The sequence below is a fragment of the Chroicocephalus ridibundus genome, chromosome 25, assembly GCF_963924245.1.
Source record: "Chroicocephalus ridibundus chromosome 25, bChrRid1.1, whole genome shotgun sequence".
In the NCBI taxonomy this organism is placed as follows: Eukaryota; Metazoa; Chordata; class Aves; order Charadriiformes; family Laridae; genus Chroicocephalus; species Chroicocephalus ridibundus.
The window spans coordinates 1,031,854-1,102,458 of NC_086308.1; the positions used below are offsets into that span (position 1 = coordinate 1,031,854).

Here is a 70,605-nt window from a genome sequence, read left to right on the forward strand (position 1 = left end):
CCCCCTCACAGCCAGAATGATTTACCAAAACTGGTTTTCAGCGAGAAAGTGGTCAGTGACTGAGGACCTTTCCCTCCTCCCTGTCTTGCTTACCTTTACTTCCCACATCTCCTCATTTGTCACCATCTCCATGCCACTTTCTCCACTTTCTGAGGTGTTTTCTCTTCCAATAGAATTCCTTTTAGCGTATCCTAAATGATGTATTTAAATAAGACTAGAGGAAGAACTAGAGGAAAAAGACTAGATTGAGAAGAGACTCTTGGGTAAAGAGCTCAAATGCAATAAGTGGCATACATTTTATAGTGCTGTCCTACTCTGACTCACTTAGCAAGTTCATTCTCTGTACATAAATGGATGTCTTCTTGCTCTCAGATGATTCTCCTCTCCTATCTTCTATTTTCCTTCCAGCCTCTGCGTGAATGTCCCCATGAACCTCTTTTCTCGTCCTTCTATGTTCTTTTGCTCCGTCTCCTCTTCTTTCAACCTCCTGAAGCATTTGTTTCCTCCACTGACCATCAGCCCTTGAACACTATAGCTTCGATGCACAATATTGAACCATACCAGTGTCACGGAGTTCCTTCTTTTGAGCTTCCGCTCCCTCCACCATCAGGAGGTGCCTAATGGCAATAACTCTCTGGGCTTTGGACCTGGTTATCTTAGTTTGCCCTTTTGAGAGGCCTGGTTGACAGAGTCCCCTGGGAGGCAGTCCTGAAGGGCAAAAGAAGTCCAGGAAGGCAGGACGTTTTTCAAGAAGGAACTTTTAAAGGTGCAGGATCAGGCCATCCCCATGTGCCTAAACACAAGCTGGTGGGGAAGAAGACTGGCCTGGCCGAACAGAGAGCTTTGTCTCAAACTCAGGGGAAAAAAGGAGATTATGACATTTTGAAGAAGAGGGAGGCAACTCAGGAGGAGTACAAGGATGTTGTGAGGTTATGCAGGGAAAAAATTGGAAAGGCCAATGCCCAACTAGGTCTTTGTCTGGCTAATGTCATAACAGACACTAAAACATGTTTCTATGATTACATTAGAAACACAAAGAGAGCTAAGGAGAATCCCCATCCTTTATTGGATATGGCGGAAAACATAGTGACAAAGGATGAGGAAAAGGCTGAGGTACTTAATACCTTCTTTGCCTCCGTCTTTACTAGTAAGACCAGCAGTTCTCTGGGTACTCAGCCCCTGAGCGGGAAGACAGGGATGGGGAGCAGCATGAAGCTCCCATAATCCAAGGGGAATAGTGAGGGACCTGCTACAGTTGCCTCCCCCTTCTTCAAAATGTCATAATCTCCTTTTTTCCCCTGAGTTTGAGACAAAGCTCTCTGTTTGACCAGGCCAGTCTTCTTCCCCACCAGCTTGTGTTTAGGCACACGGGGATGGCCTGATCCTGCGCCTTTAAAAGTTCCTTCTTGAAAAACGTCCTGCCTTCCTGGACTTCTTTTGCCCTTCAGGACTGCCTCCCAGGGGACTCTGTCAACCAGGCCTCTCAAAAGGGCAAACTAAGATAACCAGGTCCGAAGCCCAGAGAGTTATTGCCATTAGGCACCTCCAGATGGTGGAGGGAGGGTGCAAACCAGGGCTGAGAACAGCTGTTTCCAGCTTGTGTGCATGCCTCAGCCTGGCAAATGGGGAATGCCCACGGCTTGGGGTAGCCGTGCCCAAGGAGCTGACCTTGCTTGCCCAGGGAGAGAGCAGTGTAGGGGCAGCAGTGAGGGACTTAAAGGCAGAAAGAAGGAAGGAAATATCAGGGGGTGTCATGCAACAGTGAGCTAAGTTGAGTTTTGATCCTGAGGCAGAAGAAGAAGGGGGATGTGCTGTTTGGTGCTGGGATGTGGAGCTACATACGGGATTCCAGGAACTCTGGGGCTTGGAAATCTTGCGCAATAAGTGAGCATTAGCAAGGCTTTGGAAGAAACGGGATGGGTTGTGGGGAGCTCACAGGGACTGGCAAATCCTCAGAAACCCACAGCTTGGTGTTGGAAGCAAGGGAGCAGACCCAGGCACAGGAGAGTGTAGCTGTGTTTTGGGGATGGCCAAGGGCCTTGGTGGGGCTTTGACACCCCAAGAGAACGGAGACCCTTGTCTGCTCAGCTGTGGCTTCTGTCTCTTCCACTGAGCTCAATGAGAGGACACCAAGTCCTTACAGCTCCAGCGCCTTGTTGCCTCCTCACCCACCCTCCCCAGAGCCTGGGAGGTTCCTACTGCTGACCTGCACCTGGCACCTCATCACTGCCACATCACCCAAACAGAGCCCAGAGCATCTCAAGAGGCAACGGACATCCCTCCCCAGGGGATGGGCATCCAGGCTTGGCCATCCTGTTTGGTGAAGCACATCAAGGCCTTTCACAGTGATTTCCACATTTAAATTTCTTCCCGGCCCATGTGTCTCCGACTTCCTGCTTCACCACACCACAGGGACAGGAACTTTGTCTGCTCCTTCCCTCCATGGTCTCTGCAGTGAGGGACTTCGGCAGGGTCTGATAACACCCTCAGAAACCTGGAGGTTTGCTGCTTTTACTTCTCGAGAGGACTAGTCAATCTTTCAGGATCTGCACTTCAGGAACTCGGCACCAGAGCGCTCCTTACCACAAAAAACACACGAAGGCGCCAAGTCTGGGCATAAGTTTCCTTTAGTCTTCAGCTCTTCTCTGGCTCATTAGAGAGATTTCAGGAGTGCAGTCAAAATGAAAAGATGTCCAAGCAAAGAGGCCAAGTCAATTTAACGCTTGATTTTGAAGAGCCAGTTCTGCATTAATCCCAACACATTTGGGTAACAGAAATGTCTTCGGGAAGAGTCTGCCCCATCTAGACCCATGTGGATGGACTGGCACAGCCACCCCCAGCAGGCGGAATCCCCATCTCCTAGGCTGAGGCACGCAGTCAACATGCAAACCTCTGCAGTGCCCACTTGTTACAGGCCTCCAGGCAGAGTGTGACTCATTCCACATGACCCTCTGAGCCTCTGTCAGCTCATTGTGCTTCCTCTCCGCATCCCTGCAACTCTCAAGCCTCTGGGAGCTTTGGCTTTGGCATCCTCCCGACATCCTGGGGCCAGGTTTCTAAATGCCTCCTCTGCAGCTTCCCCTCTTCCACCTCCTGTGTGCTGCCTTTTTGCCCTGCAGCCCAGTCCGTTCATACCAGCAGCCTCCTGAGATGAGTGTTTCTCTTCATGGTATTCCAAGACATCATTCCTGTGCTTGGAGGAGGCTGTGCCATAATGCCTATACGATTTCCCGAGCTCCTTCACCCTTCAAAACTCCTTGCCATGGCACCGCTTGTATCAGTCCCCCGAGTACATCAAAGTCTTCTCCTCTGGAGCCACCCACGTGTGTTCCTCTGCTGGCCTTCCTCACTCCTCTTTGGCCTCTGGGACCCTGCTATTTCCTGGTCACTCCAGCAAGGCTGACACTAATTGTCACATCCCTGACCAGCTCCTCCTTGTTGGCCAGGACCAGGTCTAGGTGAGCATCGCCCTTCCTGGCCCACCAGGCAGCTCTGCTAAGAAGTCGTCTCATGATGCTCCAGGCTGGTGGCACCTTGTTTCTCTGCCTGGCCAGTGAATGCCTGGGCAATTACTGTTCCCCACAGGAATCTCCTCATTTACCTGGAGACTTCTTCACATTCCTATTTAAGACTTGTTCTGCCTACTGTGCCTGATCAAGTAGTTTATAACTGCCAAGACAGGGTCACCCTTACTGGCTTCTCCTCCCATCCTCACTCACACAAGCTACTCACCCTATTGCCCATCTCATAGAGGAGCTCCATAGATCTGAGCTGCTCCTTCACACAGGCGGCATCCCCCCATCCTCATCCTCCCTGCCGCTCCTTCCAGCAGAGCCCGTGTCCTTCCATTGCAGCACCACAGCTCAGCAAGCTGTGCCACCACATCTCATTGAATCCAAAATCATCACAGGGCTGGGACAAGACACGGGGATCCTCCTGGAAGGGCACAATTGGGCGGCAGCAGCTCAGCTGTGGCACCAGGGTGGAGCGCAGTCTCCTCACAGGGAAACCTGAGCACCGATCCTGACCAGAACAACCATTGTCCACCGAGCAGTTTGTGCTGGGCTGGGCTGTGCTGCACGTACAGCGTGGCCTTCACACCCGTGCTGTGCTGCACAGGTCCCTTGGCTGCAGGACAACCTCAGCAGCATGTTGTCACACAAGAGCCCGCAGACAGGTCCCACTCTCTGCCGGACATTACGCCTCCTGCGAGGCCTTGCCTGCATGCGACCCTGCAGCAGGAGGTTCTCATGGAAACTTCCTTTCTGTTTGAGTGTAGAGATGGTGAATAGTGTTGTTCCCTGTAAGAAAATCCTACAGTAGCTTGAAAAACAGGAGACTGTCTTCTGTGGATGGGGTCTGCATGGTGTGCTGTGTTCAGTTCAAAGGCCCATTTAATGCACACATCCTGGAGTTCCCACCAGCTAAAAAGACATAGGATTGCCCCTGGGATACTCTCCGTACAGTGCTAGACCACATGAACAGCGTTTCAAAACATACATTATGAAGTGGGAGTGCCTTTCTTACTGGGATCATAACAGACCAACACTTCCTAGTGAAAAATCACTCTCTCAGCACCCCTGGATGCAAACCTCTGGACCCAAGGATTGATAAGTGTGTAGTTTGCTCCAGTAACCCTTGACTGGATCCCCATCCACTGCTGGTTGTTCTCCTCCAGAGTCCTGCCTCAAAGCACCAAGGCCTGGGAGACCTCGCTGCTGGTAACTGAGGCAAAGAGGACATTGAATATCTCAGATCTAGTCCTACTCCTACTAAATTCGACAGTGCTCCTACATTATTCCCTTTTCTTTGTTTAACTGTTCCTGAATTACCTAAAGCTCATCTCGGTGCCCTGGAATTCCTGTTTGAGATTCAGTTGAGTTTCGATATGCACCACTGCTGGATCTGGAGGATGCTGCCCTGGAGGACAAGATGTATCCAGGCACACTGTGAAATCTATTGGTCTTTTCATTGATTGTATCATCAGGGCAGTGAGTGAAGATCCCCGTGTGACGTGCTCCATGTCCATGCAATGCCTGCAGCTGTTGTGTGGAGAAGGGACAGCCCTCGCCTCTCTGATGACACCTGATGACTGATGCCTCTGACTGAAGGCACCAGTCAAGGGAACAGACACCCAGCTGCACTCTCTGCGATGCCATTAGAGGCACTGGAGATCTGGTAAATTGAGCTGATGGAAAAGAGAGAGACCAAGCTCTCCCTATGGACCAGGACGGCAGTTGTACATAGGAATTCCTCTAAAAACTGACATGAACACAAAGAGGAGAAGATTCTTATGGCCCTTGTTTAGGCATCAGCTGTCATTTCACTTGGCCAAAGGGCTTTCCCACCAGGCTCATTCAGGATCCCTGAGACGATGCCCTGTCTCTATGAACGGCTCCAGCAGAGCTTGCGGTTATCTAATAATAAGACCAAAAAAGGTGATATTTCGATGTAACTTTGAGAGGAGAAGTAAAAGTTCTGGAAAGAAGTGTCTCTGCCCAGCTGAGGGAGGGAACATGAGTGGTGACTTCATCCTGTTTCCCAGCAGGTTCCCCTGGAGCCCCAGGGACAGCTGGAGGGAGCCCCGAGGGGGCAGAGAAAGGGCTGCCTTGGGCTGGTCCTCTGCTGCTGAGCTGGGCTGGGCTCCTGGCATGGAGGGAGCTGATGGCAAGCGGGCAGCGCTGCAGAGAGACAGCTCTGCCCAGGAGCAGCTCCTCTGCCAAGCGCAGCAGGGCTGAGGGCACTGCCTGCAGGCAGCGAGGGCAGAGGAGGGAGGCAGAGAGTGTAAAGGCGGTCTGGGGTGGGAGGAGAGAGGAGAGCTCACTTGGAGAAAGATCTTCACAGCCCTGAACAGGGTAAGTCTCTGGCTGCAGGGCAATGCAGCTGCGGTTCCTGGAATGATCTCCCAAAGCTGGCACATCCCACAGCCTCTGGGATCTATCAGGAGGTCTCTCACAGTTTCTCCAGCGTAGAGGAAAAGGACTTGCTTTGGAGCAGGGCTTCCCTGTGGCTCTGTCAAAGGGACAGGGCACATCAGCTGCCTTCACCCGGGGATGGCTGCAGTGTGAAGGTGGGTGTGCAGCCAGGGGTGCCCAGGGCTGTCCTTCAGAGCAGGGTCCCTTCACCCAAGGGTGCTTTGTGCCGTGGCAGGGACTTATCTCCTGTCAGGATCAGCTCTCCGTTTACCTGAGGAGCTCCCACCAGCAGTGTGGGGAGAAGCTGTGGGGGGAAGAGGCAACTCCTGGCAGGAGAGTGTCCTGCTGTCAAGGGGGTGCTGCGTGGGGCAGGGCTGCTCTCAGCTGCAGTTCACCCCCAGGACATTTCCCAAGGGATTGTTTGAGGGAAAGCTCAAGGCAGGAATTACGTTACAGATAAGGAGCTTTCCTGCGTTTGTGTTTTTATTTTCCTAGTGAGAGGGTGGGGAGGTAGAACAAGGGATACGTGTATAGGGAGCTCTCAAGTGGGAAGAAGTCAGTGAGACTCCTGAGCTGTAGCTCTGAGTGATCAGCAGGTCTGCCAGGAACCTCCTGGAGTGCCTTCAGCCACTCCTCTGCCCATGGGCAGCACCAGCATCAGCTCTGCTGGACCCATCGGGGTTGTTCTGACCTGCCCTTTTCCACCTGCAAACAGGAACATGAACCTGGCCAGTGCCCGGCAAACAGGCAGGTTTCTGTGGGGCCAAGGGGAGCGCACAGGGGTTGGGATGGGGTCTGTGAGAGCTGACAGGGAAAAGACATGGGACAGGGAAACACCTCCCAGGAGGAAAATCTCCCGGCAGCAGATTGGAGGAAGGATTCAGAAAACTCTGTAGGATCCCCTCCAATGCAGACCCCTTCCCCTGAGCAAGTGTCTCCATGGGAATGAAGTGTCCAAGCTCTCCTCTAACGCGTGGGGCTGTGGGCAAAGTAGTCTATGTGGCTGGGGAATGAGCTGACTCTCCCCTTCTGAGATACCATCACTAGGACACTTGGGTGTCTCCTTGGGGTGTCCTTCCAAGCACTGCGCTGCCCTCCAGGATGCCAGTCTGTCCTGGAGCATCCTGGTGTTACCTGAATGCCCAGTGGAGAAGCGCAGAGACGCTACGACCAAGGAAAGGCTGCTGGGTTTGTGAAACGAGCCATGTGTGTCCTTGGCGAGAAGTGGGGTGCTGAGACCTTGAGAAAAGGTGAGACGCTGAGCTCTCGGCAGTGGGTTTCTCTGCTCTCAGCAGCGCCTGGTGTCTTTTCAGGTCTACATGTGAGTGTGATTCCCCTCTGTCTCAGAAAGGCACAAGCAGAGGGCAGCTGGGAACAAGACAGAGGGACAGACCAGCTCCCCTCGCTCTGCACTAACCCTCAGACAATCCCCTCGCCTGGCAGGACTCCCTTTGCTGTCCCTGAATGCAGCAGAAATGGTGAGGGTTTCTGAAATCCAAGAGAATCTCCTGCTGAGATGGGAGAGAGCTGTATAAGAACCTCTCTCCAACACTCTTGCAACTGTGGTTTCATGGCAATGGGAGTGCAGAGACTGACAAGCCCTGTTTTCATGAGGAGATGTTTATCTGAGAAATTGGGACACCAGGACTGCCCACCCCATTCCCACGAATCTGCTGCTGCAGAGCAGGGCTGACTCCTGGGCATCCGGCGGGCAGAGGTCCCACTCCTCCTGGCACACCTGGACAGAACCAACCAGAGCTCCAGCCACAGAGCTGAATGAAGATCTGATAGAAATGGAAAAGCAGTGCAGAGTGTGAGGTATGAGAAATGGTGTGGATTTTTCTCCGAAAACTCTCCCCTAAGTTGTCACTGTGCTTTCCTCCTTGTTCAGTGCTCCACACCCAGGGGCACCAAATGTCCAACAGCAGCTCCATCACCCAGTTCCTCCTCCTGGCGTTCGCAGACACACGGGAGCTGCAGCTCTTGCACTTCGGGCTCTTCCTGGGCATCTACCTGGCTGCCCTCCTGGGCAACGGCCTCATCATCACCACCATCGCCTGTGACCACCGCCTCCACACCCCCATGTACTTCTTCCTCCTCAACCTCTCTGTTCTGGACCTGGGCTCCATCACCAACATTGTCCCCAAATCCATGGCCAATTCCCTCTGGGACACCAGGGCCATTTCCTACACAGGATGTGTTACACAGGTCTTTTTTTTCTTTTTCTGTGCTGTAGCAGAGTTTTATCTTCTCACCGTCATGGCCTATGACCGCTACGTTGCCATCTGCAAACCCCTGCACTACGGGACCCTCCTGGGCAGCAGAGCTTGTGTCCACATGGCAGCAGCTGCCTGGGGCAGTGGGTTTCTCTATGCTCTCCTGCACACGGCCAATACATTTTCCCTACCCCTCTGCCAGGGCAATGCCCTGGACCAGTTCTTCTGTGAAATCCCCCAGATCCTCAAGCTCTCCTGCTCACACTCAGACTCCCTCAGGGAAGTTGGGCTTCTTGTATTAGCGTGTTTTTTAGCTTTTGTTTGCTTTGTGTTCATCGTGCTGTCCTATGTGCAGATCTTCAGGGCCGTGCTGAGGATCCCCTCTGAGCAGGGACGGCACAAAGCCTTTTCCACGTGCCTCCCTCACCTGGCCGTGGTCTCCCTGCTTGTCAGCACTGCCGTGTTTGCCTACCTGAAGCCCCCCTCTATCTCCTCCCCATCGCTGGATGTGGTGGTGGCTGTGCTGTACTCCGTGGTGCCTCCAGCCGTGAACCCCCTCATCTACAGCATGAGGAACCAGGAGCTCAAGGATGCCCTCTGGAAATTAATGACCAGGTTATTTTCTGCAGCCATAAACTGTCTCCTGCAAATCACTCATAATGTAATTCATTATACGCCAAGTCTGTCTTCTGTAGGTTTGGTTAGGGGTTAGGTAACTGTGTGTTAGGTTTGGTTGAGGGTTTTGGCTTTTTCTTGCCTTTTTTTTTTTTTTTAAATTATATACTTTTGTCCTCAAATAAATGTCATTATTTGAGATTTTTTTTTTTTTACTACCTATCTATCCAAATTTCTGAGACTCAGAGTCATGCCCAAAATCCTTCTTCTCAGGCCTTTTCTGGAGCTGCAGGGGTAGAGCCTGAGCGCCGAGGAGGAGGGGAAAGAATCCCAGTACTTGCAGAGCACCAGCACTTGTTCTTTCCGGGGCTGCTCTATTTTCACTTCCACACTCGCCTTCTGAGCCCCTGTGTTGATCTAAGGCCTGAGTGCTCTGGCAGCTTGGTCATGGTGCTGCTGTGTAGCAGCTCTGTGATCACAGGCAAGGAGAAGCAATGGGCACCTCTGAGAAAAAGCTCGTCTGCATAACAGAGTTTCCACCATGAAAGGGGATCTGCTCAGGGCAGTGCAGGAAGGATCAGGTCTTCTTCCACAGTTGCTGTCAAGAGCGTTCCTTCAAACGTTCCCTGGTGAGGGATGCCCAGTAAAGAGTGTGCGTGTGCAGGGTGAGGGCACACACAACAGTGTCCTTGCACAGCCACACCTCCAGGGACAGAACTGAAGGACCAGCAGAGCGGGGTCTGGTCTGTGCCTTTGTTTGCTGGACACCCCGGGGAAGCTGTCCCAGGGCAATCGTCACAGAACAGACACCTGAAACCACCATTTGCAGAACTGGACGCCTACGCAAACCCAGAGAGGATGTTTGTCTGCCTGTGGAGAGACACCGAATAACGAGGTCAGAAGTCCCTGTTTGCATGGTTCAGAGGAGATTTCGGCATGCACACCGTGTGCATGTGGGGACATGAACCCGAGAGAGCACAAACACCAGCAGCTGTTCTTAGAAATGCCCGAAAGTGCTGTGGGACAGGCAGTGTCCCTTCATTGGAGAGTAACGTCCCCTGGGAAACCCCCTGAATGCAGCCCTGGGATGGGCTTCCTTGACCCCAGGTCCCTGTGTCCATTCCTCACGCCGTGGGGCATCTCAGAGAGGTGCCGAGCAGGGAGACACAGCGCGGGGCTGAGGTGCTGCCGGCCTCTGGGAGTGGCAACAGGAGGCCATGGAGTCTGCTGCAGGGCCTCTGCCCGTGCCAGGGAAGGACTCGTGTCTCTGAGCAGCCCTGCCAGCGCCCTGACAGTGCTGGGTGTGTCTCCAGGAACACCTGTGTGCTACCTCACCCTCCCCTCTCTTCATGGCCTGTCCCTTTGATGACACGGTGTGACAGAAGCACCTCTGTGGAGCATCTCCCCTGTGCAGTCCGAAAGGGTTCTGCAGGCGTGAGCGGCATTGCCCTCTAGAAGATGGCATTTCTCACCTCTCACAGAGCACAGAGCACGTCTAGGGAGTAGGAATGCAGTGAGAGGCACACACTCTCCATGTTTCACCTCTCTGAACGTCCTTCACTATTTTTTTAAGCACCTGACAGAGAAGCAAAGGTCTTCAGAAATAGGTGGGCTGGGTTGTTTGCACCAATGCTGAAACTCTCCTGATGTGAAACCATTACATTCATCATGGACTTTGTTTTCATAACCTCTTTTTAGACCCAACCTTCCCCTTCCTGTTCATGCTGGAATCCTGCGCGTGCATCAGAGCTGCACTTGGGGGCAGCTCTCCTGCCCAGCATGGGCAGGCAGAAGGCCTTCTCCACCGGCTCCTCTGCCCTCCCTGGAGCCACTCCTTTCTGCGGCACCCCCACCACTCTCAGTGGGATGCCCAGAACAGCCCTCCTGAGAGAGTTTAACAAAGCCCTGTTTCAACACGCACCTCACCCCTGCTCGATCCTCTCATCTACAGCCTGAGGAGAAGGAAGGATGGGGGTTGGGAGGAACTGACAGAAACAGCTTAGGAAAGCTGTCGGCTGCCGAGAGATCCCGTTGGAGTCGTGGGCTTGTAGGAAGAAATCACTCTTCTGAAGTGGCCCTGAGGGCCTGGACAAGTTAAGTATTGTGTCCTGGGCACTCCTTGGAAAGTGACGCCTCTGGAAGTTTTCCACAGTGAGAAGACTTTTGGTGTCAGGGAGATGGGGAAGGCTGGCCAGTGTCATTGTGACATCTCTCTCCAACACCTTGGAAAGGCCAGAGCCATCTGAGAGGTTCCTGGGGCCTTGGAAAATGCGGACATGAACTCAGTGTTCCAAAAGGGTAGGAAGGAGGATTGGGACAATGACAGACTAGCCAGCCTCATCAGGGAACGGGATATGACAAGTCCTCCTGCAGCCATCTGCAGGGGTTTGAAGGACAAGAAAGGGATGGCAGAAGACATGTGGGAGGGAAAAGAAGGGGACGTTGTGTACCCGGACTTTAGCAAGGCCTTTGACATGGTCTTCTGTAGTCTCCTTATAGCCAGGTTGTTGACAGCCGGGCTGAAGAAGTGGACGATGTGCTTGGTGGAAAGCTGTCTGAATAATGACGGAGGGACATCATCTGTGGTACAAAGTCCTTGTGGAACCCACTTACTAGTGGCATCCATCAAAGACCAGCCCTTGACAACTACTATGGAACATTATTATCTCTCCGTATGATGGCAGACAATGCACTTTCACCTCCTTTCTGGATGATGCCAAGCTGGGGGAGCCCTTGAGGAATCCCACCCTGTTAGCACTGTTGGTAGCAGGAGAGTTGGGAAGGATGACTGTGGTGGGTTACACATGGCAGGGCACGGAGGGTCGGAAGGGAGAAGCGTAGAGGGATGGCACCTTTGGGGAGGAGCGCACAGGAGAGGTGACCCAAAGCTGACTAACGGAGTACTCCATCCCACCGGCACCTTGCTCAGTATAAAAGCTGAGGGATCACAGGGCTCGGGCTCTTTTTCCAATGTCAGATGCCAGCTGGAGGAGCGGTGCTAGAGGAGGCTGGGAAGCAAAAGCGTGGTTGTGATGTGACAATTCAGGCAGCACTTGGCCAGGGGCTGGTCCCAGGCAAATGGCGCTGGAGCCCCGGTGGTCCTGCTGTGGCCGGGACTTTAATGGCCCCTGGGAGCGGGGCGGGGGCAGGGGCAGAAGGAGATGACCTGAGCCGGAGAGGGAAAAAACTAAATGCCCCAAGTGGGGCAGGAGCAAAGCGAGTCACCCCGATTTCAGCAGAGGCACAAAGAGCCACCTTGAGCAGGGCAGGAGTAAATCCAGGCACCTGGTGTAGGGCAGGGGCAAAAGGAGCCTCCCCAGGCAAGAGAGGGGAAAAACCAGCTGTCCTGAGGGGGACACGATGAAAAGAAGCCACCCAAGCAAGGCTGAGGCCACACTGGATGCCCCAAGGGAAGGATATAAAGAAGAAAGCCTCCCCAAGTGGAGCAGGAGGAAAACTCCCTGCCCTGAGCTGAGCAGGAGGAACTCAGTGCCCCGAGCAAGAGTGGGGAAAACTGGAGGACGCAGGAGGTGCAGGGGCCCAACTGGCGAGCTCAAGGAGGGCAGGAATAGCAACCAGCTGCCTTCTTGGGGCAGAGGCAACACTCATTGCCCTCCAGGCAGGTTGTGGGGTTAAACCAGATGCTAAAAAGCCAACCACAAATGTTTTTTGGATCTGGAGGGTGGGAGAGCAGCTGGGTGGGGGCCTGGCAGCCACCCAAGGTGCACCCAGTGCAGTTGCTCAAGGTGGTTCTTTTGTAGTGCTCCTTCAGTCAGCCTGTGGCTGGATCTTCTGGGGCAGATAAAAATCACAGAATCACGGAATGATAGGGGTTGTAAGGGACCTCTGGAAATCATCTAGTCCACCTCCCCTGCCAGAGCAGGTTGAGCTAGAGCAGGTTGCACAGGAATGCGTCCAGGTGGGGTTTGAATATCTCCAGATACAGAGGCTACAGCACCTCTCTGGGCAGCCTGTCCCCGTGCTCTGCCACCCTTGAAGTCAAGAAGTTCTGAACCTGTCAGACACCAGGTGCTTTGCTGCAGGAGTCTCACAGACACAGTCCTGTGCCTGGGAAGAGTGGAAAAGAAGTCCTCAGCCCCCCGACTGTGCCAGCCAAAGCTGTGAAGGGGCTCGCTGACAGCCCTGGGCAGGTTTTTATGCCTGGGGCTGGTGCGGCTCCAGGCAGAGGCGGGAGCTCTGTGGGCAGATGAGCAGCCCTTGGCCAGCAGTGCCTGGGGCAGCCCAACAGCTGCCGGCTGGTGGCTGCAGGAGGTGCCCCAGCTGTGGTAGCTGAGGGGCCACAGTGCGTCCCCGTGCGTGCGGGGGTGACCCCTGTCACAAAGGGGCAGTGATGTGACACCCACCCACTGCTTGTGAGCTCACCTGGCCAGGGCTTGGCATCCTCAAGAGCGGGCCAGCCAAAGCTCCTTGGGCTGAGCTGGCCTTGGGACAACTCGGCTCCTGCCTTTGACACTTGCTTGGCTGCTTTTTCCCAACCATTCATCGTTTACTGCCCACTTCTCCTCACCTCCCATCCTCTTCCGAAGGAAACAATGATTTGACCTTAAGAACAGATCATACAGGAGGTAGATGTGGGATCAAAGTATCGTCTGGTCTATGCCTTCGGAGCTTTAGGATGAGCTGTTACAGCTTTATAGGCTGGCCAGATACGCACTGTGGGTAGAGTTCCTATTTGCTAATTGTTATTTCTTCAACACATCCCAGGGTGGGTGAGTAGGGGTGGCAGTGTACTCTGAGGCTTTGGGCTCCGTCTGGAATGAGAAGCCCATCCTGACGGATGCGGTAGGAAGAGAGACAGAAAAGGAGCACAGCAAAGGCAGCTGTTAAGGCAGTGGCTGAAAGCCGGTCCCTCCTGTGTCCAAGGGGGCAAAGTGTGGGCTGGAGAACCAGAGGGCTCTGCTGCTAATGGCAGCCAGAGGGAAGCAGCAGGTCCTCTTCAGAGAAGGTGACACCCAGTGCAGTCTTCCCAAAGGGCCTTGGTAACTGCTGTCAGTTGGATTCCTGCGACAGGGACAGCAGGGCCATCAGCTGCAGCTCTGCAGCGGTTGGAACTACCACTGAAACGGTGCTGGTGGCGGATGCTGTTCTCTGGGTTTAGTTTGGGATTTTTTGTAATTTATTTTGTAGAGGTGCAACTATTTCTTTGCACTCAGGTGTCAGGATTAGCACTGATCTTCTCTTTCTGGGCCATGTCCTGGCATCCTTCGTCACCCAGAGCTTTCCCTGCTGTTCCTGAATGGCAGCGATGGCCTCAATGGGGCCACCCATCGTTCCTGTGAGTGACGACTTCACCATCAGGCTTGGACTTTGTGAATCCCCAAAGGCAAGGGACGTGGCTGGTGCTCCGTCCCTGAATGTTGATGTACCGGCAATCGAGAGGGAATTCTGGGGTGAGTCAGTCATGACTTATGAGCCAGTTTTGACATCTCATGTCATGACTTCTCATCATGATGAGACATGAGGGATGCCCCCATCCATCCCCCAAGTCCATTCAGCACCCAAGAACATCATCAAGGCCTTTCAGCCTTCAGTTCCCTGAGTGTGTTCTGCACTCCAGTTTGGGAAGAAAAGGCCTATTTTCACCCATGGCACTGAGGAAACTCCCTTTTATTGCAGAGATACCACAAAGGAGGCCAGCATTACCATGGTTCCATCCCATCTCCTGAGTGTTCCATCCCATCTCCCATGCTCAGTGTAAAAGCTGAGGGATCAAAAGGTCGGCTCTTTTCTTCAATGGCTCTCTGAAAGACCAACTGTACTGAGCTCTGCTGCCTTTGAATACTGCTGCCCATGGGCCTACCACTGAAAGTCCCCTGAAGAGGCTAAAATCTTCTCCCAGTATTTCATGGTCCCTACAGCCAAAGCTGACACTGGTTTTCGCATCCCTGATCAGCGCTTCCTCTTTTGCAAGGACTGGATTGGAGTGAGCATCACCTTTGTTGGTCTGCGCCTGTGCAAAGAAGTTGTCCAAAGAGACCCCAACACCAGCTGGACAGTATGCATCCTGCCACGCTCACCTGCCAGTGAGTGTCATTAAAGTCTCCAATAGCACTTGGGGTCATGGATCTGAGGACTTCCATGGCTTGCTTAAGCAAACCTTTCTCCACTTCCTTACCCTGATTGCAGGTGCTTTGTCTCCCACGAGGGTGTCACACTAACAGGCCTCTCCTCTGACCCTCACTCACAAGGGCTCACGCAACCTGCTGCGCACCCCATAGGGGAGCTCCACACATAGAACAAGCTCCTGCACATGGAGGGCATCTCCCTCCTCATCTTCCTGGCCCGTCTCTCCTGAAAAGCCCCTATGCACCATGGCAGCACCACTGTGATCTGTCCCACCACCCCTTGCCACTTATTCCACCAACGTACAAACTCTAGGATGGCACATGGGACTCCAGCTCCTCCGGTCTGTGCCCCAGGCTGAGGGCACTGGTGCACATTTGGTCTGCAGCACCTGAGCTGGAGCACTGGGGCCAAGCTTGGACTTGTCCCAGGCAAACCCAGTACCAAGTGCCCAAGACCCCACACCTGCTAATGCTGTGCTCGAGACCAGAGACATACTGGATGCGACGGCAGGCGGCAATGTGAAGGCACTAAACGAGGAAACGCTGCTCCCTACAACACCAGAAAAGCCAGGCTGGGCTCTGTAGCCCTGGAAGAAGCAGGCTTTGTTGTCTGTAGTGTTGCTGAAGACCTGTGCTGGAGGTGAAGCTGATCTCCAGGATGACAAGGTGCTGCTCAAAATGTCCTTGGGTGTGGATAAGCTGTGATCCAGGAACACTGTGAAAATCACTCACCTGTGTCAACTGTCTCATCAAGGGCCTCAGGAAAGGATTGTTGAAAGAAGAACTGGGAGAGTTTGGGAGCAGCCAAATCATTTGAGACCCCAGTGTGATAGGCTTCCTGTTCATGACCTGCTCTGCATCAGCTGAATGGAGATGGGTGAGACCGTGCCTCACTGCAGTGGTGGGTTTCAGTCGCTGATCCACGGAAACTGAACGTGCCTGAGATGCCACATAGGCTTGCACAAAGGAACCAAATCGGCCTGCAGTGCCCTCTGAGGTGTCCCTCAGGCATCTGCTCTGAACACCAATGGCTTTCCCATAGGTCCTGTGCGGTCCCTGCCAGCCTGTGCTGGAGAGCGCTGGCATCTCACTTAGCACCACAGGCCTGTGTTTGGCCATTGAGAAGCGTCCTGAATTGGGTTAAGCCATGTAGGGATGTCCGTGAAACAGCTGCCATTACAGTCAGTGGAGAGCTAGGAACTACAGCTGATGGAGAAGAGAAAGAGAGGGACTTAAGTCCATTTGCTCAGCTGATGACCTCTGTAGGCTGCTGTAGATATAAGGAAAAGGAAAGGTTTTAGTTGTCGTAAACGTAAACACCTGCTGTCATTTCCATCTGCCAAAGGAATTCCTCACAAGGCTCCAGGATGGTGCCCCCCGATGCTGCCTTGTCTCTCAGCATTGCCGCATTAGAGCTTGCAGTCACCTGCAAATGTCTTGGACAAGCTCTGGTGTCACCTCCAATGTCACCAGGTGTTTCCACCTGAACAACATCCTCAATCTCCATGAAGTAGCCTGAGAGCTGAGACAAGGAGCTCCCATACAGCTGCCTGTATTTGTGCACACCTGAACTGAGGCAAGAAGAATCCCACCTCCTGTGGGTTTGTGGAAGGAACAAGAGGGAGTCCTCCTCTAGCCCAGGACTTCAAACCCAGGATGAGATGCCTCAAATGATTCAGCTGCATCACTGCACTCACCAGGGGTAAAGAGCTGTCTGGGTGTCCTGTCTAATGGTGAGACAAGGAAAGGCTATTCTCATGCCTAACTCTGTCTCTGGTAATAGAAACGACACAGCTGGAAAGAAGTGTCTCTGCCCAGCTGAGGAAGGGAACCTCAGTGCTGACTTCAGCCTGTTTCCCAGCAGGTTCTCCCGAAGCCCCAGGGACACCTGAAGGGAGGCCAAAGTGGGCAGAGCAAGGGCTGCCTTGGGCTGCTCCTCTGCTGCTGAGCTGGGCTGGGCTCCTGGGACAGAGGGAGCTCATGGCAAGCGGGCAGCACTCCTTCCACAGCACTGCAGAGAGACAGCTCTGCCCAAAGCGCAGCAGGGCTGAGGGCACTGCCTGCAGGTGCCAAGGGGAGAGGAGCAAGGCAGAGATGTTAAAGGCACTCTAGGAGCGGGGGGATAGCTGAGCTCTCACTGCGGGAGGAATCTTCACAGCCCTCTATATGGTAAGTCTCTGGCTGCAGGGCACTGAGTTTGGTGTTCTTTGGAGGACATCCTAGACCTGGTTCATCCCGCAGCCTGCAGGACCTGGCAGGAGGATTCTCAGAGATTCCCAAGTAGAGGAGGAGGACGTGCTCTGGAGCAGGGCTTCCCTGCTGCACTTCAGCAGGTCGGGGCACGGTGGTTTCCTTGTCTTTGGGATGACTGCAGGGGTACCAACCTGGGTGTGCAGCCAGAGGAGCCCAGGGCTGTCTTTCCGCAGACGGTCCCTGCACCCCGGGGGATCACTGCCAGGGCATTTCCAAGGAAACTTTTCAAGAGGCTGGTCAAAGTGGGGATTACCTGAAAGGGAAGGAGTCTGTGCTTTGAGACGAGTCACCTTGTTTGGCTGGGTGGACAGTGGGAGATGGGACTTCATTTTCCCACTCTTGCGAAGGCACGGGGTCGCCCACTCCCTTTGAGTTCTCTGAGCCGCCCCTTTGCCCCTGTGCAGGCAGAGATGCCCTGGAGCAGTTCCCTGCTGCCAGGAGGTGTTTGCAGGGCAGAGCTGAGCACATCGCAGGTGGGATGGAGTTCTCTTTCTGTGAGCACTGCAAAGGAGGAGACCTGGGCACAGAGAAGTGGTTCCCAGCAGAGACAGCTCCAGGCAGCAGAAACCTTGTCAGAGAGGGCGAGGGAGGAGATCCCAGAAACGTGAGGGGAGGGGGGATTCGGGCACCCCCCTGCCATCCGCTGCAGTGCAAGCACCTTTCCTGCAGCAGCTCCCAGGTCTCCTCTCCCACACAGTGCAGTCCCCCCACTCTCAGCGTCACAAACACTCGGCCATCACTTTCCTTCCCAACAGCTCAACCAACACAGAGGGAGATGGGGATTCAGCTTCAGCTGAGACACAAGCACTTGGGTCCTGCCATGCAGATGTTTCCATGGAGGAAAAGCAGCCAAATGCCCTCGCGGACTTTGGAGCCAGGCACCAAAGTGTGCCTGACTGGAAAAGACCTTTTAGGACACCCCATCTTAAAGACGTTTGGCTCTTTCCCTGAGGGGACCCTGCTGAGCTGCAGGCTGCCCTCCAGAAGGTCACAACTCTGCCATGGCATCTCTGTGTTTTCTAAGTACCCGACAGAGAAGACACCACAGCGCTAAGGCCAGGGAGATGCCACGGGACGGCTGTAGGTCGGCAGCTGCAATGAGGCCTCTGTGTCCCTGGCTGGGAGGGGAGAGATGAGATTCCTCTGCTCTCAGCAGTGTCCTGGTCTTCTGGGGGGAACACCTGGGTGTTACTGTCCTCCAGCTCAAAAAGGTGCCTGCCCAGGGCAGCTGGGAGCAGGGCTGAGGGACAGGTCAGCTCTCCACACTCTTCACTGAGGGACAGTCCCTTTGCCTGCCAGCACCCACAGGATTTCACTTGGAGTGCAGCAGGAATGCTCCAAAACTCCTCAGCTCTTGTGTGACAACTGGAACAAAGTCCACAAAGCAAATTCCCCTCAACTTTGCTCTGCCGTCGGGTGAATTAGGAGTGACAATGCTGGAAAGCTCTTCGATATCAAAAGTGGATGTAGGCTAAGATCACTCCGTCTTCCTATCGACCAATTGCTGTAGGCAGGACTGAATCCTGCAGAGCCCCCTGCTCCCAGCGGCACCCTCAGCCAGCACCAACCACAGCTCATGAAAGGGACCTGCCAAAGGTCTGCTTGAAAGGGGAGAGGAACTTTCAGAAGTTTTTCTGAGAAACTGAATAGACTTTGGTCTCCTTCTTGAACAGGTCCCCATGTCCAGAAGACAAATATCCAATGGCAGCTCCACCACCCAGTTCCTCCTCCTGGCATTCGCAGATACACGGGAGCTGCAGCTCTTGCACTTCGGGCTCTTCCTGGGCATCTACCTGGCTGCCCTCCTGGCCAACGGCCTCATCATCACCGCCATCGCCTGTGACCACCGCCTCCACACCCCCATGTACTTCTTCCTCCTCAACCTCTCCCTCCTCGACCTGGCTCCATCTCCACCACTGTCCCCAAATCCATGGCCAATTCCCTCTGGGACACCAGGGCCATCTCCTATGGAGGATGTGTTGCACAGGTCTTTCTGTTTGTCTTTTTCATTTCAGCAGAGTATTTTCTTCTCACTGTCATGTCCTACGACCGCTACGTTGCCATCTGCAAACCCCTGCACTACGGGACCCTCCTGGGCAGCAGAGCTTGTGTCCACATGGCAGCAGCTGCCTGGGGCAGTGGGTTTCTCTATGCTCTCCTGCACACGGCCAGTACATTTTCCCTACCCCTCTGCCAGGGCAATGCCCTGGACCAGTTCTTCTGTGAAATCCCCCAGATCCTCAAGCTCTCCTGCACAGACTATTACTTCAGGGAAGCTGGGCTTCTTGTGGTTAGTGTCTGTTTAGCATGTGGTTGTTTTGTGTTCATCGTGCTGTCCTATGTGCAGATCTTCAGGGCCGTGCTGAGGATCCCCTCTGAGCAGGGACGGCACAAAGCCTTTTCCACGTGCCTCCCTCATCTGTCTGTCATCTCCCTGTTTCTCAGCACTGCCGTGTTTGCCTACCTGAAGCCCCCCTCCATCTCCTCCCCAGCTCTAGACCTGGTGGTGGCAGTCCTGTACTCATTGGTGCCTCCAGTACTGAACCCCCTCATCTACAGCATGAGGAACCAGGAGCTCAAGGATGCCCTATGGAAACTGGCTTAATGGACGTTGTTTCACCATTAATAAATTGTCTCCCCTTCTCCGCATGTTTTCTAGACTTTCTCTTAGGCAATAAGCCTGCTTTTTTCTCTTGCAGTCATCCTGCTTCTGTATAATTTTCTGGGTTTGTACCACTTGTCTTGAGGTTTGTTCCAGTTGTGTCTGACCCTTGCACAACACTGTGTCAAAGGTGACCTGCCTAATAGCAGCTCTTCAAGAAAAAGGCATCTCCCAGGTGCAGTGCCTGGATGCTAGGTGCTTCCTCCAAAGGTGCTGCCTATAAAATGTCCAACGAACTGGTCTTTCAAAGAGTCTGTTCTCCCTGTGTTCTCCCTGTGTTTGGGGTTAAGCTCACTGTACTATTGGGTTCCGTGGACCAAATGTTCTGGTTCGAAAGGCTCTCTTCTTGTCTCCAGTGGTAGTGGAGATGGTGCATGAGCTCCCGATTACCTCCTCAGGCTGCTTCACATGTGTCAGGACTTATGGCACACAGCAGGCTCTATGGAAATGAATTGGGACGTGTGAGGAGAGGATGGGGACTCACCACGTGCCCTGAGCTGGGAGTGAATGAAGACACAGGAGATGAAACATCCACAGAGGTGAAGTCCCCCACAAGCAAAACACTAAACAGAGGTATGCACAAACAAGGACTCTGCAATGCCCAGAAAGTCAGTGTGGATCCGGTAGGCGTGGGAGAGGGAGGCTGGAGAGGTGTGGGAGCTGCCGGAGGACCCTCAGGGCCAAGGAATGTCGTGCTGTCCTGGGGAGCGGGGCTGATGTGAGCAGAGGAGGGGGCAAATTCACTCAGGGTTGGGGGTCACCTCAAAAGGCTATCAGGAGAGGCAGAGAGTGACTAGCCTGTTTTCCTCATTGCCTTGAGGCCAGCACTAGCCTGGGGCTGATGGGGAGGCTGAGCTCCTTGTCTGCCCCCCAGGGGCTGTGTGCCCTTCAGAGGAGCTGGGGCTGTGGAGTGAGTGCCGAGAGCTCTGCAGCAACTGTGGTGGGCACTGCTGTGGGACCAGCCCAGACTGGGCAGCTGTGCTTGGCTGGGCAGAGGAGAGGGCAAGGGCTCTGGAGAGAGATGAGGAACAGCTGGGATGGGCTGGTAAAAGCCTGGGAGAGGAAAATGTCAGTGTAGAGCTAAGTTGTGGGAGTGTGCAGGGTGTGGGCACTCCAGGTGTGGCCTCACCAGTGCCAAGGAGAGGGGAAGGTCACCTCCCTCCATCTGCCAGCAATGCTTTTCCTGCTGCAGCCCAGGAGGCTGTTGGCCTTTGTCATGGTGGTGCATTGCTGGCTCATGCTCAGCTGTTTGTCCTCCAGGACCCCAAGGTCCTTCTCTGCAGAGCCACTATCTAGCCAGTCAGCCCCCAGCATGATGCCCACAGTGTGGCTAGATCACAAGCTGTCCTCCCCCAGGGACCTTCTCAGCAGCAGCTTGTCCTTCTTGCAGATCAGCTCCACCGCTGCCATAGGTCCCACAGTGCTTCAGAGTAACCTGGGACAGCAAACCCCTCTCCTGCCAGGGCTGCGCAGCCAAGGCCTGTTTCTCTCTGGCCCTGGGGACTGCAGCTTTTACTCTCGTTGTGGGAATCTCATCCATCGTTTTGTGTCCACCTGCCATCCACTCCAGCATGCCTCTGCAGGGTTTCTGGCAGGAAGTGTGGCCTGTGGGGGACCCACACCGGAGCAGGCTGCGAGTGCACATTGCTGGCTCAGGTTGAGCTTCTCATCCACCAGCACACCCAAGTCCCTCTCCTCAGGGCTGCTCTCAAGCCATTATCCACCCAGCCTGTATTTGTGCCTGGGATTGCCCCAACCCACGTGCAGGACCTTGCACCTGGCCTGGTTGAACTTCATGAGGTCCACACAGGCCCATCTCTCAAGCCTGTCCAGGTCCTTCTGGATCGCATCCCATCCCTCCAGCTTGTCAACTGCTTCACACAGCTTGGTGTTGAAGCAAAGAACTCTACACAACAGCACTTGGATACTGTGAAGTCCGTGTTCTTTATTCAGCTTTCTTGTTGCCCTTGATGCCTCTGGCCAGATTTGACTCTCTCTGGGCTTTAGCTCTCCTGACATGATCCATGGCTGCTTGGACAATTTCTCTGTATTCCTCCCAGGCTACCTGTCCTTGCTTCCACCTTCTGTAGGCTTCCTTTTTCTTTGATTTACCCATGGTAAGTCCATGCTGATGGTTCTTAGCACAGCTGCCAAATGGGCCACACTGATGCACAAGTGGAGCTGGTACTGCCAAGAGGCAGAGCTGGTCAGAGATGCGAAGACCAGTCTCAGCCTTGGCTGTAGTGACCATCAAATGGTGGTCTCCCAGATCTCCAGGGGAACAGGGAAGGAGAGGAGCAGAGCATAAACCCTGGACAGTAGGGAAGGAGGCCTACTGAGGGCACTGGCAGGTGGGCTCCCATGGAAACCATGTCAGGGCCCTGAAAACATCCACAGGCCTTCATGGCCCTGAGCAGCTTCACCTGGGGCCTCCTCCCACCCCTCTGTCCATCAGCTCAGGATCCCCTTTAAGCCCAGGCCTGAGGTTCAGCCCCAGCTTGATCTATGCTGTAGGTGTAAAGGTTCTCCAGACACAGCCTTGCCTGTCCATGGACCTTGTTGGTTTGCTCTTGCAGGCTGACTTCCCAGCTTGATTCTTTATCGGGTGGACCACGAAAGAACTGCCATTCACTGAGCGGCCCTCCAAGTGCCAGACCCCAGCTGATTCACAGGGGCCTAGGGCCTTTCTGCTTTCTTTCTTCATGTCACTTGGTCAGGTTTGGGGAGGAGAGGAAGAAAAGCATGTGAGGTTTCTGGGTGCGAATGACTGAAATTGGGAAGCAGAAGCATCCCATGTGAAGTGATGTAAAGGCTAGGCTAGTTCAACACTCTTATTTTCAGCTCCTTTCTTGGAGGCCTTCAACCTTCCACAGAAATCTGGAAGCTCTGAGATCCCTCCATCTCACTCTCTTTTAGCAATTAAGTTGATAGTAACCAAGCCAGAGGCTTTGTTTCCATTCTCTTTACCGCCTAAATCACCACTTGGTCTGGAGATGTGGAGAAGTTTGTAGAAGAACAAGAAAGACAAGAAAGTGGCTGCTCCCAGGAATCTCAGGAGGCATGGCATACTGATAGCTTTGTTCAGGAAGCTGGTCAAATGCCTCAAGGCATGACCAATGCTGGTCAAATGTTGCTCAAGGCTTTATCCCGTAGGAGATGGAAAACATCCAAGGACAGAGATGGCACAATGTCACTGGGAAACCTCCTGCAATGCTTGGATGCCCTCACAGAGAAAAAGATTTTCATTTTCTTTGTCCTGAACCTTCCTTATTTCAACATCTGACCATTGTCTATTAACTTCCTGCCAAGCACCACTGTCACAAGCCTGGCCCCATGGCCCTGAAAATGTCCCCATAGGGACACACAGGCTGCTATGAGCTTCCCAAGACCTTCCCTTCTCCAGGCTAAAGAAGGCCTTTCCCCTTCAGCCCCTAAGCATCTTGGTGGCCAACCGCTGAACTCGCTCCCAGCTATCACAATCTTCCTTGCTGTGATGTGTTGACCATGGCCAATAGCCAATAGCCCAGCAGCCACACAGTCGCTCACACTTTCTTCCCCCTTCACAAGTGGGACAAGGAAGAAATAAAGTGTGAAAAGTTTTGGGTCAACATAACAATTTAACTGGTGAAGAGAAGAGATGAAAAAAAACCTCAACAAGTGAAACGGAGACCATCACTCAACACCTCCCACAAGCAGACTAATGCCCAGCCAGTCTCCAAGCAGCAGACTCCTTAAACAATAAAAAACCCCACCATCTTCCTCCTGTGCCTCAAGCTTTTATTTCTGAGCATGAGGTCATATGGTATGGAATATGCCTCTGGTCAGTTTGGATCAGCGGTCCTGGCTGGGTCCCCTCTCAACTTCTTTCTCACCTCCCACCTACTCACTGGAGGGAGCAGAACGAAGAAACAGAGAAGGCCTTGACACCATGCAAACTCTCTTCAGCAATACCCAAAACACTGGAGTCTTCTGAGTTTTCTCAAGTCCCACGGGCATAGGAAACGGCCATCCTCCGGGACTTCTTGTGGTCTGGTCCAGAAGAGAAGCCGTGCTGGGCTGGCCTTTTTCCTTTAGGAGCGTTAGAGCAGCAGCCCATGGAGGACCTCGGTGGAGCAGGCTCCTGGCAGGACCTGCTGCCCAAGGAGAGGAGCCCATGCTGGAGCAGGTTTTGCAGCAGGACCTGTGGCCTGTGGGGGACCCACACTGCAGCAGTCCACGCCTGAAGGACTGTACCCTGTGGAAAGGATCCACGCTGGAGCAGTTTGTGGAGAACTGCAGTCAGTGGGAAGGACCGACAGTTGGGCAAGGTCAGAAACAAAGTGTTATGAACTGACGGCAGCTCCCATTCCACAACCCCCCTGTGCCACTCGGGGCAAAGGTAGAAGAGTTAGGAATGAAGTTGAGCCTGGGAAGAAGGGAGGGAGGGAGGGGGGAAGGTGTTTTGAATTGTGTTTTATTTCTCACTGTCCTATTCTGTTACAATCAATTGGAAATACATTTAATGAATTTTCCCAAGTTGGGTCTGTTTTGCCCATGGCAGTAATTGGTCAATTAATTGGTAAACAAATGATCCTCCGAGTTTATTGCTATTGACAAACATGGCGAGAGTTGCCCTCATGCACAAATGCAGTTACTTCATGGTGAAGGCAGTCAGGTTGGCGAGGCATGATTGACCCTTGGTAAGTCCATGCTGATGGGTTTTGGACACGTTCTGTTGTTGGTGCCCACAAATGTCACCCAAGAGGACTCCAACTGATGGCCCGCTCCTCACCGATGTGAGCTTCTGCAGCCTCTGGTTCCCTGGGGTGCACTATTGGATTCTTCCAAGGACGGGTGCACCACTTGCTTGTCCTCTCTCTCAAGAGACCTCTGCCAATCCCATGACCTCTCAGAAAGGATATTCCAAAGAAATATTGATCTTCCCTGTGACGCCATTACAACTATTCTCCCTGTTACACAGTGCAGTTAGTTTCTCTAATTTTTTGTCTACTTGTCCCGATACAGTGACCATTTCTAAAGTCACCTTTTCAGATCCAGACTGTCTAGGCAAAGGCCCTTTCCATAATTCTTCAGTTTTCTTCTCCATTTACTCTTTGTTCATCCAGGTACCTCTCGCCCACGCTGCTGCTTTCACCTTCAGGGACTCAACAGCCTGACTGTCTCTCAACAGTCTAATTGCCTCCTTAGCCAGCTCTTTAATTATGTTTATATCTATCGTTTTTTGTCTAACTACCTAAGTTTATCCCTTGTAGAAATCAACCTCATTAGTGGTAGCTTGTACTTAGCATATGATTGCAGAATATCATTTATTTTTTATGAAAACTGATTGTGCTTTACTTTTCTTTTCTGAAGAATGGGGAAAATTCTCCTGTGCCTGGGTGCAGCCAGGTCTCTAAGGGGCTCAGGTGGGAGATGGTGCAATGGAGCTGTAACCTGCAGCTGCAGAGAGCAGTGGAGAAGTCTGATGCAAGGAGCAGTGATGCAAGTCCCAGGTGGGCAATGTCAGAAATGGTGAGGTTGGGGAGGTGAGGAGCAAGGCTGTCCATCCAGCGATGGACATCAAGGGACTGCTTTCCCTAGGTGTCCAGACTTCCTGAGGAAACACTCTGCACCAATATCAATCAGAGAATGCTTCTATCACCTCTTCTGTAAAGTGAAAAGTAATAAAATATATCCTTTAACAGAGAAGATCATTTTTATCAGATGCATTTTGAAATCTTCCTACTTCATTACACTATGAAACCTCTCCAATTAGCTGTACAAGTCTTGAAGAAAATTACAAAAAGAGAAGCTTGTTAAGGCTTTCTGTCTTGTAATGAGCCCCATGGGGTATTTGCTGCTGAGTCCACAGACCTCAGATCCTGAGAGAAGGTTGAACAGAGTGCTCAAGAAATCAGAAGTCAAACTCCAAGTACCTGGAAGCATTAATGAGCCCCACTGAGGGCCATTCCTGACAAAGCCTCCCCAGGGACTCGTTAGAGCAGATAATTGGAGGCTGTGATTGCAGGTGGGCAAAGGCAGAGTGCAGGTGGCTGTAATGCTGAAGAAACCCTTGCTTTGTTTGATGCAGCAGAAAGGCCAAGCCCTCAGCCCCAGGCCCTGGCAAGGCAGATCCTGTCCCTCGCTTGTGGCCCAGGGCTCTTCCTGGGGCAGAGGGATGTGAGGGGGAGCAATGCCAAGTGTAGGAAAATTCTGTGACACCTCCTGGCCTCCCAGAGAAGGGGCGAGGAGGAAACAGAGTCCTGAGGCTCAAAACAATCACAGACTCATGGAATCATCTATGTTGGAAAGGATCTTTAACATCATTGTGTCCAACTGTAAACCCAGCCCTGCCAGGTCCACCACTAAACCACATCCCTGTGTGCCGCATCTTGTGGCGCTGTGCTCTCCCGCTTCTGCCCCTCCCCAGCTCCTGCTCAAGCCATAACCATCAGTGGGAGGTGTGATGAGTGTCACCTGGACTTTGGGGGATGGCTGGCAACACAGCCAACACACTGTCTGGAGTGGGGGCCTAGATATTTTGTTCCCATGCGAATATTACTGTAGGTCAATTCTCTTACTCTATAAATAGTGGACAGCCCAAGAGTGCTTGGAGCTCTCCTGCACGGCAGTGGGCTGCACGCCAGGATCTCCCCTTGAGCAGGGATGCTCGCTTAAGGTTCTACTCCTAGACGTCGAGAGATTCCTTGCCACAACAGATTCTCGGTAGGTGATTAATAGAACGTTAAACTGTGAAATCTTAGCTAAGTGATAGAAAGGATTGATTCCACATATATAATCCTTTAGACATAAACCGTTAACCAAGGCTGGGACTAGCATTGGATCCAGCCTCAGGCAGACTCCTCTCCGAGAAGGAGTTTAGAAAGAAAGTTGAGCCTCATGACTCAACGGGAGGGTCTCCCTGACAGCTTGTCCGACCCTGTCCTCTATGCAATAAAGAATCAAGTGTACCTTGTCATCACATCCCATAAAACACTGTCGCGTTCACTACTCATTTTGTTAAATCACATAAAGACTCTCCAGATACTAAGGGGGAACCTCCAGCAGCTCAGCCTTTGCTTCCCCCTCCGCTACCTCTGCGACGCGCTAAGTCGCCCGGACCCTTAAAGGTCTGTGCCGCAGGCTACCCTCCTGAGGAAGATCCGCTTGACCCGGGGCCCGTTGATCCCGATAAAGAGCCTGACTTGTATCCCCCTGACCCTCATGATACATGGGCGAATATTAGACGTCAAGCTTTAAAAGAAGGTGACTTGGAAATAGCGCGAACGATAGTCGCCCCTGTTATTTATCAAGGCCGGGGAGTGCAGTGGGAGGCTTTGTCCTTCCCGGTGATTAAAGAGCTGCGCCGTACCGTCACAGAACACGGGCTCTCTTCCCCATATTTTGCGAGCCTGCTGCCTTCTGTCTTTGATACGTATGTTATGACTCCTCATGATTTAAAATCGCTAGCGCAATTGTTATTAACCCCTACCCAGTATTCCCTCTGGGAGTCGCATTGGAGAGGGGGCCTTCAAACTCTCCTCACCAGCTACGTAGGTCATAATAATGCTGCTCTTGCCGCACTGACCATGGAGCACCTTATGGGTACGGGTCAGCACTCTGATCCAGCGGCACAGGCTCGAGATTGTCCACGAGAGGCCCTGGAAGTGATCCGCGAAGAAGCAAAAAAGGCTTTACTCAAAATACCCGATTCCTGTAAACCTCAAAAGGCATTCACCTCTATTACGCAGGAACCTCGGGAACCGTACATGCAATTTATTGATAGACTTAAGCAAGCTTTAGAATGCCAAATAGATAATACCGAAGCTCGAGAGATTCTGCTATTAAAATTAGCAGTTGAAAATGCTAACGCCGACTGTAAAAAATTACTTAAATCTCTCCCTAACCCAGCTCCGACCTTGGTCGAAATGGTGGAGGCTTGTAATCGTATTGGTACTGTGGACCATAAATTTGAAGCGATGGCAGCTGCTTTTGCAGCTATGAGAGGCACGTCTGGAGGAGGAAATTGCTACGGTTGTGGTAAACCAGGCCATATCAAACGAAATTGTCCCGCTTCTAATGGGGGGGCTAAAGCCCAAGCCCCTGGGATCTGTCCCCGATGCAGGAAGGGGCGTCATTATGCTAATCAATGTCGTTCTAAGTATAATTTTCAAGGGCAGCCGATACAGGGGAACCGCTTGCGGAGCGCGGGGCAGCGACGCGCACAGACACAAGTATCGTCGCCGGTGAATCGAGCCATGCAGATGGGTGTGACCTCGCCACAAGTCTTCGCCCAGCAACAGCCGGTAGCGCCGGATTGGACCTGGCAACCTCACACGCAGTAACGTTGCTTGATTCCTCTGTTCATTTATTAGCAACTAATGTTTCAGGTCCTTTACCCCCGAAAACACAAGGGCTACTATTAGGGAGATCATCGGTTACCTTAGCCGGACTTTTTGTATTGCCTGGAGTAATTGATGCGGATACCGTTGGGGAAATTAAAATCATGGCCTGGGCCCCATTTCCCCCTTGCACAGTACCCAAAGGAAGCCGCATTGCACAATTACTACTGATCCCGCAGAACGCAAGCTCTCTTTCGCCTCACCCACCTCCGCAGCAAAGACAAGGAGGTTTTGGATCTACTGGGGATCCACAGATTCTCTGGGTACAGTCCATTTCCCAGAAGCGACCACTTTGTCAGTATACTCTTATTCATGGCACTCAGCAAGTAATCCTGAATGGGATTATTGACACAGGGGCCGATGTTACCGTAATTTCACAGGCGAAGTGGCCTCCACAATGGCCTTTGGCAGCTGTGCCTCAGGCGCTAGCCGGAATCGGAGGAGTTGGTAGAAGCCACCAATCCTCGGAATTGATCCAAATCAAAGGCCCAGAAGGACGAGTGGCTTCCGTCAAGCCTTTTGTGCTGCCTGTTCCTATGGTCTTATGGGGACGTGATGTGCTGTCACAAGGGGGAACTTCCATTCAGTCGCATTTTTAGGAGGGGCCATTGAGGTGCGCGACACCCTGAAACTGACTTGGAAAACTCAGACGCCCATTTGGGTAGATCAATGGCCCCTACCACTCGAAAAGCTTCGCGCTCTCCAAGAACTGGTTACGGAACAATTAGCAAAAGGACATATAGTACCTACTACTAGTCCTTGGAATTCACCTGTCTTTGTTATTAAGAAGCAATCTGGCAAGTGGCGCCTGCTCCATGATCTCCGAAAAATCAACGATGCTATGGTAGATATGGGAGCTCTGCAGCCAGGGCTCCCTTCTCCAACTATGATCCCCCGCAATTGGCATCTCACCGTTATTGACCTTAAGGATTGCTTTTTTAATATTCCACTACACCCTGACGACGCTGCCAAATTTGCTTTTTCAGTCCCAAGTGTCAATATGCAAGCTCCTGTGCAACGATATCAGTGGGTTGTACTGCCACAGGGAATGAAAAATAGCCCGACAATTTGTCAATGGTATGTCGCTAAGGTACTTAGCCCTGTCAGGGTTGCGTTGCCTCAAGTTCTGTTATATCATTATATGGATGATATCTTGATGGCTGCGCCTCACCTTGAGCTCATGGAAAAGGCCATAGCCCTTGTCACGGCTGCTGTCAATTCGGCAGGCCTCTGTATTGCGCCCAAAAAAGTCCAGAAAATGCCCCCTTGGACCTACTTGGGTTGGCGCATCAGGACCCAGACGATAGTTCCCCAACCTGTGCATATACAGGCGGACATTAAAAATTTGCACGATGTTCAAAAATTATTAGGGACCATTACTTGGGTCCGACCCTTGCTAGGAATCTCCAATTCAGACTTAAGCCCTTTGTTTGAACTCCTCAAGGGAGATTCCGATTTACGCTCCTCTCGTCGACTGGGTCCTGAAGCCGCTGCCTCATTACAAAAAGTAGTGGAAGCCATCGCCTTACGGCAAGCACACCGCTGTGCGCCTGAATTGCCCTTCAATTTAATTATTTTGAACCCTGCACGTCAGCCATATGCTTTGATTTTTCAATGGGACCCTAACAATCCTGATCCCTTATTAATCATTGAGTGGGTCTTTTTACCCAACCAGCCCACTAAAACAATTTGGACACAACATGAAATGTTTGCTTCCTTGATAATTAAAGCACGGCAGCGCTTGCTTGCCTTGTCAGGGATGGACTTTGCTTCTATCTGTTTACCTGTAACTAATACGTACCTACAATGGTTATTCCAACAGTCTGATGCTTTCGTATTTGCCTTAACAGATTATTCGGGTCAACTAACCTCACATCCTCCGTCCCACAAGCTTCTACATGCTCATTTTAACTTAATATCCATACCAAAGAGATGTCACCAGCCCCTCCAAGGCCTTACTGTGTTCACCGATGGGTCTGGAAAAACACACAAGTCGGTGATTGTCTGGTGGGATGACCGCTCTCAACAATGGGAGTCGGACGTTGAGACGGTCTCCGGGTCCCCTCAAATCGTAGAGCTTGCCGCTGTTGTTCGAGCTTTTCGTAAGTGGTCTACACCACTGAATCTTATTACTGATTCTGCTTATGTTGCAGGCGTCGTCGAACGGGCAGAGGCCTCGGTGCTGCGTCATACTTCGCATGCTGATTTGTTTGCTTTGTTGCAGGAACTTGTTTTCCTTTTAACCTCTCGAACACATCCCTATTTTGTTTTACATGTTAGATCGCACACCTCTTTACCTGGGTTTATTGCAGAGGGCAATCGACGGGCCGATATGCTCACTCTGCCGGTACAAGTTTTACCTGACCGTATTGCACAAGCTAAGCTTAGTCATTCCTTTTTCCATCAGAATGCAGGGGGCCTCAAACGTCAGTTTGGCCTCACTTCTCAGCAAGCGGCGAACATTATCGCTGTCTGCCCTGATTGTCAAAAACATTCTTTTCCTACGGCACCAGGTGGGGTTAATCCCAGAGGTTTACAAAGCCTGCAATTATGGCAGACGGATGTCACACACTATCCAGAATTTGGGAGATTAAAATACGTCCATTCCTCTATTGACACCTTTTCAGGCGCTCTATTTGCCTCCTGCCATGTGGGGGAGGCGACGAAAGATGTTTGCAGGCATCTGCTGCGTGCTTTTGCTACCTTAGGCATCCCTGCACAAATCAAAACAGACAATGGCCCTGCTTATGTCTCGGCTGCACTTAAAACCTTTTTTATCTCTTGGGGGATCACTCACATCACTGGGATCCCGCATTGCCCTACGGGCCAGTCCCTGATTGAACGCTCTCATCAGTCTTCAAAGCGCTTGTTACAGCAACAGAAAGGGGGAGTAGGGACAGCCACCCCTGAAGAACGTCTACAGAAAGCCCTGTATGTTTTTAACTTTTTAAATTGTTCTTTAATAGATAACAACCCTCCGATCGTTCGCCACTTTAACACAAACACTTCTTTCGAAGCCAGTGTAAAAGCTCCAGTCCTGATCCGCGACCCTGAGACAGGTAAGGTCTTGGGGCCGTACCCCCTTGTCACATGGGGCAGAGGCTATGCTTGAGTTTCCACAGAACGAGGCCCCAGGTGGATCCCAGCGAAGAGCGTGCGACCTTTCCGTGAACCCCTACCACAGTCGGACGGCCACAACACCAATCCACAGCTAGATCATTCCCCTGAACAGCATACCGGAGAACATTCGGAGGACTGATGCAGTGCTCTTATGGACAATAGAGCAGAGACGCCAGTAGAACATATTCATTGCGTCACCTGTGGTAATTGTGACCCTTGGGTTTTATGTGACTGCTATCGCTGTGGTAAGAGATGGTAGCGACGGTTAACATTGGCCAATAGATGGTGTGACAGTTGCCTAATATATGAAGTTAGCATTGTAAGAATTTAGCATTGCAAAAAAAAAAAAAAAAAAAAAAAAAAAAAAGAAAAAGGGGGTGGGGGGAAGAGTCCGTCAAACATTATGATCCTGTTAACACTTTTTTGTATATGTGCAGCCTGGACACATGCCAATCCTTTGCCAGGGTACCACCCTCACCTTTTTGACCCCCGTCAAAATGTCTGGGTTACTCTGGCCAGGTCGCTCAATACAACTAGCTTTTGTGCCAGTCTTGCTATGCCCAGCTCGCCCTTCATCACCTGCTTAGTAGGGGTGCCACTGAATAACTCGACCTTTTTACTGTTTAATAACTCTATGACAACCTTACAGAAGCAGTACAGTATTTCTGGAAGGCTTCCTTTTTCATGGAAAAATCTTAAGGACCTTTTTGAAAAACACAATAATTGGGATGATAAATTACCAATAGGGCCCGAGCCGCAGGAAATTGACTTAGTAGATTCTCTTAATGCTTCTCACTGTTTGTTTATTGGCCTTAGGTCATGGTCGGGGGCCCAAAAAGAGGGGCGCTTAGTAAAGGATTCTCCACCGACCGTCATCTCACCTATTGGTAATGCTACCCTCTGGCAACAACAATGGTGTTTGAGCATTGCTCGAGACGCCACTCACTCAGCCCCCGGTACCATGCTCCCTAGGCGGCTCCCCTTGGGGTTCTTTTTTATTTGTGGAAATAGAGCTTGGTCTGGGATCCCTTCTAACCCTAGAGGAGGCCCGTGTACTATTGGACAGCTTAGTCTTGGCACTCCTCACTATCATCCAAGCCCAAAACAGCAGTTACGTTTTACTCGTGACACAACACAAGCATTAGATAATACTTGCGACGATAATGTTAAGCTATGGAATCGCTGGGAGGTTTTTTTCGCCTCGCTATTTACCCCTGGGGTGGCAGCAGCGAGAGCCCACAGAGACTTAGATGCAATTGCCTGTTGGGTGGTTAAGCAAGCAAATGCTACCAGCCGCATACTATCTGAGATGGCTGAAGACTTGTCCACGGTACAACACGCAGTCCTGCAAAACAGAGCCGCTATTGACTTCTTGCTACTGGCCCACGGACATGGCTGTGAGGACTTTGACGGAATGTGCTGCATGGACTTAGAGGACCACTCTTCTTCGATACATAAGCAAATTACACAACTCCTCGCGCATTCACAAAAGGTGCAATCTGATATGGACTTCTTCGGATTGGGTGCTTCGGGGGATTGGTTTGGGCTAAAGGGCTGGCTTAGGAGCCTGGTACAATCTGCTGTGCTCATATTAGTTATTATATTGGTAGGCCTCTTGATTCTAAGCTGCGCTCTTTCCTGTGTCAGGTCTATGGTGACTAAAGTTGTTCAACATACATGGTTTATTCAAAACGGCGATATTCCGAAGATTTACGGTAGTGTTAGTTCTGTCCAGCTCACTGAGTATGATGACCTTTAAACCTGCGCCTCAGTTCTGCCTTTAAAGAAACAAAAAGGGGGAGATGTCGGGTCTGCCAGCGGAAAAGTACAAGTATGCAAGAAACTCGAGGGCATGCCGACCTTGTAGATCTGAGACAAATAGCTCTGAGGAGTCAGGGAACAGCTGGCCTTGCAGACCCGAGACAAATAACCTTGAGGAAGTAGGGAGTAAGCAACAAGTTATAACGGTAGCTTCTAGCACATAGCAAAACTGTAGCTTCTAGCATGTAGCGAAACCGCAAGTAGGAGGGATTATTGTAATGAAACATTTAGAGCTAAGCCAATCAGAAATGATAGAATTTATGTAACTGTTAAGTAGCTGTATAAAAGGCTTTCCGACGCGTCTAATAAACTGACATTTTGCTTGCATCAAGCAGCTTCCTGTCTCTCAATCGCAGCATATATTCATAAATATTTCACTCTTCATGCCCAGGCATCTTAGCTTTGTTGGACGCCCTACCAGTGAGCCCAGAAACCTCAGCCCATGGAAGAGAAATCCCAAGACATTTCACTGCTCAGAAAGTAAACGCTGGAAGAAGCCTTGGGACCATTAGTGTGGATGTCCCACCACCTATGTTAGAGTCCAGAAAGTTTCCAAGATGAAGAGACCACACAGGCTCCAAACACAGCCACAAGCCTCATTTTGGCCTACAAAGGTATTCAGAAGGAAATGACTTCACAAACACAGACCCCAGTCATGAGCCTGCTGCTGGATAATCATGTGCCCAAGCAGCAGCGATCCCACAAGCAACCTCTAGCTGCTGGTGTGTTCCATACATGATGGCGTGTCCCATACTGTGTGTTGCATTCATACGCATGCTGCTGGCATGTCCCATACTTGGGGCCTCACAAGAACCAAGCCTGGTCTTCAACCTGCTGGCCTAAGGGGTGCTCTGGAACACAGGGCTTCAAACACCCACGAGCTTGCTCATGGTCCCTCAGGTCCTCAGGCAGCAGCACCCTCACAACTGCCATTCAGGCCATTTGCCTGCTGCGGGGCTATCAAGGACTCAGGCAGAAGTGACCTCCAAATCAATATCTGCCTGCTTCTGGCCCATCAGAGACTGTGGCAGCACTGACCTCATAACCAACATCCACACCCCGTGCCTGCTGCTGGCCTGTCAGGTACTCATGGAGAAATGACCTCGTAGGCACCGAACCCAGCCTTGAGCCGGGGGTTGGCCTGCCACCAGGTTCCTGCCGTTATAGCAGCGGTGACCTCACAATCAACACGCCAGGCCTTGGCCTGCTGCTGGCCTGTTGGGTTCTCAGGCAGAAGGGACCTCACAAGCATCTACCCTAGATGTTGCTGGACTGCCATGTCCTCACAGAATCATGTAGATTGAAAGGGATCTTTGGAGATCGTCTAGTTCATTCCTGCTGCCCTAGAGGGAGTCAGCCAGAGCAGGTCACTTAAGAAGATGTCCAGGCTGGTTTTTAGTGTCTCCACAACAGGACACTCCACAGCCTCTCAGGGCAGCCCGTGCCAGGGTTGTGTGTTCTTGATGCCAAAACCTGTTTTCTTGAGTTCAGTTGGAATTTCTTGTTTTTGAGGATTGGGGCCCAAAGCATGTGCCCTGTGTGGGAACGGTGAGAGACATGGGCTTCTTCAACCTGGTGAACCTCCTCCAGCGAGGGTCACCATCCAAAAGGAATAACCTCACTCCAAGTATGGGAGAGAGATGGATGGGATATGACAGATATAAACACATGGAAGGATTTGGCTGAAGAGATTATCAGCCTGCTGAAAGACCAGGGCATTCTTCCAACTGCCTGAAGCTCAAAGCAGCACCTGGGGAGTTTAGAGGGATGTGCCTGAGCGAGAAGTAAGGGGATGGGAAACTGGAGAGCAATGGGAAGGCGGGCCCTGCTGCCCCATTAATGGTCCAGTGGCCCCACCGTGCTGGAACCGCATGGGACAGGTGTGCTCAAGGGTGGGGAGACATCTCCCTGGCAAAGTACCCCAGCAGCCCTCAGGGCTCTGTCCCCCTCAGCCCTCCTGTTTTGGTGGCCTCCCCCAGGGCCTGGGCCACAGATGGTCTGTGTCCCCTCAGTGCCAGCCCCTCTCCCCAGGCCAGCACAAGAGTCCTGCTCCAGGCACAGAGCAGCCTGCCCTGAGTCAGGGCCTGCAGAAAGAGGTTTCTTCTTCTCATGGATTCCTCCCTGCAGGCACAGAAATGCTCCCTTGCTCTTCTCCCTGGTCACCCTTTCTCCCCAGAGAGCCTTTCCCCAGGTGAGTGTGTCCAGGCTGGCCTGGCTGGACATTCCTGGTTCCCACCCCATGCTCCCTGCAGGGACCTGAGCTGGCGGTGCTGCTCTGCAGAGGGAGGGGGCTGTGGTGCCCTGGGGCCACGGGGTGACCCTGCACTCGCCATGCTGGTCAAGGTGGGGAGCAGCCCCAGCCAGAAAGGGATCACTGCTGCTGAGTCCCCTTCCATCTTCCCTGATTGCTCAGTAGACAAGGACAGGGCTTGGCAGGACAATGGGGTGTCTTTAGTGTCACAAAGGGCAGGGAAGGGCTGCCCTAGATCGGTCCCACAGGGTTTCTAGGACAGTGGGCTGAACAATTGTCTAGTCTTTTGTCCCTTTGGCCTGCTGGCTCCTGGCATTGCAGGGGCCTTGTTAGCCCATGGGCTCTTTAGGTTCACCTTTCCTTCAAGGACACTCCACCTTGGATGGTCACTCATTTGATGAGGTGCCACTCACTGCTCACCCAGACTCACATACTTTTCCGGGAGATCCCATGAGCTCTCCTGGCAACCCCAAGTTCCTCTCCAGGATAGCAGTGGCCATTGGCCATACCACAAGTGGGACAGTACCAGGAAGAACAATCGAAGACCATTTGCACTCTGCTTGGACATGTGCCACCAAGAAGGGAGCTCTCTTCGTCCAGCCCTTGGTCCCTAACAGATCCCCCTGCAACTCTGACCCTGTCCCCCTGAGTCTGTGGAGAACCCCAGAACACCATGAGGACTTTTCATGGAACAGTTCCTTGGGTGTGCTCCTGATACCAGCTTTGGGAGAGGCATCCAGCCTTCTGGCCCTGCCTTTCACACCTTTCATCAGTAGATGACAACTCATTGTATGAGGGTGCCACCTGGGCATGAGCCACCTCCTCATGAGATGCTCCAAAATCTATGCCCTCTGGACAGTCCATAATCTCTTCAAGAATTCCTGGAGGTTTGGTTTCCCTGGTCGAGCTCACTGTGTGATCAGCACTACCCGCTTAGTCCATGTAGTGTCAGTCGCGTGATGTGTGGAGGGGATATCCAGTGTAGCACAGGCAACTGCTGTGCCAGGAGGAGCCGTGCTTGCCCATCAACAACTTCTGAAGTGGCTCAAACCCCCTCATACACTGTCAGGATCTCTTTTTCGGTTGGGGTGTTGAGGGCTTCCGATCCTCAATACCCTCATCTCCAAAGCCTAGAGGCTGACCTCAGGTTTCTCCCGATGATTTCTGCCAGAGGCTCCAGGTGAGACCACGTGCCCCAGCTGCACTGTAGAGACCATTACGCACGGCTGGTCCTGTCTGGACAGACCCAAGAGCTACCACACGAGCTATCTCCTGTTTGATCTGCTCAAAGGGTTGCTGTTGCTCAAGGCCGCACTCAGAATAGATCTTCTTTCAGGTTACTCCATAGAGAGGGCTCACAAGCTGATTATAACCTGGAATATGCATTCTCCAGCATCCCACAAGGCCTAAGAAAGCTTGTGCTTCCTTCTTCTTAGCTGGTGGAGATATAGTTGCTATCTTGTTGACTGCATCCGTAGGGACATGATGGCATCCATCCTGCCATTTTATTCCCAAGAACTGAATCTTCTCTGCAAGTCCCTTGACCTTGCTTCTTTTATGGCAAAACCAGCTTTCAGAAGAATCTCAATTGCTCTTTTTCCCTTCTCACACACTTCTGCCTTGTTGCCCCATATGATGAGATCATGGATGTATTGTAGATGTTCAGGGGTATCACGCTGTTCCAGTGCAGTTTGGATTAGTCCATGTCAAACCGTAGGATAGTCGATTCAGAATCACAGAATGGTAGAGGTTGGAAGAGACCTCTGGAGATCACGTAGTTCAAGCCCCCTGCCAGAGCAGGTTCATCTAGAGCACGTTGCACAGGAATGCGTGCTAAACAACCATAAGGAAGGATTGCTTCCTTCTTATTTTTTTCTATATTTTTTCTTCTCACACAATAAATGATGCCAGCAATCTCCAGTTCATATTGATCCTGAATTTCTGCTAATGGAGCCTCAAGACCCTTTAAGGCAAGACCCTTTATTGCAAACACTCTATGGACAGGCTTTGTCTCAATCTCACCATGTCTCTCATCTGGCAACCAGGACTTACAGCAGCCTGTTCAAACCTGAGCTTTCTCCACTCCAGTCCGTAGCTGCGTGTTTCCACTCCTTGGCACCAGTTCCCACCCGCTTTACCTTGAAAACGAGCTGACACAGAACGGTGTTTCCTAATGGCCAACAAAGGAAATCAAAGGCAGGCAGAGTTCAATACAGAGAAGACATGCCTCAGCTGTATGTCACGTCCCCATTCCCTGCCCTGAAGTTCACTTTCCATTCTGGATGGCCTTAGACCAATAGAAAACACATTTTCCTGTCAAGCACAGATCCCAAACTGTGTTCCGAGGACATGTTTATTTTAATACATTTCACATCTATATCTCCTATCTAAAAGAGGCTGGGCGCAATGAAGGTTGGATACGTTGGATAGATCCTGCCTTTATCTCTTTGCAGTCAAGCAATGGTCCCACCTGCTAGCACTTCCCTCCTATCTATCGTCCCTTTTTTTGAGATGGCCAAATCTTTATGGGGCGTACAATGGCATAACACCATGGCCCTCCAAGTGCCAAACCGTAACCGGTGTACCTGTTCCCTGAGTTCATCCAGGCATCGTCTCCTTCAGGCACCCAGAAATGCAGTGCGAGAGAACATGCTTTGGGACATGTTCCTCATCTCAAGGGAAGCTAAGCAGCCTTTAGCTCCCCACCTCCTTCTCTGGACCCTTTTGAAAGATGCATGCAGCATTTACTTTTTGCCAGATGTCAGGGAGTCCCGCCAGTCTCCAGGACCTTTCCAAGATGATGGAGAGTGGCCTCACTGTGACATTCTCTTACTTTCCAGCACCTCTGGATGTAACCCGTCCATTCCCATGTACTGGTAGTGGTTGACTTTGCTCCTGTAGATCCTGATTTCATTCCTATCTGCCATTGGCTGTTCTTGTCCAGAGTCTTGCCTCGAGGCACAAAGCCCTGAGAGACCTTGCTGGGGAAGCCTGAGGCAAAAAAGGCATAGAGTATCTCGGAACTCTCTCTCCCTACTCGAACTCAATACAGCAGTGTCCAACTAATATCTTTGTTTTCTTCTGGAAGAATTCCTGAAGTTGGAAATCTCGTTATGATTCCCCTGAATTTACTTTCAGGTTTCAAACTGAGTTTTGATACAGGCCAGTGTTCTCCTTGGAGGATGCTGTCCTTGAAGACCAGCTGTACAGAGCTTTGCGCCACCTTCAGTGCTCCTGACCATTGGATCCCCACGAAAACTCCTCAGCGTAGGCCAAAGGCAAAAGGACCTCTGAGGTTCAGCGTCTGCAGTCTTCTGTTCTGCTTCCTCACTCCCCTGGAGTGCTGGGACCCCACTACGTCAGGGTCACGACAGCCAATCTTCACGTCTCTGACCAGCTCTTCCTGCATTGCAGGTATCACATCAAGGTTGGCATTATTTTTGTTGGCCCATCTGGCAGCTGTGCTAAGACGTTGTCCTAAGACACCCCAGAAACCACCTGGACTGTACGTGCGGCTGTGCTCCTCTTTCAGAAGCTGCCAGTATCATGGCAGTCCCCAGCGAGACCCAGGCTCGTACAGCCAGACGCTTCCTTGGGATCCTTCAGAAAGACTATACCCTCTTCCTCATCCTGACTGTGGGTTCCTTATCTCCCACCACGACAGGACACTTCTACTGGCCTCTCCTCTCACCCTCCCCCACAAAGGCTCACCAAACTCTTCACCTGCCCCAAGGAGTTGCGCCATACATCCAGTTAACGGCTTCACTTTCAGGAAACCCCACTCCTGATCCTTCCAGCCTGTCTCTCCTGAAAAGCCTGTAGCCATCCATTGCAGCACCCCAAGCTGTGTGCCTTGTCCCACCACGCCTTGGCAGTTCCTCTGTCAAAGTCAAAAAGCACAGGCTCTCTCTCAACTTGTCTCTTCCCCTGGCTGAGAGTTTTGGTGCACATCTGGGCTGTGGCACCTCAGGTGTAGCTCCAGGCCAAGCTCGGACGTCTCTTAAAGGAAACCTGGTACCAAGCATTGAAGACCTTCTGTGTGCAAAGGCTTTGCTTCACGGCAGAGACACGGTCAAGTGGACGGCACCTGGAAGCTTAAAGCTGAAATTGGATGTTGATGGTGAGCAAAGCCTGCTGTCTGCAAGAACAGAGAGAAACAGGGCTGGGAAGGGCGGCCCTGGCAAGAAAGAGGGTTTTTTTTGTCAGTGGTGTCTCTGCAGCCCTCAAGGGCCTTTGACAAAGGTGAAGGTGATCTCCATGAATGACAAGGTGCTGCTGACAGGTCCCCCATGAGATTTTTTGGCCTGTTCCTTGACTGTATTATGAAGAGGGCGAGTAAATGTTGGGCAAGAGAAAAAACAGCAGTTTGAGAGTGCAACACATGAGTGGAGACCCTGGTGTGCTCTGTCTTGTGTTCTAAACTGCCTCACATCTACTGCATGGAGAAGGGAGAGACCTTGCCCCACTGCAGTGGCAATCAGTCACTTGTGTTATGAAAATTTGCAAGTGGCCCGTGCTGACCGAGCAGAGAGGCTAGGACACAAAGTACAGAGGTGCACGCGTAAATATTTAGTCATGTGCATGAGGTGTCCGAGCTCAATTGGGGTACCTCAAATGTGGTTAAACACAGGGTTCTTATGCCATTCAAGCATTCAGGTACCTTATTATTTGACTAGTGACTAACTAACACACACACGGAGTACCAATTCCGAATCACAGTAAAACTGCACAAAGTAGCTATATCTCTGCAGCTCCATCAGCCATCAGCCTTCTCGCTGCTTGTCTATTGATCCAGACGTCCCCGGAGTTGGTCTATTGCTCATTACTTGTCTGTGATGCTGGACACTGGGAGAGTTTCAAAGGTGTGTAAGAGGGACGAGGATACTGGCATTATCTCGGTTCTCCAGGGGTATCTTTTATCCTTCATGGACAGCTGATTGATTCTGAGAAGTCCTTATTTTGAGGGCAGGGCTGTTCTTCTGGTCCTTGTGATGAGCTGACCTCCTTTAACTCACTTACCCAAGCATGATAAATCAGTACACAATGGGAGCTAGCTAGATATATATCTTAAGAAAGTCAATTCATTTTCATACGATAAAGACTGATGGGCATAAGAGTTAGGGAGGTAGAGTTTGATAACCTTGGATCAGAGGATGTCTGTGGCCAGGTGGGTCCTGCAGAGAGCTTTTTGGTGGTCAAGGATCACCTCTTCGTCATCCAGAACGGTCCATGCCAACATGCAGGAAGTCATGCCAAGGTGGCAGGAGGCTGGCATGCATGAGAAAGGAGCTCTGAGTAACATCAAGCCTGAAGAGGAAGCACAGAGAAGGTGGAAGCTGGCTGCCTTCCAGCCTCCAGGGTTCCGTGGTTCTGTGCTGGAGAGGGCCATTTGTTTGTGTGTGTGTGTGCTTGTCTGTGCATGGGGGAACTGGAGGGATGAGGGAATGCCGAGGCCAGCTTCTAGAGAGATGGAGGGTCTGAGACCAGCTCCTGGCGGGATCCGTGCTGTCTGTGTACCTATAGAGGTATACATCTAACACTAACGCTAACTAGCATGCAAACAGCCCCATCCTCATTGCCCTTTCTCCACAGACTGTGGATTGTCTTGGTCTGGAGTCTTCCCAAGGTCCCTTCCAGAATGAGAGACTGTGCATTTCTTTCCGCCATGGGTCTTCCCTTCATGATGAGGGGGTGAGCGGTCACGTTGCCCATGACCACAGAAGTAAGCAGACATAACTTTGGTCCACTCCGCTGTGGGTTTTTTGTCCCACTCAAGGCATTGACTCAATGCTGCTCATTGGGTATCTCCAAACCGCTTTCATCATATCCTGAGTTGAACTTTTGGTTTTCCTTTTTCCTCTTTCCCCTTCCCAAGTTCTTTTCTTTAACCATTGCCGTAGACTCCTCTACAAGCATCCCAGCTTCTCTTTCCCCACAGGCCCTACATTTGCTTGCTTTGTGCCCTCTCTACGGGGCACAAAGATGTTTCTAACATAGCTGTTGTGACAATTCCTCTGCTGGACAGTACAAAATTAGGAATGTCTTTAATTCCCTGTAGTGCCCTGCAACTCCTCGTGCTGTTATCTTGTGCTGATGCATCACCACAACCATGGTGAGCTGCCTGCACGCAAACATGAAGAATGAACAAAATGGATCTTCAGTCCAGGGGGACCTTGGGAAATTCTGGGAGTCAGCCAGAAGAAACTGCTTAAGTTTTACAAAGAGAAGTGGCCAGTCCTGCATCAGGGGGAAGAAAAACACCGTATTACAGTGCCAGGTGGGACGTGACAGGATGAGCAGTGACCCTGAGGAGAAGGGCCCACGCATTATGAGGGACACCACATGAGCCAGTGGCGCAGGCTGACCATGAACAAGGCCAGCTGCACGCAGGGATGGATTAGGAGGAGAGGGCTACCCAGACAGCTTGACTTTTCATGCCCTTTCAGTGAGCCGTGGTGTGGCCACACCTGGACGTGTCTGTCCCTCTGTGGGAATTCCTGCTGTAGACAGGTGGGGAGGAACGGGAGAGTGCCCAGAGGAGGTCTGCACATGGCCTCTGCTTGAGGCCCCACACCCCATCCTTCTGACCTCTGCCATCCCAGCACAACCCCAGGAACATGCTGTCCCTGGAGAAACACCAGCCTCTCCAGACAGCTCCAGATCCCCCTCCCACAGGATGGGTGGCCTTTATGTCATCTGTGTGAAGGGCTGGGGTACGTCCCTCAGTTAAACCCACGATCTTACCTCTCACCAGGCACCGACTGGTGACTCCTAAATCCAGTCCAATATCTCTAAAATGTTACAAACGGACAGTCAGCTTTTTAGTCCTGGACACATGGAGGAGGAAGAAGAACTTCAGGGGTGAATTTCCTCAGGCATGTTTGGAGAAAGACCCCAGCATTAAAGCACTGCACCAGGGAGATCTTGCTTTGTTAACAGAGACTCTGTGAAAGAGGCCAGCTCTGAGCCACTGCTAAATACATTTTTAGAAGGGAACCAGGTGAAACTAAGACGTAAATGTCTCAGGTGCAGTGACACAAGTGAAACCTTTGTGTAGCAGCATAAAAAACATAAATGACAATATCAACAGCAATGATGAGAAATGTAATCATTAAAAACACAAAGCCAATAACAAAACACACAAAAAAGCAGATGGAATCAAATAGTGCGGGAGTCATTTGTGGAGAGAGGTGGAACATTTCTCCCTCTTGAAAAAAATCCATGAAATCAGATACCTAATGGCCTCCTTGAGCTCCTGGTTCCTCATGCTGTAGATGAGGGGATTCACTGCTGGAGGAACCACTGAGTACAGGACTGCCACCACCAGGTCGAGAACTGGGGAGGAGATGGAGGGGGGCTTCAGGTAGGCAAACACGGCAGTGCTGACAAACAGGGAGACCACGGCCAGGTGAGGGAGGCACGTGGAAAAGGCTTTGTGCCGTCCCTGCTCAGAGGGGATCCTCAGCACAGCCCTGAAGATCTGCACATAGGACAGCACGATGAAAACAAAACAACCAAAGCCTAAACAGACACTAACCAGAAGAAGCCCAGCTTCCCTGAGGTAGGAGTGTGAGCAGGAGAGCTTGAGGATCTGGGGGATTTCACAGAAGAACTGGTCCACAGCACTGCCCTGGCAGAGGGGTAGGGAAAATGTATTGGCCGTGTGCAGCAGAGCGTAGAGGAAAACAAAGCCCCAGGCAGCTGCTGCCATGTGGACACAAGCTCTGCTGCCCAGGAGGGTCCCGTAGTGTAGGGGTTTGCAGATGGCAACGTAGCGGTCATAGGCCATAATGGTGAGAAGACAATACTCTGCTGCGAGAAAGAAGATGAAGAACAAGAGCTGTGCAGCACATCCTGCATAGGAGATGGCCGTGGTGTCCCAGAGGGAATTGGCCATGGCTTTGGGGACAGTGGTGGAGATGGAGCCCAGGTCAAGGAGGGAGAGGTTGAGGAGGAAGAAGTACATGGGGGTGTGGAGGCGGTGGTCATAGGCGATGGCGGTGATGATGAGGCCACTGGCCAGGAGGGCAGCCAGGTAGATGCCCAGGAAGGTCCAGAAGTGCAAGAGCTGCAGCTCCCGCGTGTCTGCAAATGCCAGGAGGAGGAACTGGGTGATGGAGCTGCCATTCGACATTTTCTTCCCCAGGGCTTGGAGACCTGTTAATGGAAAGAAAAGCAGTGAGAAGCTGGGGAAGATTTCTCTCAAACTAAAGTATTCAATTGGTCTTAGAAACCCACCAAACTGGCTCTCGCCTTTCAGGAAGACCTTTTGCAGGTCCTTTTTGTACACTCTGGTTGGTGCTGGCTGATAGTCCACCAGAGAGCTGAGATCTCTGCAGGATTCAGTCCTGCCCTACAGCCATGGGTAAAAAGGAACACGGGGTGATCTCAGATTCAATCCACTCCTGGCATCAAAGGGCTTTTCAGCATTGTCACCCGACTGCAGGGCAGAGCTCAGGGCACCTTGTTGTTGGTGTTGTTCTCTTGTAGTTTCCCCACCACACCTCAGGAGTGTTTTTAAGGCAGAAATCCCTGGCATTTCTGCTGTGCTGCAAGTGAAACCTTGTGGGTCCTACGAGCCAAGGGGACTGTCCCTCAGTGCAGAGCGAGGACAACGAGTTTGTCCATCGGAATTGCTCTCAGCTGCCCTGTGCTGCTGCCTCTTTGAGCTGGAGGATGATCCCAAGCAGACATTCCCCTGAGAAGAACCTGGACACTGCTGAGAGCAGAGGAGTCCCATTTACAAGCGCAGTTCTCCCAGCCCCTCACCTGAGCTCATTGGACCCCAGGAGGATCTCAGCTCTCCCCTCCCAGCCAGGGACACAGGGGGCTCACTGCAGCTGCCTACATTCACCCCTCCAGCTGGATTTACACGGCCTTGGCACTGACATGTCTACTCCGTGGGGCTGCTAGACGACACAGGGATGCCACGGGAGAGCTGAGCCCTTCTGGAGGGCAGCGTGCAGCCAAGCAGGACACTCCTGGGAAAGAGCCAACTTGCCTAAAGATGGGGTGGCTTACTCTCGGCCCCACACACTGCAGTCCCCAGAGCCCAAAACATAAGTGGATTTGGATGCTTTTCCTCCCTGGATACACCGGCATGACTGGACATGCAGCATCAGTGTCTGAGCTGCACCCGAAACCTCACGCCCCACCACAGTGAAAAGAAGGGAAAGAAAAAGGGCAGAAGGGGCAAAAGGGGAACATGCCAAAGTTCTCCTGCCAAGAGAGTCAGGACAGGGAGACACAGTCAGACACTCAAGGATTTCTCCTCTTTGGTGGTTGGGCTGCTGGGAAGGACACTCAGGACTTCATACCCGGGATAGTCAGGGGTGGAGGACTCTACTGTGTGGGGAGAGGAGACCACGGAATGTCTCCAGGGAAGGCACCTGCACTGCAGGGGATGGCAGGGAGGGCCTGGAATCCCCTCTCCCATGACCTTTCCTGTAGTAGCTCCCTTTCACTCTCTGCCCATGTCTCTGCCACCCGGAGCTGTCTCTGCCTGGGGCTGTGTCATTGTCCCCAGGTCTCCTCCCTTTCAGTGCTCAGAGAACCCACCACACCTGCTGTGTGCTCAGCTCTGCCCTCAGGGCAAGTGCCTGCAAGCGCTAACAAGCAGCTTAGAAAAGTTCCTGCTAGAACCAGGGTATCATTGCCTTCTCCAGAACGGAGAAGTAAAATCCTCTCTCTCACAACCCATCCAGCAAAGAAGGAGTGGAAAACTCCAAGCAGGGACCCTCTTTCTTTCAGGTAAATGCGGCCTTGAAGTCCTTCTCCAAAAGGACCCTCTGCAAATGTCCTGGGGGTGATCTGGAGCTGGGAGGAAACACGACCCATGCAGCACCCTCACGACTGCAGAAGGACCCTGCCGTGACACGACTGGGGTCACTCCTTCCACCCACAGCTTCTCCCCGCAGCGCCGTGGGGAGCTCCCCGGGCAGGCTGAGAGCTGACCCTGGCAGGCAGCAGAGTCCCTGGCCCAGCACACAGTTCCCTGGGACACGGGGACCCTGCTCTGAAGGACAGCCCTGAGCACCCCTGCACGCACACCCACCTTCACAGCCCGGCAGCCGTCCCTGGGAGAAGGCAGCCGACATGCCCTGTGCCTTTGGTGATGTGGTAGGGGTGCCCTGCTCTCGAGCACATCCTTCTCAACACCGACGGAGCCTTGAGAGCCTTCCTGACAGGTCACATTAGCCATGGGCTATGCCAGCTTTAGGAGACTGCTCCAGGGAGCCTCTCTGCATTATACTGCAGCAGAGACACATCATGCCCTGTCCCTCTGACGGTGCAGCAGGGAAGCCCTGCTCCACACGTTGTCCTTCTCCTCGAAACTAGAGAAACTGTGAGAGTGGTACTTGCAGATCCCGTAGGCTGGGGGTTGTTCCAGCTTCTGGAGATCCCTCCAGCAGCTGCAGATTCAATGCCCTGCAGCCAGAGACTGTGCAAAGGCTGTGAGGATTTCTCCCAGTGAGCTCTCAGCATCCTCCCACCCCAGGTTGCCTTTAAGCTCCGCTGGCCTCACACGTCTCCCCTCGTTACCTGCAGGCAGTGCCCTCAGCCCTGCTGCCCTTTGCAGAGGAGCTGCTCCTGGGCAGAGCCGTCTCTCTGCAGCGCTGCCCGCTTGCCACGAGCTCCCTCCATGCCAGGAGCCCAGCCCAGCTCAGACGCAGAGGACCAGCCCGAGACGTCACTTTCTCTGCCTCCTCGGGGCTCCCTGGAGGTGTCCCTGTGCCTCCAGGGGAACCTGCTGGGAAAGAGACTGAAGTAATACTGTGTGGTCTCTCTTGCACCTGTGGAGAGACGCTTCTTTCCAGCCGGGTAATTTCTGCTATCAGAGAGAGCTGCGCACGAGAAAGGTCTTGTTCCTTCTGGTATGAGACAGGAAACCTGGACAGTGCCAGATCTCCTTTGCCCCCGCTGAGCGAAGGCAGTAGGCTTCGTCAATTGAGGCATCTCCTCCTTGGTTTGTAGTCCTGGGTGTGAAGTGGACTCAGCTCTCACTTAGGGCTGCCACAATCCCACAGGAGGGGGGATTCCTCTTGCCTCTCTTCAGGTGGGCACAAAATAGGCACCTGCTGCATGGGAGCTGCTGGTCTCAGCTCCCAGCGTCATTCCTGGAGATGGAGGCCAGCAGTGAGCTCTTCAGACTCAAACACCTACTGACATTTCAGGTCTCAGACGTGGTCCAAGATACGTGCCGGTAACTGCAAGATCTAACGGAGCAGTTCATAGAGACAGGGCAGCATCTGGTGCCACCATCTTTGAGATTCACGAGGAATTCCTTTGGCCACCAGCACGTGCCCACATTTCGGACAACTGAACTTTTCCCTACTCTTTCAACCCAGGGCAGCCTTCTGAGGTAGTCAGGGGACCAGATGTACTCATTGCCATTGACCTCATCCATCTTCTCCATCAGCCGTGTATACCAGATCCCCACTGACTGTAACGGCAGATGTCTCATGGACATCCCCACATCCCCTAACCTAATTCAGGGCAGCTACTCAATGGCCATGGACAGGCCTGTTGTGCTACAGGAGGTGCCAGGGCTCTCCAGCACAACTGCAGGTGGCCGGCACAGGACCTACAGGAAAGGCATCGCCTTCCGAGTGGGTGCGAGACACACACTCCAGATGCCATGTCTCATAGATTCAGTTTCTGTTGGCCGGCAACTGAATCCCACGAGGGCAATGAGGCAGGGTCTGACCCACCTCCATCCAGTCGATGCAGAGCAGTTCAGGAACAGGAAGCACATCACACTGGGATCTCCACTCATTTGCCTATTTTAGCAACACAAGGAACTCTCCAGAATAATGACCCCAGGTCTTATTGGAGACATTAATGACCCTGACACCACTGGAAGGGGAACACAGCAGCATGCATACTGTCCAGCAGGTTTCTGGGTCTCTTGGGACAACATCTTTGCACAGGCGCAAGGTAGGCCAACAACGGTGTTGCTGAGTCCAGTCAATTCAGAGGGAATTCTGATCAGGGGTGTGACAGTGTCAGCCTGGGCTGTAGCGACCATGAAATAGTGGGGTCTCAGCTCCCAAGGGGAGTGAGAAAAGACTGAAGCCAGACTACAGATGCTGGGTCTCTAGAGGAGAAATGGGGATGGCTTTAGGTAAGCTAGAGCTTCCCAAGAGTAGAGCCTTGCAAGGCAAGGGTTCGAGGGCACCAAGAGGAGAGGCTGCTGCTTCAGGAACAGTTAAAGAAGAAACAAAGAGAATGAGTGGCCACTGCTGGAATTTAGTAACAGCAGGTGTAGATGAATCTGCGATTCTCTGTGTCCTTCTTGCCTTGGTCTCCTCCAGCAAGCTCTCCCAGGCCTTTGTGCCTTGAGGCAGGACTCTGGAGGGAAAAAAAACCGTGGTGAATTTGGAGAGAGTCAGGAGTTACTTGAGCAAACACAATCCTTAGCAGTCTATGGGACTGGAGGGGTGGCATCGGAGGGAGCTGAGAGGGCAGGACGATGCCACAGTAAAGCCACTCTCCATCATCATTGAAAGCATCTGGAGTTTGCGGGAACTCCCTAACAACTGGCAGCACCCAAATGCTGCAGGCACTTTCTGCTGTGACCCTGCTTTGCGTAGAATGTTGGTCTATAGAAATCTTGCAAGGTCACTTCCAGCCTGAACAGAAAGTTCCCAGAACAGGCCAATGTCTGCCACCCTGAGACCTGGAATCTGCACTCTGCTCTTCGTCCTCACTCCCTCGGGAGCTGAGACTCCACTCTTTCTTTGCTACTAGAGCCAAGGCTGACAAGGATGACACAGGTTTTCTGATCCAGGTGAGCATCGCCTTGCTTGGCCCATCTGGCAGCTGTGCTAAAAAGCTGAGGCAAAGAGCCTCCAGACACCTCAAGGAGCATTTGCACCGTGCTCTCCTGGGAATGTCAGGGGGTGCTGGGCTGACTTTTGGCTGCCAGGTGCCCACCCAGCTTTGCTCCCGCTCCCCCTCCTTCTCCACTCGCCTTGCTGTCTGCAGGGCTGTTTCTCTCCATGTGTCTCACTCCTCTCTCTTACAGTGACTGCACGCTGCTGTTTAGCCTTGCTTCAATATGCTATCACAGAGGTGCCACGAGAATTGCTTACTGGCTCAGTTTGGGCAGTGGCATGTCCCTTTTGGAGCCAGCTGAAAGTGGCTCTCTCTCACATGGAGTCACCTCTTGATCCCTTTTCTCCTAAGCCACCTCTGCAGCCCCCTCACCCCTACCAAAACCTAGCCATGTCAACGCAATACACAGGGCCATTGATGTCCCCGGCAAGACGTTAAGTCGTTGGTGAGCCCAAGACTTCCTCAGGTTGGTTAAATAAGAGTTGGTCCCCTTCCTCTCCTTCATTATAGGTTCTTTGTGTCAGAGCAGAGATGTGCTGGACCTCAGTCGTGGCACCAGGGCCAAGCTCAGGCGTGCAACAAAGCCAGCTGTTACCAAGTGCCCAAGTACCGTGCAGGCAAAAGGTTTGCGTCAGAGCATGCTGGGGGGGATGGCAGATGGCAATGTAAAGGGGAAACGAGGAGATCAATCCCTGCTCTCCTCAGGACGAGAGAGAAGCAGGGCTGGACTCTGCAGCCCCAGCAGGAGAGGGCTTTGCTGTCTGCGGGGTCTCTGCAGCCCCAGAGGGCCTGTGGTGCAGGTGAAGCTGATCTCCAGGCAGGACAAGGGGCTTTTGCAAGTGTCCTTGGCTATGGGTATCCTGAGATCCAGGAACACTGTGAAAATCATTGCTCTGTTCCTTGACTGCATCATCAAAGGGATGACTGAGGGATGTGGGAGAAGCACTCCCTGCATCTACTGGATTGAGATGGGACAGCACTTGCCTCACTGCAGTTGCTTGAAGGAAAGCACTGAACGCCTCAGAAGGTCTCTTGGGGTCTCTTACACGGCTGCTCTGAATGGGGATGATGTTCGCGCAAGTCCTGTGCTGTCCCTGCCGGCTGCACGCAGTTGTGCTGGAGAGCCCTGGCACCTCAGGCAGCTCCACAGGATGGAGTTAACCTTGAAATTGGGCAGCTGCCCTGAATTAGGTTGGGCATTGTAGGGGTGCCAGTGAGAACCCAGCCCTAACTGCCAATGGAGATCTGGTAAAGACAGCTGGTGGAGAAGAGAGAGAGACGTAGCTCTTCAGATGGCAATGACTCCATTTGCTCAGAGGAATAGCTCTATAGGCTGCCCTGTACATAGTGAGCAGGAACAGCCTTCATTGTCCTAAAGGTGGCCATCTGCTGTCACTTCAGCTGCCCAAAGCAATGCCCCAAGAGCCTCCAAAATGATGGCCCCAGACGCTGCCCTGTCCCTCTGAACTGCTCCATCAAAGTTTAGAGATACCTGCACATGTCTCGGGCCACCTCTGGCACTTCAAATGTGCACTGTGGTTTTCAGGGCTACAGGAGATTCCTCCCTTTCATTGTCTGGGTGTCCTGTCTCATAGGTGGAAAAGAAGAGGTCGTTCTGGGACCTAACTCTGCCTCTGATAGGGGAAATGATACTGCCGGAAAGGAATGTCCCCCCCAACAGCTGAGGGAGGAAACATCAGTCATGACTTCAGCTTGTTTCACAGCAGGTTCCCCTGGAGCCTCAGGGACATCTTTGATGGAGCCACAGCGAGCCGAGAAAGTGCCACCTGATTAGGTCAGAAGTCCTTGTTTGCATTGCATGGAGGAGACTCAAGCATGCACATCATGTGCATGTGGGGAGAGGAACCCGAGTTGAGCACAAGTGCCACCAGCTATTCCCAGAGCGTCCACGAAGGCCTGTGGGACACAGTCTGTCTTCGGGTAACTTGACTTTGAGAGGAACGTCCTCTGGGAAACCACCTGGATGCCGCACTGGGATGTGCTTCCGTGAACCAGGGTCCCTATGTCCATACCTCATGCCATGCGGCATCTCAGATGGGCACCACACCACAGGGCTGAGGTGCCTCCCAGCATCTGGGAGTGGCAGCAGGAGGCCAGAGAGTCCCTACGCCTCTGCACGTGGAAGGGAAGGGCTCGCGGCTTTGAACAGCCCTGTCAGAGCCCTGACAATTCTGCGTGTGACTTCAGGAACAACCCCACCGGCCCAATGAGATTTCTCTCACCTGCCTTTTCCGGTTCATCGCAAGTGCCTCTGTGTGCTGCCTCACCCTCCCCTGTCCTTATGGCCCATCCCTTGTTTCACACAGTCTGAAAGCAGCACGTCCACAGAGCATTTCGCCCGCGCAGTCCGAAAGGGTTCTGCAAGCAGGAGTGTCGCTGCCCTCCAGAAGATGGCTTTTCTCACCCTTCCCACAGAACAGAGCACGTCTAGGGACTATGATGCACTCAGAAGCACAGACACCTCCGTGTTTCACCTCTCTGAACTTCCTTCCCAATGTCCTTAGGCACCTAACAGAGAAACAAATGTTGTCACTCGAAGGCGTACCCACAAGGAGAGAGGGGACAGGAAGACCTAAAATTTTCCATGGAAAAAGGGGATTAGGACAATTTGTCATCATCAATGGTGTTTCCCCTAATGGGAATGGGGAACGTCCCCAACCTTAGGAAAAATCTCTTCCTCCTCCCTCCCATGACCTGCCCCATAATTGCAGTTGGGAACAGCCTCAGCATGGGGCTGCTGGTGGAAAACCTGGAAACCTGCTACAGCTCCGCCACCCTGACTGTCCTCCCACCGGGCACAGCACCATCTCTGCTCACAGCGCTCTTAGGGCTATTTCCTGCACCTTTGGCAGGTACAGAGTGGCTCCTGCTGGTGGCCACATGCTATGAACAGTACTTGGCTCTGTGCCACCCCCTGCTCTCTGCAAGACTCCTGAACTGGAAGGGTTGTCGCTAGAAGACAGCTGCACCTTGGCTGGGGGGATTTCTGTCATCTGCAGTAATCATTTCCTTCTTGTCCCAGACACATTGGCTGGCCCTGATGTAATAGACCACTTTTGTGATTTTGCCCCAAGGCTGGAGCTCTCCTGCAGTGAAACCATGACGCTCATGCTCTCAGCTTTGGAAACGTGCTGTTTAGATCCAGTCTTCCCCTTCTTGGTCACACCGGCATCTTGTGTGTGCATCAGAGCTTCCATGGCCACCGAATTAATTCGCATCAGGTGCAGGGATGCTTTACATGTGCCCTTATACAGCCCTGACCATATCAAGAATCCTTCAGTACTCCTTCAGGAGTTTGTTTGATTTCCCAAGGAGTATCAGTACCTATTAAAAAAAATATAAACATACATATGTCCAATGCAGCAGTCTGCATCTCTGTTAGAAGCCTTGAAGCAGTGTCCGGGGGAGCAGGGCTTGAGGTGTGAGCATCCCGTGAGTTGACGGATCCCCTTTCCCAGCAGGTGGGGTCAGGGCTTGGCTGTCCTGCTTGGTGACACACATCAAGGGCTTTCACAACCACATTCCACGTTTGATTTTCCACCTCGAAGCAGCACCTCTGACTTCCTGCTTCACCAGCCTCCAAGGACTCTCGGAAACTCTTGGAGGTTTGCTGCTGACTTTTACTTGTCTTGAGGCTTGTTCAGTCTTTCAGGATCTGCAGTTCAGGCACTTGGCACCAGAGGGCTCATTAACATGCAAAACGCCCTAACAAGTCAAGTCTCTGGGCATATTTTTCCTTAAAGTCTTCAATTCTCATGTGCTTAATTAGAGAAGTTTCAAGAATGTAATCAAAGTGAAATAATATGATTACTAAACAACAAGAAGAAAGGGTTTCTTTTTTCTTTTTCCTACTTTATTTTTCTGCTTATACATGAATGGAAATCAGCAGTCTCTACATGATACTGATCCTGAGCGTCTGCTAATGCAGCCTGAACCTCTGCTGGGGCATCTTGCGGCCATTCCCTCTTCTCCTGTTGCTTGTTTCTTGGGAGAAGAGACCAACCCCCACCTCTGTACACCCTCCTTTCAGGGAGTTGCAGAGAGCGAGAAGGTCTCCCCTCAGCCTCCTTTTCTCCAGGCTAAACAGCCCCAGCTCCCTCAGCTGCTCCTCATCAGACTTGTTCTCCAGACTCCTCACCAGCTTCATTGCTCTTCTCTGGACCTGCTCCAGCCCCTCAATGTCTTTTTTGTGGTGGGGGGTGCAAAACTGGACACGGCAATCAAGGTGCGAAAAGTGCAAGGTCCTACACTTGGGTCAGGAGAACCCTCGTTACCAATACAGGCTGGGGGATGACTTGATAGGGAGCAGCCCTGTGGAAAAGGACTTGGGGATCCTGGTGGATGAAAAGCTGGACATGAGCTAACAATGTGTGCTTGCAGCCCAGAAGGCCAATCGTGTCCTGGGCTGCATCAAAAGAAGCATGGCCAGCAGATCCAGAGAGGAGATTCTCCCCCTCTACTCTGCTCCCGTGAGACCCCACCTGGAGTACTGTGTCCAGCTCTGGAGCCCTCAGCACAAGAAGGACATGGACCTGCTGGAGCGGGTGCAGAGGAGGGCCACGAAGATGATCAGAGGGCTGGAGCACCTCTCCTGTGAAGACAGGCTGAGAGAGGTTGGGGTTGTTCAGCCTGGAGAAGAGAAGGCTCCGGGGAGACCTTATAGCGGCCTTCCCGTACCTGAAGGGGCCCTGGGGTGGAGACGGGGTGGAGGCCCCATCCCTGGAGACATTCAAGGCCAGGTTTGATGAGCCTCTGAGCAACCTGATCTAGTTGTCGGTGTCCCTGCTTACTGCAGGGGGTTGGACTAGATGACCTTTCAAGGTCCCTTCCAACCCCACACATTCCATCATTCTATTATTCCATGATTTGTCCAAAAGCTTGTTGCTGCTCAGGGCCCCCTTTAGGCAGATTTGTGTGTTCAAAAGACCATTTGATTTACTTTGTCTCTTTGCTTCTCTCTGCGAATCGAGGGAGCTCGTGACGTGAGTGTAAGCCTCACTGCGTGCAAAGAACAATTAGGGACAAAGAAAGAAAGTCCAGGACAGGGAATCTTTTGGGAAGTCTTGGGATCTGTGATTTAACAAAAATTATGTTTTCTGTTGGTCTAAGGTTAGCCACTGTAGGAGGGAGATTTCGGTGGGGGTAATGTGGACTTTACACATAGCTGAGGAATGTCTCATTTTTTTACTGAACTATGCATTCCTTTGTTTCCATTTGTTGGCAAGTGACAAACACCCTTCTGTGTCCGTGTGCTGCTCATTCTCCAAGTAACCCAGGTGGGAACCGGTGCCAATGGGCTGAACCGCGCAGCTTCAGTGGAGGAAGCTCAGATTTGAACAGGGCTGCTGTAAGTCCCAGGGGGCTGATGAGAGAAGTGCTGGGTTGGGGGCAGGATGAAGACTGGCCATAGGTTGTGGAACACAAAGGGTCTTGATTTTCATATCTGTTCAGGCTGCATTAGCAGACGCTCAGGATCAGTATCATGTAGAGACTGCTGATTTCCATTCATGTATAAGCAGAAAAATAAAGTAGGAAAAAGAAAAAAGAAACCCTTTCTTCTTGTTGTTTAGTAATCATATTATTTCACTTTGATTACATTCTTGAAACTTCTCTCATTAAGCACATAAGAATTGAAGACTTTAAGGAAAAATATGCCCAGAGACTTGACTTGTTAGGGCGTTTTGCATGTTAATGAGCCCTCTGGTGCCAAGTGCCTGAACTGCAGATCCTGAAAGACTGAACAAGCCTCAAGACAAGTAAAAGTCAGCAGCAAACCTCCAAGAGTTTCCGAGAGTCCTTGGAGGCTGGTGAAGCAGGAAGTCAGAGGTGCTGCTTCGAGGTGGAAAATCAAACGTGGAATGTGGTTGTGAAAGCCCTTGATGTGTGTCACCAAGCAGGACAGCCAAGCCCTGACCCCACCTGCTGGGAAAGGGGATCCGTCAACTCACGGGATGCTCACACCTCAAGCCCTGCTCCCCCGGACACTGCTTCAAGGCTTCTAACAGAGATGCAGACTGCTGCATTGGACATATGTATGTTTATATTTTTTTTAATAGGTACTGATACTCCTTGGGAAATCAAACAAACTCCTGAAGGAGTACTGAAGGATTCTTGATATGGTCAGGGCTGTATAAGGGCACATGTAAAGCATCCCTGCACCTGATGCGAATTAATTCGGTGGCCATGGAAGCTCTGATGCACACACAAGATGCCGGTGTGACCAAGAAGGGGAAGACTGGATCTAAACAGCACGTTTCCAAAGCTGAGAGCATGAGCGTCATGGTTTCACTGCAGGAGAGCTCCAGCCTTGGGGCAAAATCACAAAAGTGGTCTATTACATCAGGGCCAGCCAATGTGTCTGGGACAAGAAGGAAATGATTACTGCAGATGACAGAAATCCCCCCAGCCAAGGTGCAGCTGTCTTCTAGCGACAACCCTTCCAGTTCAGGAGTCTTGCAGAGAGCAGGGGGTGGCACAGAGCCAAGTACTGTTCATAGCATGTGGCCACCAGCAGGAGCCACTCTGTACCTGCCAAAGGTGCAGGAAATAGCCCTAAGAGCGCTGTGAGCAGAGATGGTGCTGTGCCCAGTGGGAGGACAGTCAGGGTGGCGGAGCTGTAGCAGGTTTCCAGGTTTTCCACCAGCAGCCCCATGCTGAGGCTGTTCCCAACTGCAATTATGGGGCAGGTCATGGGAGGGAGGAGGAAGAGATTTTTCTGAAGGTTGGGGACGTTGCCCATTCCCATTAGGGGAAACGCCATTGATGATGACAAATTGTCCTAATCCCCTTTTTCCATGGAAAATTTTAGGTCTTCCTGTCCCCTCTCTCCTTGTGGGTACGCCTTCGAGTGACAACATTTGTTTCTCTGTTAGGTGCCTAAGGACATTGGGAAGGAAGTTCAGAGAGGTGAAACACGGAGGTGTCTGTGCTTCTGAGTGCATCATAGTCCCTAGACGTGCTCTGTTCTGTGGGAAGGGTGAGAAAAGCCATCTTCTGGAGGGCAGCGACACTCCTGCTTGCAAGACCCTTTCGGACTGCGCGGGCGAAATGCTTTGTGGACACGCTGCTTTCACACTGTGTGAAACAAGGGATGGGCCATAAGGACAGGGGAGGGTGAGGCAGCACACAGAGGCACTTGCGATGAACCGGAAAAGGCAGGTGAGAGAAGGCGGGTGAGAGAAATCTCATTGGGCCGGTGGGGTTGTTCCTGAAGTCACACGCAGAATTGTCAGGGCTCTGACAGGGCTGTTCAAAGCCGCGAGCCCTTCCCTTCCACGTGCAGAGGCGTAGGGACTCTCTGGCCTCCTGCTGCCACTCCCAGATGCTGGGAGGCACCTCAGCCCTGTGGTGTGGTGCCCATCTGAGATGCCTCATGGCATGAGGTATGGACATAGGGACCCTGGTTCACGGAAGCACATCCCAGTGCAGCATCCAGGTGGTTTCCCAGAGGACGTTCCTCTCAAAGTCAAGTTACCCGAAGACAGACTGTGTCCCACAGCCCTTTGTGGACGCTCTGGGAATAGCTGGTGGCACTTGTGCTCAACTCGGGTTCCTCTCCCCACATGCACATGATGTGCATGCTTGAGTCTCCTCCATGCAATGCAAACAAGGACTTCTGACCTAATCAGGTGGCACTTTCTCGGCTCGCTGTGGCTCCATCAAAGATGTCCCTGAGGCTCCAGGGGAACCTGCTGTGAAACAAGCTGAAGTCATGACTGATGTTTCCTCCCTCAGCTGTTGGGGGGGACATTCCTTTCCGGCAGTATCATTTCCCCTATCAGAGGCAGAGTTAGGTCCCAGAACGACCTCTTCTTTTCCACCTATGAGACAGGACACCCAGACAATGAAAGGGAGGGATCTCCTGTACCCCTGCAAACCACAGTGCACATTTGAAGTGCCAGAGGTGGCCCGAGACATGTGCAGGTATCTCTAAACTTTGATGGAGCAGTTCAGAGGGACAGGGCAGCGTCTGGGGCCATCATTTTGGAGGCTCTGGGGGCATTGCTTTGGGCAGCTGAAGTGACAGCAGATGGCCACCTTTAGGACAATGAAGCCTGTTCCTGCTCACTATGTACAGGGCAGCCTATAGAGCTATTCCTCTGAGCAAATGGAGTCATTGCCATCTGAAGAGCTACGTCTCTCTCTCTTCTCCACCAGCTGTCTTTACCAGATCTCCATTGGCAGTTAGGGCTGGGTTCTCACTGGCACCCCTACAATGCCCAACCTAATTCAGGGCAGCTGCCCAATTTCAAGGTTAACTCCATCCTGTGGAGCTGCCTGAGGTGCCAGGGCTCTCCAGCACAACTGCGTGCAGCCGGCAGGGACAGCACAGGACTTGCGCGAACATCATCCCCATTCAGAGCAGCCGTGTAAGAGACCCCAAGAGACCTTCTGAGGCGTTCAGTGCTTTCCTTCAAGCAACTGCAGTGAGGCAAGTGCTGTCCCATCTCAATCCAGTAGATGCAGGGAGTGCTTTTCCCACTTGGTGGGGAGCACTTGGTAATAGCTGGCTTTGTTGCACGCCTGAGCTTGGCCCTGGTGCCACGACTGAGGTCCAGCACATCTCTGCTCTGACACAAAGAACCTATAATGAAGGAGAAGAAGGGGACCAACTCTTATTTAACCAACCTGAGGAAGCCTTGGGCTCACCAACGACGTAATGTCTTACCGGGGAAATCAATGACCCTGTGTATTGCGTTGACATGACTAGGTTTTGGTAGGGGTGAGGGGGCTGCAGAGGTGGCTTAGGAGAAAAGGGATCAAGAGGTGACTCCATGTGAGAGAGAGCCACTTTCAGCTGGCTCCAAAAGGGACATGCCACTGCCCAAAGCTGAGCCAGTAAGCAATTCTCGTGGCACCTCTGTGATAGCATATTGAAGCAAGGCTAAACAGCAGCGTGCAGTCACCGTAAGAGAGAGGAGTGAGACACATGGAGAGAAACAGCCCTGCAGACAGCAAGGCGAGTGGAGAAGGAGGGGGAGCGGGAGTGAAGCTGGGTGGGCACCTGGCAGCCAAAAGTCAGCCCAGCACCCCCTGACATTCCCAGGAGAGCACGGTGCAAATGCTCCTTGAGGTGTCTGGAGGCTCTTTGCCTCAGCTTTTTAGCAGAGCTGCCAGATGGGCCAAGCAAGGCGATGCTCACCTGGATCAGAAAACCTGTGTCATCCTTGTCAGCCTTGGCTCTAGTAGCAAAGAAAGAGTGGAGTCTCAGCTCCCGAGGGAGTGAGGACGAAGAGCAGAGTGCAGATTCCAGGTCTCAGGGTGGCAGACATTGTCCTGTTCTGGGAACTTTCCGTTCAGGCTGGAAGTGACCTTGCAAGATTTCTATAGACCAACATTCTACGCAAAGCAGGGTCACAGCAGAAAGTGCCTGCAGCATTTGGGTGCTGCCAGTTGTTAGGGAGTTCCCGCAAACTCCAGATCCCTTCAATGATGATGGAGAGTGGCTTTACTGTGGCATCGTCCTGCCCTCTCAGCTCCCTCGGATGCCACCCCTCCAGTCCCATAGACTGCTAAGGATTGTGTTTGCTCAAGTAACTCCTGACTCTCTCCAAATTCACCACGGTTTTTTTTTCCCTCCAGAGTCCTGCCTCAAGGCACAAAGGCCTGGGAGAGCTTGCTGGAGGAGACCAAGGCAAGAAGGACACAGAGAATCGCAGATTCATCTACACCTGCTGTTACTAAATTCCAGCAGTGGCCACTCATTCTCTTTGTTTCTTCTTTAACTGTTCCTGAAGCAGCAGCCTCTCCTCTTGGTGCCCTCGAACCCTTGCCTTGCAAGGGTCTACTCTTGGGAAGCTCTAGCTTACCTAAAGCCATCCCCATTTCTCCTCTAGAGACCCAGCATCTGTAGTCTGGCTTCAGTCTTTTCTCACTCCCCTTGGGAGCTGAGACCCCACTATTTCATGGTCGCTACAGCCCAGGCTGACATTTTCACACCCCTGATCAGAATTCCCTCTGAATTGACTGGACTCAGCAACACCTTTGTTGGCCTACCTTGCGCCAGTGCAAAGATGTTGTCCCAAGAGACCCAGAAACCTGCTGGACAGTATGCATGCTGCTGTGTTCCCCTTCCAGTGGTGTCAGGGTCATTAATGTCTCCAATAAGACCTGGGGTCATTATTCTGGAGAGTTCCTTGTGTTGCTTAAATAGGCAAATGAGTGGAGATCCCAGTGTGATGTGCTTCCTGTTCCTGAACTGCTCTGCATCGACTGGATGGAGGTGGGTCAGACCCTGCCTCATTGCCCTTGTGGGATTCAGTTGCCGGCCAACAGAAACTGAATCTATGAGACATGGCATCTGGAGTGTGTGTCTCGCACCCACTCTGAAGGCGATGCCTTTCCCGTAGGTCCTGTGCAGTCCCTGCCGGCCACCTGCAGTTGTGCTGGAGAGCCCTGGCACCTCCTGTAGCACAACAGGCCTGTCCATGGCCATTGAGTAGCTGCCCTGAATTAGGTTAGGTGATGTGGGGATGTCCATGAGACATCTGCCGTTACAGTCAGTGGGGATCTAGTATACACGGCTGATGGAGAAGATGGATGAGGTCAATGGCAATGAGTCCATCTGGTCCCCTGACTACCTCAGAAGGCTGCCCTGGGTTGAAAGAGCAGGGAAAAGTTCAGATGTCCGAAATGTGGGCACGTGCTGGTGGCCAAAGGAATTCCTCCTGAATCTCAAAGATGGTGGCACCAGATACTGCCCTGTCTCTATGAACTGCTCCGTTAGATCTTGCAGTTACCGGCACGTATCTTGGACCACGTCTGAGACCTGAAATGTCAGTAGGTGTTTGAGTCTGAAGAGTTCACTGCTGGCCTCCATCTCCAGGAATGACGCTGGGAGCTGAGACCAGCAGCTCCCATGCAGCAGGTGCCTATTTTGTGCCCACCTGAAGAGAGGCAAGAGGAATCCCCCCTCCTGTGGGATTGTGGCAGCCCTAAGTGAGAGCTGAGTCCACTTCACACCCAGGACTACAAACCAAGGAGGAGATGCCTCAATTGACGAAGCCGACTGCCTTCGCTCAGCGGGGGCAAAGGAGATCTGGCACTGTCCAGGTTTCCTGTCTCATACCAGAAGGAACAAGACCTTTCTCGTGCGCAGCTCTCTCTGATAGCAGAAATTACCCGTCTGGAAAGAAGCGTCTCTCCAGAGGTGCAAGAGAGACCACACAGTATTACTTCAGTCTCTTTCCCAGCAGGTTCCCCTGGAGGCACAGGGACACCTCCAGGGAGCCCCGAGGAGGCAGAGAAAGTGACGTCTCGGGCTGGTCCTCTGCGTCTGAGCTGGGCTGGGCTCCTGGCATGGAGGGAGCTCGTGGCAAGCGGGCAGCGCTGCAGAGAGACAGCTCTGCCCAGGAGCAGCTCCTCTGCAAAGGGCAGCAGGGCTGAGGGCACTGCCTGCAGGTAACGAGGGGAGACGTGTGAGGCCAGCGGATCTTAAAGGCAGCCTGGGGTGGGAGGGTGCTGAGAGCTCACTGGGAGAAATCCTCACAGCCTTTGCACAGTCTCTGGCTGCAGGGCATTGAATCTGCAGCTGCTGGAGGGATCTCCAGAAGCTGGAACAACCCCCAGCCCACGGGATCTGCAAGTACCACTCTCACAGTTTCTCTAGTTTCGAGGAGAAGGACAACGTGTGGAGCAGGGCTTCCCTGCTGCACCGTCAGAGGGACAGGGCATGCTGTGTCTCTGCTGCAGTATAATGCAGAGAGGCTCCCTGGAGCAGTCTCCTAAAGCTGGCATAGCCCATGGCTAATGTGATCTGTCAGGAAGGCTCTCAAGGCTCCGTCGGTGTTGAGAAGGATGTGCTCGAGAGCAGGGCACCCCTACCACATCACCAAAGGCACAGGGCATGTCGGCTGCCTTCTCCCAGGGACGGCTGCCGGGCTGTGAAGGTGGGTGTGCGTGCAGGGGTGCTCAGGGCTGTCCTTCAGAGCAGGGTCCCCGTGTCCCAGGGAACTGTGTGCTGGGCCAGGGACTCTGCTGCCTGCCAGGGTCAGCTCTCAGCCTGCCCGGGGAGCTCCCCATGGCGCTGCGGGGAGAAGCTGTGGGTGGAAGGAGTGACCCCAGTCGTGTCACGGCAGGGTCCTTCTGCAGTCGTGAGGGTGCTGTGTGGGTCGTGTTTCCTCCCAGCTCCAGATCACCCCCAGGACATTTGCAGAGGATCCTTTTGGAGAAGGACTTCAAGGCAGCATTTAAATGAAAGAAATGGAGCCCATATTTTGAATTTTCCACCTTTAGTGGGATGCATGGGGAGCGGGAGAAAGGAATTTCCTTTTCCATTTAGGATGGCACCTCCCCACCACCACACAGACATTCCCTGGAGACACTCCCTGGTCTCCTCTCCCACACCCTAGAGGAGAAATGTTCAAGTGTCTCCCTGTCCTGGCTCTTTTTGAAGAAGAATTTTCACCTGTTCCCCTCTTGCCCCTGCTGTCCTTGTTCCTTCCCTTCTTCCACTGTGGTGGGGGGTGAGGATTCAGGTGCAGCGCAGACACTGATGCTGCACGTCCTGTCATGCAGGTGCATCCAGGGAGGAAAGCATCCAAATGCCTTTAATATTTTGGGCTCTGGGGTCTGCAGTGTGTGGGGCTGAGAGTAAGCCACCCCATCTTTAGGCTAGTTGGCTCTTTCCCAGGAGCGTCCTGCTTGGCTGCACGCTGCCCTCCAGAAGGGCTCAGCTCTCCCGTGGCATCCCTGTGTCGTCTAGCAGCCCCACGGAGTAGACATGTCAGTGCCAAGGCGTGTAAATCCAGCTGGAGGGCTGAATGTAGGCAGCTGCAGTGAGCCCCCTGTGTCCCTGGCTGGGAGGGGAGAGCTGAGATCCTCCTGGGGTCCAATGAGCTCAGGTGAGGGGCTGGGAGAACTGCGCTTGTAAATGGGACTCCTCTGCTCTCAGCAGTGTCCAGGTTCTTCTCAGGGGAATGTCTGCTTGGGATCATCCTCCAGCTCAAAGAGGCAGCAGCACAGGGCAGCTGAGAGCAATTCCGATGGACAAACTCGCTGTCCTCGCTCTGCACTGAGGGACAGTCCCCTTGGCTCGTAGGACCCACAAGGTTTCACTTGCAGCACAGCAGAAATGCCAGGGATTTCTGCCTTAAAAACACTCCTCAGGTGTGGTGGGGAAACTACAACAGAACAACACCAACAACAAGGTGCCCTGAGCTCTGCCCTGCCGTCGGGTGACAATGCTGAAAAGCCCTTTGATGCCAGGAGTGGATTGAATCTGAGATCACCCCGTGTTCCTTTTTACCCATGGCTGTAGGGCAGGACTGAATCCTGCAGAGATCACAGCTCTCTGGTGGACGATCAGCCAGCACCAACCAGAGTGTACAAAAAGGACCTGCAAAAGCTCTTCCTGAAAGGAGAGAGCCAGTTTGGTGGGTTTCTAAGACCAATTGAATACTTTAGTTTGAGAGAAATCTTCCCCAACTTCTCACTGCTTTTCTTTCCATTAACAGGTCTCCAAGCCCAGGGGCAGAAAATGTCGAATGGCAGCTCCATCACCCAGTTCCTCCTCCTGGCATTTGCAGACACGCGGGAGCTGCAGCTCTTCCACTTCTGGACCTTCCTGGGCATCTACCTGGCTGCCCTCTTGGCCAGTGGCCTCATCATCACCACCATTGCCTATGACCACCACCTCCACACCCCCATGTACTTCTTCCTCCTCAACCTCTCCCTCCTTGACCTGGGCTCCATCTCCACCACTGTCCCCAAAGCCATGGCCAATTCCCTCTGGGACACCACGGCCATCTCCTATGCAGGATGTGCTGCACAGCTCTTGTTCTTCATCTTCTTTCTTGCAGCAGAGTATTGTCTTCTCACCATTATGGCCTATGACCGCTACGTTGCCATCTGCAAACCCCTGCACTACGGGACCTTCCTGGGCAGCAGAGCTTGTGTCCACATGGCAGCAGCTGCCTGGGGCAGTGGGTTTCTCTATGCTCTCCTGCACACGGCCAATACATTTTCCCTGCCCCTCTGCCAGGGCAATGCCCTGGACCAGTTCTTCTGTGAAATCCCCCAGATCCTCAAGCTCTCCTGCTCAGACTCCTACCTCAGGGAAGTTGGGCTTCTTGTGGTCAGTGCCTGTTTAACCTTCGGGTGCTCTGTGTTCATCGTGCTGTCCTATGTGCAGATCTTCAGGGCCGTGCTGAGGATCCCCTCTGAGCAGGGACGGCACAAAGCCTTTTCCACGTGCCTCCCTCACCTGGCCGTGGTCTCCCTGTTTGTCAGCACTGCCATGTTTGCCTATCTGAAGCCCCCCTCCATCTCCTCCCCAGTTCTCGACCTGGCGGTGGCTGTGCTGTACTCGGTGGTGCCTCCAGCACTGAACCCCCTCATCTACAGCATGAGGAACCAGGAGCTCAAGGAGGCCATTAGGTATCTGATTTCATGGATTTTTTTCAAGAGGGAGAAATGTTCCACCTCTCTCCACAAATGACTCCCGCACTGTTTGATTCCATCTGCTTTTTTGTGTGTTTTGTTATTGGCTTTGTGTTTTTAATGATTACATTTCTCATCATTGCTGTTGATATTGTCATTTATGGTTTTTATGCTCCTACACAAAGGTTTCACTTGTGTCACTGCACCTGAGACATTTACGTCTTAGTTTCACCTGGTTCCCTTCTAAAAATGTATTTCACAGTGGCTCAGAGCTGGCCTCTTTCACAGAGTCTCTGTTAACAAAGCAAGATCTCCCTGGTGCAGTGCTTTAATGCTGGGGTCTTTCTCCAAACATGCCTGAGGAAATTCACCCCTGAAGTTCTTCCTCCTCCATGTGTCCAGGAATAAAAAGCTGACTGTCCGTTTGTAACATTTTAGAGATATTGGACTGGATTTAGGAGTCACCAGTCGGTGTCTGGTGAGAGGTAAGATCGTGGGTTTAACTGAGGGACGTACCCCAGCCCTTCACACAGATGACATAAAGGCCACCCATCCTGTGGGAGGGGGATCTGGAGCTGTCTGGAGAGGCTGGTGTTTCTCCAGGGACAGCATGTTCCTGGGGTTGTGCTGGGATGGCAGAGGTCAGAAGGATGGGGTGTGGGGCCTCAAGCAGAGGCCATGTGCAGACCTCCTCTGGGCACTCTCCCGTTCCTCCCCACCTGTCTACAGCAGGAATTCCCACAGAGGGACAGACACGTCCAGGTGTGGCCACACCACGGCTCACTGAAAGGGCATGAAAAGTCAAGCTGTCTGGGTAGCCCTCTCCTCCTAACCCATCCCTGTGTGCAGCTGGCCTTGTTCATGGTCAGCCTGCGCCACTGGCTCATGTGGTGTCCCTCATAATGCGTGGGCCCTTCTCCTCAGGGTCACTGCTCATCCTGTCACGTCCCACCTGGCACTGTAATACGGTGTTTTTCTTCCCCCTGATGCAGGACTGGCCACTTCTCTTGGTAAAACTTAAGCAGTTTCTTCTGGCTGACTCCCAGAATTTCCCAAGGTCCCCCTGGACTGAAGATCCATTTTGTTCGTTCTTCATGTTTGCGTGCAGGCAGCTCACCATGGTTGTGGTGATGCATCAGCACAAGATAACAGCACGAGGAGTTGCAGGGCACTACAGGGAATTAAAGACTTTCCTAATTTTGTACTGTCCAGCAGAGGAATTGTCACAACAGCTATGTTAGAAACATCTTTGTGCCCCGTAGAGAGGGCACAAAGCAAGCAAATGTAGGGCCTGTGGGGAAAGAGAAGCTGGGCTGTTTGTAGAGGAATCTACGGCAATGGTTAAAGAAAAGAACTTGGGAAGGGGAAAGAGGAAAAAGGAAAACCAAAAGTTCAACTCAGGATATGATGAAAGCGGTTTGGAGATACCCGATGAGCAGCATTGAGTCAATGCCTTGAGTGGGACAAAAAACCCACAGCGGAGTGGACCAAAGTTATGTCTGCTTACTTCTGAGGTCATGGGCAACGTGAGCGCTCTCCCCCTCATCATGAAGGGAAGACCCGTGGTGGAAAGAAATGCACAGTCTCTCATCCTGGAAGGGACCTTGGGAAGACTCCAGACCAAGACAATCCACAGTCTGTGGAGAAAGGGCAATGGGGATGGGGCTGTTTGCATGCTAGTTAGCGTTAGTGTTAGATGTATACCTCTATAGATACACAGACCGCACAGATCCCTCCAGGAGCTGGTCTCAGACCCTCCATCTCTCTAGAAGCTGGCCTCGGGATTCCCTCATCCCTCCAGTTCCCCCATGCACAGACAAGCACACACACACACAAACAAATGGCCCTCTCCAGCACAGAACCACGGAACCCTGGAGGCTGGAAGGCAGCCAGCTTCCACCTTCTCTGTGCTTCCTCTTCAGGCTTGATGTTACTCAGAGCTCTTTTCTCATGCATGCCAGCCTCCTGCCACATTGGCATGACTTCCTGCATGTTGGCATGGACCATTCTGGATGACGAAGAGGTGATCCTTGACCACCAAAAAGCTCTCTGCAGGACCCACCTGGCCACAGACATCCTCCGATCCAAGGTTATCAAAATTTACCTCCTAACTCTTATGCCCATCAGTCTTTATCGTATGAAAATGAATTGACTTTCTTAAGATATATATCTAGCTAGCTCCCATTGTGTACTGATTTATCATGCTTGGGTAAGTGAGTTAAAGGAGGTCAGCTCATCACAAGGACCAGAAGAACAGCCCTGCCCTCAAAATAAGGACTTCTCAGAATCAGTCAGCTGTCCATGAAGGATAAAAGATACCCCTGGAGAACCGAGATAATGCCAGTATCCTCGTCCCTCTTACACACCTTTGAAACTCTCCCAGTGTCCAGCATCACAGACAAGTAATGAGCAATAGACCAACTCCGGGGACGTCTGGATCAATAGACAAGCAGCGAGAAGGCTGATGGCTGATGGAGCTGCAGAGATATAGCTACTTTGTGCAGTTTTACTGTGATTAGGAATTGGTACTCCGTGTGTGTGTTAGTTAGTCATTAGTCAAATAATAAGGTACCTGAATGCTTGAATGGCATAAGAACCCTGTGTTTAACCACATTTGAGGTACCCCAATTGAGCTCGGACACCTCATGCACATGACTAAATATTTACACGTGCACCTCTGTACTTTGTGTCCTAGCCTCTCTGCTCGGTCAGCACGGGCCACTTGCAAATTTTCATAACACAAGTGACTGATTGCCACTGCAGTGGGGCAAGGTCTCTCCCTTCTCCATGCAGTAGATGTGAGGCAGTTTAGAACACAAGACACATCACACCAGGGTCTCCACTCATGTGTTGCACTCTCAAACTGCTGTTTTTTCTCTTGCCCAACATTTACTCGCCCTCTTCATAATACAGTCAAGGAACAGGCAAAAAAATCTCATGGGGGACCTGTCAGCAGCACCTTGTCATTCATGGAGATCACCTTCACCTTTGTTAAAGGCCCTTGAGGGCTGCAGAGACACCACTGACAAAACCCCTCTTTCTTGCTAGGGCCGCCCTTCCCAGCCCTGTTTCTCTCTGTTCTTGCAGACAGCAGGCTTTGCTCACCATCAACATCCAATTTCAGCTTTAAGCTTCCAGGTGCCGTCCACTTGACCGTGTCTCTGCCGTGAAGCAAAGCCTTTGCACACAGAAGGTCTTCAATGCTTGGTACCAGGTTTCCTTTAAGAGACGTCCGAGCTTGGCCTGGAGCTACACCTGAGGTGCCACAGCCCAGATGTGCACCAAAACTCTCGGCCAGGGGAAGAGACAAGTTGAGAGAGAGCCTGTGCTTTTTGACTTTGACAGAGGAACTGCCAAGGCGTGGTGGGACAAGGCACACAGCTTGGGGTGCTGCAATGGATGGCTACAGGCTTTTCAGGAGAGACAGGCTGGAAGGATCAGGAGTGGGGTTTCCTGAAAGTGAAGCCGTTAACTGGATGTATGGCGCAACTCCTTGGGGCAGGTGAAGAGTTTGGTGAGCCTTTGTGGGGGAGGGTGAGAGGAGAGGCCAGTAGAAGTGTCCTGTCATGGTGGGAGATAAGGAACCCACAGTCAGGATGAGGAAGAGGGTACAGTCTTTCTGAAGGATCCCAGGGAAGCGTCTGGCTGTACGAGCCTGGGTCTCGCTGGGGACTGCCATGATACTGGCAGCTTCTGAAAGAGGAGCACAGCAGCATGTCCAGTCCAGGTGGTTTCTGGAGTGTCTTAGGACAATGTCTTCGCACAGCTGCCAGATGGGCCAACAAAAATAATGCCAACCTTGATGTGATACCTGCAATGCAGGAAGAGCTGGTCAGAGACGTGAAGATTGGCTGTCGTGACCCTGACGTAGTGGGGTCCCAGCACTCCAGGGGAGTGAGGAAGCAGAACAGAAGACTGCAAACGCTGGACCTCAGAGGTCCTTTTCCCTTTGGCCTACGCTGAGGAGTTTTCGTGGGGATCCAATGGTCAGGAGCACTGAAGGTGGCGCAAAGCTCTGTACAGCTGGTCTTCAAGGACAGCATCCTCCAAGGAGAACATTGGCCTGTATCAAAACTCAGTTTGAAACCTGAAAGTAAATTCAGGGGAATCATAACGAGATTTCCAACTTCAGGAATTCTTCCAGAAGAAAACAAAGATATTAGTTGGACACTGCTGTATTGAGTTCGAGTAGGGAGAGAGAGTTCCGAGATACTCTATGTCTTTTTTGCCTCAGACTTCCCCAGCAAGGTCTCTCAGGGCTTTGTGCCTTGGGACAAGACTCTGGACAAGAACAGCCAATGGTGGACACGAATGAAATCAGGATCTACTGGAGCAAACTCAACCACTACCAGTACATGGGAATGGACGGGGTACATCCAGAGGTGCTGGAAAGTAAGAGAATGTCACAGTGAGGCCACTCTCCCTCATCTTGGAAAGGTCCTGGAGACTGGCGGGACTCCCTGACATCTGGCAAAAAGTAAATGCTGCATGCATCTTTCAAAAGGGTCCAGAGAAGGAGGTGGGGAGCTAAAGGCTGCTTAGCTTCCCTTTAGATGAGGAACATGTCCCAAAGCATGTTCTCTCGCACTGCATTTCTGGGTGCCTGAAGGAGACGGTGCCTGGATGAACTCAGGGAACATGTACACCGGTTACGGTTTGGCACTTGGAGGGCCATGGTGTTATGCCATTGTACGCCCCATAAAGATTTGGCCACCTCAAAAAAAGGGACGGTAGGAGGGAAGTGCTAGCAGGTGGGACCATTGCTTGACTGCAAAGAGATAAAGGCAGGATCTATCCAACGTATCCAACCTTCATTGCACCCAGCCTCTTTTAGATAGGAGATATAGATATGAAATGTATTAAAATAAACATGTCCTCGGAACACAGTCTGGGATCTGTGCCTGACAGGAAAATGTGTTTTCTATTGGTCTAAGGCCATCCAGAATGGAAAGTGAACTTCAGGGCAGGGAATGGGGACGTGACATACAGCTGAGGCATGTCTTCTCTGTATTGAACTCTGCCTGCCTTTGATTTCCTTTGTTGGCCATTAGGAAACACCGTTCTGTGTCAGCTCGTTTTCAAGGTAAAGCGGGTGGGAACCGGTGCCAAGGAGTGGAAACACGCAGCTACGGACTGGAGTGGAGAAAGCTCAGGTTTGAACAGGCTGCTGTAAGTCCTGGTTGCCAGATGAGAGACATGGGGAGATTGAGACAAAGCCTGTCCATGGAGTGTTTGCAATAAAGGGTCTTGCCTTAAAGGGTCTCGAGGCTCCATTAGCAGAAATTCAGGATCAACATGAACTGGAGATTGCTGGCATCATTTATTGTGTAAGAAGAAAAATAAAGAACAAAATAAGAAGGAAGCAATCCTTTCTTATCGTTGTTTAGTGTTGAAATTTGCCATGGACTAATCCAAACTGCACTGGAACAGCGTGATACTCTTGAACATCTACAATACATCCATGATCTCATCATATGGGGCAACAAGGCAGAAGTGTTTGAGAAGGGAAAAAGAACAATTGAGATTCTTCTGAAAGCTGGTTTTGCCATAAAAGAAGCAAGGTCAAGGGACTTGCAGAGAAGATTCAGTTCTTGAGAATAAAATGGCAGGATGGATGCCGTCATGTCCCTATGGATGCGGTCAACAAGATTGCAACTATGTCTCCACCAGCTAAGAAGAAGGAAGCACAAGCTTTCTTAGGCCTTGTGGGATGCTGGAGAATGCATATTCCAGGTTGTAATCAGCTTGTGAGCCCTCTCTATGGAGTAACCTGAAAGAAGATCTATTCTGAGTGCGTGTGGAGATAGCTCGTGTGGTAGCTTTTGGGTCTGTCCAGACAGGACCAGCCGTGCGTAATGGTCTCTACAGTGCAGCTGGGGCACGTGGTCTCACCTGGAGCCTCTGGCAGAAATCATCGGGAGAAACCTGAGGTCAACCTCTAGGCTTTGGAGATGAGGGTATTGAGGATCGGAAGCCCTCAACACCCCAACCGAAAAAGAGATCCTGACAGTGTATGAGGGAGTTTGAGCCACTTCAGAAGTTGTTGATAGGCAAGCACGGCTCCTCCTGGCACAGCAGTTGCCTGTGCTACACTGGATATCCCCTCCACACATCACGCGACTGACGCTACATGGACTAAGCGGGTAGTGCTGATCACACAGTGAGCTCGACCAGGGAAACCAAACCTCCAGCAATCCTTGAAGAGATTATGAACTGTCCAGAGGGCATAGATTTTGGAGCATCTCATGAGTAGGTTTCTCATGCCCAGGTGGCACCCTCATACAATGAGTTGTCATCTACTGATGAAAGGTGTTATGCTCCGTTCACTGAAGATCCTGTCGTGTTGTAGGAAACCTACCTGTAGGACGCTGTGGTGTGGAGTCCCACACAAAAAGTTGCTGAAGCCACGGAAGGAGAAAGGGTGTCAAGGCAGTTTGCAGAAGTGAAAGCCATCCAACTGGCCCTAGAGACTGCTGAAGAAGAAGAGTGGCCAGTACTCTCTACTCTGGGGGTGACCAGAGCAAAATTAGGGGCAGAGGGGAGGGCATCAAGACTGCCTTGCAACCGTCAGCTCCAGGTGAGCTTTGCCTTTCCTAAAAACATTCTTGTGCAACACAGACAATAAATGCCAAGTACTTTTCTGTAACCTGTCCTTACTTTCACCTCCTGAACACCTGCTTTGTGGCCCACACCAGTGCCCTCTCCATACACAGCCCCAGCCCCACGCTCGGTCCCACTGTGCAGGAGCCCCGTGGGATGCATCGGTTCAGGGGTGGGGAGAGATCACCAGGGCAAAATGCCCTGAGAGCCCTCAGTGCTCAGTCCATGTCCGCCCTCCTGCACTGACAGCACCCTCAGTGCCTGACCGCTTCCCAGCCCCAGCCGTGTCCCACACGGAGGGTCGCAGACAGTCCTGCTGTGGGGTCAACCAAGGTCTGGGCAAGTAGAGAGACTGGGCACGGTGGGGTGTTCCCCCGACAAAGGCGCTGAGACCAGCAAACCTCACCCATTACCTGGGGCGAGTGGCAGGTGCTGGCAATGGCCTATGGGACATGCTGGGGTGATGAATGTCCCGGACACCTTCCTGGTCTGTTCATGCCACCAAGGGCACACAGCAGCCTCTTTTCTCCTGCACCTACGTGTCTCCGCTCCCTTCATGGACACCTGGCTCTGCACTGCACACCCACGGGAGCGTGTCCTCACCCTGCATGGTCACACCGCCCAGCTAATGCTCTTTGGTTTTTTTCTCTCCTGGTCACTTTGCAGTCCAGGCCAGCTCTCCTCACCTCCCTCGCCCTCACCCAGCTGAACCCAGACCAGCAGAGCAGCCCATTCTGGGCTGGCCCCATGGCAGAGCCCACCACAGGGTGAAGCAACACTTGGGGAGCTCACCCCACAGCCCCTCTACAGGGCTCAGCAGCTGCTGGGGGGCAGAGAGGGGTCTCTGCTTCCCCATGAGCCCCTGGGCTGGAGGCTGAACACAGCAGGAGGAAAAGGAGGTTAGTGAAACTTCGTGACCCCTGGTCTCAAGTCCAGGAGATCCCCACCACAGGCTGCCTGAGCTCCCCCAGTTCCAGCCCCTCTCCCCAGGCCAGATCAAGCACCCTGGCCCAGCGACAGAGCAGCCTGCCCCAGGCGTGTGCCTGCAGAAAGAGTTTCTCTTTCTCACGGATTCCTCCCTGCAGGCAAACAAATGCTCCCTTGCTCTTCTCCAGAGACACCCCTTCTCCCCAGAGAGCCTTTCCCCAGGTGAGTGTGTCTCTGCTGGCCTGGCTGGCCGTTCACGGTTGCCTCCTCATGCGCCCTGCAGGGCCCCGAGCTGGCGGTGCTGCTCTGTAGAGGGAGGGGGCTGCGGTGCCCTGTGGCCATGGCGTGACCCTGCACTGGCCGGGCTGGTCATAGTGCCGAGCAGCCCCAGCCGTACGACATTCACGCTTGCTGAGCCCTTTTCCATCTTCCTTCATGGCTCAATAGCCAAGGATGGGGCTGGGCAGGATTCATCCCAACCAACTCGAAATTTCTAACCCAAAAAATCCAACCCAAAAAAT

The 70,605-nt window shown here is 52.4% G+C and overlaps 3 protein-coding genes and 1 pseudogene across 3 annotated transcripts; 3 read left to right on the plus strand and 1 right to left on the minus strand.

Moving 5' to 3' along the window:
• Positions 1-8,204: 8,204 nt before the first annotated feature.
• Positions 8,205-8,693, plus strand: LOC134507664 (olfactory receptor 14J1-like; the record flags this gene model as incomplete). The annotated part of the gene is made up of 1 exon (XM_063318452.1): positions 8,205-8,693. A coding segment is annotated over one exon (489 nt), but the record flags the coding sequence as incomplete, so codon positions are not given.
• A 5,319-nt stretch (positions 8,694-14,012) lies between these two features.
• LOC134527023 (olfactory receptor 14C36-like) lies at positions 14,013-19,690 on the plus strand (annotated as a pseudogene).
• Positions 19,691-38,582: 18,892 nt separating this feature from the next.
• LOC134527024 (olfactory receptor 14A16-like) lies at positions 38,583-43,073 on the minus strand (the record flags this gene model as incomplete). Its single annotated transcript, XM_063359370.1, has 2 exons — positions 38,583-38,723; positions 42,609-43,073. Coding segments are annotated over 2 exons (606 nt in total), but the record flags the coding sequence as incomplete, so codon positions are not given.
• Positions 43,074-62,000: 18,927 nt separating this feature from the next.
• LOC134507622 (olfactory receptor 14J1-like) lies at positions 62,001-62,519 on the plus strand (the record flags this gene model as incomplete). The annotated part of the gene is made up of 1 exon (XM_063318416.1): positions 62,001-62,519. A coding segment is annotated over exon 1 (519 nt), but the record flags the coding sequence as incomplete, so codon positions are not given.
• Between the last annotated feature and the right edge of the window lie 8,086 nt (positions 62,520-70,605).